Source organism: Lolium rigidum, chromosome 6 (genome assembly GCF_022539505.1).
Source record: "Lolium rigidum isolate FL_2022 chromosome 6, APGP_CSIRO_Lrig_0.1, whole genome shotgun sequence".
NCBI lineage: Eukaryota > Viridiplantae > Streptophyta > Magnoliopsida > Poales > Poaceae > Lolium > Lolium rigidum.
Window position 1 is genome coordinate 353,359,242 of NC_061513.1, and position 72,089 is coordinate 353,431,330.

At 46.7% G+C, this 72,089-nt stretch overlaps 2 protein-coding genes, 2 long non-coding RNA genes and 4 pseudogenes across 4 annotated transcripts in view; all 8 read left to right on the forward strand.

The window, feature by feature from the left end:
• The first annotated feature begins 18,958 nt into the window (after positions 1-18,958).
• Positions 18,959-21,198, forward strand: LOC124664975 (annotated as a pseudogene).
• A 3,610-nt stretch (positions 21,199-24,808) lies between these two features.
• LOC124665385 lies at positions 24,809-26,523 on the forward strand. The gene is made up of 3 exons (XR_006990553.1): positions 24,809-24,997; positions 25,841-26,074; positions 26,201-26,523. It is a non-coding gene; the product is annotated as an uncharacterized LOC124665385 (long non-coding RNA).
• A 1,565-nt stretch (positions 26,524-28,088) lies between these two features.
• On the forward strand, positions 28,089-29,032 carry LOC124664976 (annotated as a pseudogene).
• Positions 29,033-34,096: 5,064 nt separating this feature from the next.
• LOC124664977 lies at positions 34,097-34,515 on the forward strand (annotated as a pseudogene).
• Positions 34,516-59,339: 24,824 nt separating this feature from the next.
• On the forward strand, positions 59,340-60,403 carry LOC124664979 (cytochrome P450 710A2-like). Its single transcript, XM_047202382.1, has one exon. The coding sequence runs from the start codon at positions 59,340-59,342 to the stop codon at positions 60,228-60,230; it is 891 nt and encodes a 296-aa protein (XP_047058338.1). The 3' UTR covers positions 60,231-60,403.
• A 3,537-nt stretch (positions 60,404-63,940) lies between these two features.
• Positions 63,941-66,130, forward strand: LOC124668535. The gene is made up of 3 exons (XR_006991732.1): positions 63,941-64,129; positions 64,973-65,206; positions 65,333-66,130. It is a non-coding gene; the product is annotated as an uncharacterized LOC124668535 (long non-coding RNA).
• A 707-nt stretch (positions 66,131-66,837) lies between these two features.
• LOC124664980 lies at positions 66,838-68,236 on the forward strand (annotated as a pseudogene).
• A 3,511-nt stretch (positions 68,237-71,747) lies between these two features.
• The window catches only part of LOC124664981, a 1,149-nt gene continuing 807 nt past the window's right edge, over positions 71,748-72,089 (forward strand). The window contains exon 1 of the mRNA XM_047202383.1: positions 71,748-72,089. This exon is cut by the window's right edge and continues 807 nt beyond it. Within this exon, the coding sequence (XP_047058339.1) occupies positions 71,748-72,089 (342 nt within the window).

Genomic DNA, 72,089 nt, shown 5'->3' on the forward strand with positions numbered 1-72,089 from the left:
AGGAGCACCTGAAAACATCACATGCCGTTAGGCATATCACTATTCCAAGGAAGAAATACATTCAAATTCCTGTAAAATTTATTAGAAGAATTGTCATCTTTGTGTATCACAAGTTACGGTTCGATTCATCATTACAAGAATTATCATAGAAGGCTATTAGAAGAATACAAATTAATCTTGTTATTAGTTCAAGCCTTCAACTTCTCTCTTTACCTGAAAAACAAGGATAATAAATTGAATAAAAGACTAGGAGCTTAACCTAGTAAGAGAAATAACTAATCAAAATGTTTAGAGAGGGTTCTAATTCACACAATAAGCAACAACCAAAGCCATTATTCAATCAAAGGGAACTTTCCATCGAGGCAAGAGATTTAGGCAGCAACACTTGTAGGCTATGATGTGCACATTCAATCATACTAGGAGGCATTGGCGCGGTGGCACGCCACGCCTGTAGAGCAATGTCTGAAGAGCGATGGCATAGTTGTTTGTAGTAGAAGCATATGTATACAATGGATTACATGGTGGAGGGCATGCATTTTCATGTTAGGTAGTGGTAGAGCGAGGCGGTAAATTTTCTACTGAACTCGCAATTGACAGCACATAGTGTTGCAATGTAGTTCCTACTTTCTTTACAGCAAACCCTGGACTTTATTGATCTGTTGCAGCTAGCTTGCTAGCAACAATATGAGATATACTGTCTGGTGCATTATCATGCCACATCATAACACCACCCAAGACTAAGCTAGCACCCTTAGCAGCTAAGGCGCGAGCCATTGTATTACAAAAGGCTTACATTACAATACTTTGTAATATAAGAAGTTGATGAGCAGCAGGAATTTTGCCTCCCTGAAGAGAACTACATGGCGAGCTGAATCAAATGTATAGGACTAGAGAACCGATTTTAGCAAGTACGCATCAGTTTCATTTATTATCCATCCCATACCTACCTCGACTGCAAACTCGATGGCCTTCAGGCAGGCAATCGCTCCAGGCAAAGAGCTTCAGTAGTTAGTGTAGTTGGATACTGCAGTTATATGTGTTCAAATTATGATAATCAACTTTTAGAACAAACTCTAGAAACTCTTGAAAGATAGATGGGAGGGCTTGATATGTTTATCAGAAGGTAGCTCAAGTCATAAGTTAACGTTTGTCTACAACAAAAAACAGATGTCAGCTTGGTAAGGTAAGGTAAGAAAAGAAAACCAAACTATGGTAACAAATTACCCATCACTGACTATCCAAGTTTCACACAGAACATATCCATCCAATGAGGTTGGTCTAAAGAAACTTTTCTGAAATCAACCTCTACTCTACTCCAATATGTAATGGCAATGAATATTGCCAGTAAAAAATATGTAAGGAAGTAGAGACATCCCAGGAATAGTAAAACGGACATGATCAGAATATTCGAAAGAGTTCAACATAGAAAAAAAGGAGTTATCATATTGAAAGCATCTTTTCTTTGGAGCTTCAGCTTTTCGACATGTGTCATGCATTCTGAATCTGTATAACGTAATGACCATCTAAATCAGTAACAACAAAATCCAAATTTAGATGCAAAAACAACATTGTCTTGTCGAAAACAAAAATAGGTGAACTTTCTAGTACTTGCCCAATAATCCAAATATTTTTTTCAACATGCTAGGACGGTAGGACTGTAATATCAACAGCAATCTTGTCGAACACAAAACATACTCTTGCAAAGTAAATAGTTCACGTTCCCAAGTGAATACAAATGAGTTCAGGTTTTGGATTCCTTTATCTGGCTAACTTAACCAGGCAACTATACAACTTGTTCTAACCAAAAGAAAGAAGATCTATAAAGGCTAAGTGGTTGGAAATGGATGAAAGCTGGAACGAAAATATGTTTGTTTGTTTAAAAGACAATAAAACACCCAGTCAGTATTATCGTTGAATGATCAGATATCCATTCTGATGCACTGTGCACGAATATGGAAAACAAACCTGGCCTGCAGACATCATAATCTACATATTGACAGTCACGTAGAGATTCTCAGTTGTGGAGGAGTCGGCGGAGCTGATGTCCCAGCTATCCAACACCCTATAGTGAGTCAGCATCTCCCTCCTGATGGCCATGAGCGCCACCATTGTGAAATCTACAAAAGCAGCCGCGTTGAACTTTAAAAAATCCCAGGAACAAATAAATAAGTTAAAAACAAAGCTAATACCTACAGTAGCTAAGTATACACATCTTCAGCCTGTAATTCCAAACATACTTAGAATCAGCAAGAAAACAAAGATGCATATAAGGGTAACCAACAGAAAATAGTATTCAACATTTAGTCCCTGCTACCTAGGTTCTTCAGCTCATGCCTCAAAGATTACTGAATTCAGTTAGGAGAGATGATGCTGGACATAGAGGAGATGGCCTCACCTGGGCGACCATGGGATTGATGTCACTGCTCCTCAATCAGTAACATCTTCCTCCCAGGCTCCCGCTGTGCAGTCGCACTACTTGCTGTCGTCTTGCTTCCCCCAACAGCGCCCCGCGCCTATCCTCTGCCTCTTCTTGGACGAAACTGTGGCAATGACAAACGAATTCGCGAGCGGAGGCGAAGAGGAGAGGCGGTGGTCGAGTAGTTGTATGCGGTGCCCGGTTGGAGCGATCGCGGCGGCCGCACCGCTGGCCTTCGAACGCGCACACTGTAAACCAGCCGGGGGAAGCCGGACTGCCTCCGCGGCGACCGCGATGGCAGATGAGGACTTGACCCACACCATCGCCGGCCAGGAAGAAGGTCGGCTAGGGGAGCTCGGGCGCAACAGAGCTCACGGTAGGCGGCGGCTCAGGGGGGAAGGGGGAGGCCGGTGGAGGCGTGCATCGCGGCATGAATTAGGGCGTGAGGAGAGGTGTCTGGGCTTTTTTTTTGGGGCGAGCCGTATGGAAATTTACTGGGTGCTTCTGGATTATATGGTCAAAGCGGTGCGGGAACAATGATAAGCAGTAGATATTTTCGCACGATGGTAAACACACAATAACCGGAAGTCCTGCCGGTAACCAGTACCCAATTTAGGCTAGAAAAAAAAAGAAACGCAAAGAAATTGACCAGATGAAAAAAAATTCAAGAGATACGTGTCACATAGTAATTGAATAGTTGGAGGAGAAATTGGTGCATCTACAGTTACCAAATTTCTAAGAGGTGTGGTAAATTGTTTGTCTTTTATATAGGGTATATGCCAGGCTCAAGTCTAATTTTCATTTGATTGTAAAACCAGATCAACGTCAAATAAAACTACCTCAGTGCCGAGGAGGTAGTCCAAGCCAGGGGTTAGCCGATCCTGCCACCGCACGCAAGGCACACGAGGCTGGCGCGGGCGAGCTCCACCAGGGGCGAGGCGGGTGACATCCGCCAGGGCTGGCGCGGGTGACCTGCAACAGGGGCAGCGCGGGCGACCTCCAGTAGGGGCTGGCACGGGGACCGAAGAAGCAGGAAGGAAGTAAGCCCTCCTCGATGCCGAGCAAGGATCAAACCACCTGGCTGCAACAGACACAAGGGCAAGGCGTAACCTGCAAATGACAAACAGAAAAAATGACATTATTATTATAAGCATGATTACTTATTACCGATACTATCATCAAATCCACAGGAACCACCATCTCGCTCGCTGTATTAGATAGAGAAAGCTCGCGGAGAGTCACAACCAATAAAACATGAATGCATGAAGATCTGCTGCTCAGATTAATAGTACAAGAATTACTAGCTAGCTACAGAGTATACCCAGGTGAAGACTTAATAAATTGGAGCACAACCTCATCTCCACCATTATGCTCCCAGGTCCAGGATCAAAGTATATATACAAGTACCTGCAAAATGTCCCCTGCAACTAGCACAACCTCATCTCCATCATTATGCTCATTAAGTCTGTTCTGGTTGCTCATCTCCATCATTCACAAAACTCATGTTCATCCATATGTGTTTATCCATATAGTTGCACAAAACAAATGCATCAACAAACATTCGGACCATTATGAAAAACCTCATCTCCATCATTATGCTCATTAAGTCTGTTCTGGCATGATTTTATATATTTCATATTAGGAAAAACCAACAGAGAGCAAATTGCAATCTCATATGTCAACTAACTGCAGCATGCGTACTAGCAGCTAATTGATTCAACAAATTCAAGGATAATCACCTGGAGCAAAAAACCGGCATGACCTATAATGTTTTATGTACTTTCACCTATCAAGGATCAAAGAATCAAAAATATATACATAGCAGAATCATCGACAAGCTGAAACCAAACATACATAAACTGATGTCACATCGTCTAAGACTATACCACATGACAACAGCTGGCTGCAACAGACCCAAGCGCAAGGCGCAACCTAGAGACCGCAAACAGAAGAAATGGCTTATTATTATCAGCATGTTTACTTGTTATCGGTATTATCATCAAATTAGGAACCACCATCTTGCTTACTATATTTAATAAAGCAAGCTAATAGGGTAGGAACGAAAACTAGCTCAAGTTGCTGCTAGCTTGGAACACTTTCGTAAGACAGTTTCTAGCTAGTACTACTCACAGGCTAGAGCTTCTTTTCAATTATCTTGAGCAACTACATTGCTGCTATGATGGACTTAACCATCCTTCTAGCTCCACGAGTAATGTGTTCATGTGCGGAAAACTTCTTCACTATCAAAATTCCAAAAATTTCTTCAAGAAATGCAGATGATATGCTTAGCTGATTAATTAACAAATGGAAGTTTAATTACAGAGAAAGTTAGAAATTTCGGCATGATGTTTCTGATTTCTTGAACATTCAGATCACAGATCAAACAATGAAGAATATAAGTGCATGAAACACACAACTCGTGTCATATAAACACACAATCCAACTCCAAGTGCACAAGTCTAACCAAAGAGGAATACAATCTAACAACAAATATTTTACATGTATGCAAACATAGATTATCCAGATCATCATCCTCACATGAATCAAATGGGGGCTATCGGTTCATAAGGTAGGAAATAAACACCCGGTTCTGGTATCACATAGCAGAACGGAGCCAAAGATAAAACAGGTGAACCAAAAGCCTACCAGAGAGGTTGTAGTCGAGGCCAATCATAGTAACACCACGACATCACCGCCTGAGCCGGAAAGGTCAAGTCATGCCGAACCGAACTCCCGAGACGTAGGAGCAGCAAGACTGATGGAGCACCACATGCAGTTATGCACTTAGCATAATATAAAAGAAGGAGTATAATTAAGCTACTATATATGCAAAAAAATGCACTATACCAATGCAACACACCAGGGTCACTACGCTCATCACATACATGGATCACAAGATCAAATGTAGATCACAACAATGCTACTACTCAAACATCTAAAAGACAACCAGGATTTAACAGCAGCTACCATATTCATATTAAGAGTTAGAGATATGCTCTCTGTTCACAGGCCAATTAGAATATAGCATACCAGAACTGTATAACACAGCACACACACATAGGTAACCAAATCACATGCTAGCATGAGGATTAAATCGCAGTCAATAGAGCATGACTTGGACAAAAGAAAGTAACATGATCATTCATTCATTATTTATTTTAGACATAAAGAGGCAAATACAAACTAGCACCTTATAAACTACATCACCAACACAAACCAGTACCAGAAAAGCACCACAAATATTGAAAGTTTTAACTTCTTGATGGCCAAACAGAGGGCATCGAATTCAGGAATAACATGGGAAGATTGTAACGAAACTAAGATAGCACAACCACTACGGTGAACTTGCCGCCATGGCCTGCCCAGCAACAGTTGCACCGCATGCTATTATGCACCTCACAGATTAGAAGAACATATTACAAAAGAAAAGAGGATAAATAAGCTACTATGCAAAAAATACTGCAGATTAAATCTTTATATAACCAGATTCATAGCAACTAGAGTTTCACAGTAAACACAAGGATCAAGATAGAGCGAATGATTCCATCAATATTAAATCTTTGTTTGTCTACAAATAAAAAGAATAAAAAATGGTATTGCACATGACAAGGAGATGTTGCAAGAAAAGAGACAAGTTTACAATTTCAACAACTATAGGCGATAAAAATATATTATGCCCATTGAATCTAGATGGAGTTGAGAACATCTTATCGAATTAAGCATGCTTCACACAGGAGAGACAATAATGATCGCATTTAATAGGCAATAAAAGTGCTCACAGACAATCAGGTAGGTGTTGCATCTAATCAACTAGGAACATACACTAGATCACACCATTGCAGATGAAAGTTATGTGTTGCGCTTGTGTGGATGTCATGGATGGTGTCACCATCGTGCCTCCTACTCATCATGTTCCCTCCAACATTGCTTGCTAGTACCGCCGCTTCGCACCCCTTTAGCTCCTGGTATAGAAAATAGGAAATAATTAAAACAATTGAGTAAGCAATTAATTTTAGGGTAGCAGGATGCCGACAGCGGCAGCGAGGATGGCGGCATCCTCTCTAGCGAGATCAATAGTGCAAAGCATTTGAATGCCACTGTGAAACTCATCAGATAGATGGTGCGAGATCCCCATAAGTGTCCCACCACGAAAGATTTTTGGGCAAGTCGAAACATGCTCAGTAGGAAAATCAAAAGGAATACATACCCGACAAAATTTTATGGAATGCACGAAAGTAAAAGATATGCATGTTCAATACCAGAATAATAATGAAGATGATACCACTGTGAAGGCACTAACAAGACCAAATGCTTAAATGCTAAGTTCCAGTTGCGTAATATGGAATAAGAAACAAGAACTAAAAAAGATGATGGAAACTATATCACCATTCATGAATATACAAATCACTTAAATTCCTGGAACTATTGTCTTGGTTATTTTCACATCACCCATACAACACATCATCTGATTGGAGTGGAAGAGTAATCTCACCCTGAATCCTTCGGTTGCATCGACTAGAACCCATACATTTCTCCTATGCATCCTCGAGTGCTCCATATGCAATAGCAAGGTCAAAGGAACCATCAATTTCCCAAATCATAAGCTCTAAATTGAGAAAAAAAGCGAAAAAGGCCCGAGGTTAAAAGCTACATTTTCTGCATTTCTCTTAAGAGACGATGGGTGTTTTCATGCCCAATTTTGTCACCATTTCATGCCGGCCTATACCAAATGTTACTATTTTTCGATGCCTCTCATGAAATGCCCTTTGAAAGCCTCATTTTTCTAGAACATTCATCCTAGCTACAGTAAAAAGAAATCACCAAAATGAGATAGTTCGAATAGACATATTCTTGTATAAAGGTAAGATTTCAAGTTATGTAGATTTCAACACAATAGTGTTCAAGAAATGCCATATCTTCTCTGAATGAATAGTGAATAAACTGTCACTGGAAACAAATAGCCAAATTTGAGAGTTCAGTACTAAGAATGGGGTGAAAAGGAAAAACATCACAAACACCCCCAGGAAAGAAAAATAAATAAACCACGATAATAGGTGAATTGCACATGAAAAAGATAAGACTAAGCTTTCATGTAAAAAATAAACACTTGGTGAGAGCGCATATTACTTTCACATATTGTGAGCGACATATAACCACTACATGTATATCCCAAAATGAACAACTTTTCAGTGTCCAATCATCTCAGGTATCTCTTTAGATAATGGAGGGTTGTAAGTTTATACGAAATGTGTTGTAGTGCAATGCGAGAGAGCATCTATAATTACTGTAAAGCTACTAGGATATAGTCCACATACTCATTGGCCAGAGAGTCCCTAGAGAGCACCTCACATGGACTTTCCCCCCTCTGAAGATGCAGAAAAGAGTCGAAACATGCAAGGAAATATCAAACTTAGCAATACAACACTTGAAGGAGAAATTAAAAAACATGGCACTCTCCACTAAGTAACTAACAATCACAGCGCTCAATTCAAATGAACAAAGCACATGAAACACACTTTATTTTGAGGTACATGAATAGATCCCTGCACTACCAAAACGATTGGATACTATATCCTGCTTTGTGGAAAAGCCTACTAATTACAAACTAATAAAGCTATATTACCAATTTCAGGTACAACTTACAAGCATTAGCACACCTAATTTGAGGTGGCATGGGGGTTCCAGTCATAAATCTATACTACCAATTAAACCGTTTTAGGTAATAAAATAATATACTACCAATTTGAGTGTTTCGGTTAATAAATAACACTACCAATTCGAGAACTGGAAATGAAAATTACACCATCATTATTTAAATGCATGAAGAGGACATCATTAATAATTCCCTCTTGGCCTACTACTGTAGCACATCACAAAAATGATGATATAGGTCAAACAACTAATGATTTTAATCAATTACCTAGAGTTCTTATAAACATGAACCCTTGTTTGATTCGAAGGATTCTCAAAGGAACTTTGTAGGATTCTTACCCATAGGAAGTTTTCCTATAGAGGCCATTTGATTCAAAGGGTTGAAAGCTCCAAAATTCCTATGGATTTCTTTCCTATACTACAATCTCATAGGATTTCTAGCAAGAAGTTAGATCACTTGGAAATTTTCCTATGTGCCTGTGACAACTATGACATGTACTCAATCTCTATAGAAATTTCCTGCATTTTTCTCCTGTGGTGCAACCAAACGACTTCTGCAACTAAGTCTTGCATTTTCTAGAATTTCACATGCCATGACATATTGTTCCAACGTTTTTCTATTATTGTGCTTTTGAAAACCTTTGAATTAAACAAACACTGATTCTGAAAATGGATGTTTGTGCTTCACTCGCTTTCCATCTTCACTAACAACCTGCATGACCAATATATACGTGACTGGTCAAAACTAATACATCATATCGTTCAAAAAGGAAAAGCAAGCAAGATATAATATGTTAAATACATCCTATCCTAATCCTAGTTTCAAAGAAATAAACATGTACCACCTAAGAAAGTAACACAATAGTAGCATGCATAATATATCCAGTATTATGAATTTTTTGTCCATTAAATATATCATATCTTAGCATGCATAACAACACAATCTAGAGAAGTTGGGCACCACTCAAGGAAAATCTTTTCCTTTGGCTGGATCTTCGAGACCGTTGATGGACAGGTGTTCGCCGCCTTGCACAGAAGGGTCTCCAGGGTCCAACCCTTTGTCCCTTTTGTGATCAAGCACCTGAAACTATCAACCACATAATGGTGCAATGACCTTTTCCAAGATTTGTATGGTTCCAAATTCTAAGGGTGCATGGAAGGGAAAGCTTCACACCTGACGGAGATTCCACGCTCTAGAGCTGGCGGTGTGCGATACAACGATGTTAGACAAAGAAGTACATGCTTCACTTGGCTACTCTAGGCGTGGCATGTTGCTGAAGCTATCTAGAACTCTGCACGACGAGTAAATCGTTCTAGATTTCCAGAGCCCATACATTTTTCCTATGCATCCTACATCCTACAGTGCTCCATCTGCAACAGCAAGGCATCACCAAAATGAGACAACCATACTAAAAAAAACGAAAAGCTGATATTACCTTATGAGGTGTTGCGCATGTTAGAATACCAAGTAAAAAAAAAAGGGCTTTCACCAAGTAGAGGTTACATAGCCAGATGCATACATGCTTTCCGTCAGATCAATACAAATACATAGAATGTCAATACACTGCTTAGCAATAAAATTAGAAGCAAAAGAAGGGAACACAAAGATAAAAAAAAATGCATTAGTTTATCACAACAAGACATGTATCAAGTTTTATGTGTCCGTATAAAACCATGGAGAAGCTAATTGATGTGTGTTGCTTGCTCGCTTGCTAGTAATCACAGCAAGGCATTATACAATATCCCAGAGGGTTCCAAGCTCACATCAACAGGAAGTGCTGCATTTTGGAATTTTTGTTGCTAAGCACTAAATATATTATGACTGCTTACTCTCGGAGGGCAAAACCAAATCATATTCATACAACAGATACGGTGACTGCACAAGTGCAACCTTTTTCTTGAAGATGAAGCCAGTCAGTCGCCCACTTAGCTAGCATGTGCTACTGCTGCACCATGCGAGTTGACAAACTACTCGCAGGTGGCTGCGTGCCTGGGGACTGGGGACGTGTAGCCACGCCCACCCAGCTCCACCATCACAAGCTCCGGCAATGGAATCTACGAGATCGACTTCTGCCTGCCACTTAAACTGAGACCAGATTAATTTTAAATTTCCAAACATTCAGATTTACTACTCCCTCCAGTTATATTTAATTAACTCAAATTTAGTACAAAGTTATACTAAATCCGAGTCAATTAAAAGAGACCAGAGGGAGTAGTAAACATTCAGCCTAAAAAGGTAAAAGGAAGACTAAAATGTAAACTAAGCACGACTATTACAAAGGTAAGTGAGACAAGTGGAAGAGTAATGCATATGGACACTAAAATACTTAAAAATCTGCATACAAGTTCTCTTGTGCTGCTGCAATACAAACCTGAAGAAAAGGAAGATGTATAGCGAAGTTCTTGGGTTTCAGAGGATACTGTGAACCGCTGCTAGTTGTCGTTGTTGTGCAATTATATGTTACTGACTGATCTCCTTTGATAGTCTAGTCTTCAGAAAATACAAGCTGCGAATGTGGAACCACAAATGAGTGGAGGTGGAGCTGTGCGTAATTAATAGCTAAATTTCACACTGTGGTTTTGTGTCAAAAACTCAAAATTAGTATGTACTATAAAGGAAAATACTAGCTTAACCTGGCAATGCAAAGTCGCCACAATTTGGAGCATTCAGTTCAGATTTTGACCAAGACCAAAGCCATCAGGTGCTTTGCAAAACCAAAAACGCATCCCACCAAGCAGATTTCATGAATGTTTGATTCCATCTTCTTGCAAATTAAGATAGGAAATAGTCTAGCAGATCGCACACAGAACTAGTGCAAGTATTTATTATGGTGCATCGATGAAAAAACGACCCAGATTTAATCATGATATGAACTATTCCAAACAATTTTGCAGGGGAAAAAAGACCTTTTGCAGGCACCGTGAAGGAGGATGTCTCCGAGATGGTGCTGGACGAGCTCCTCTTCCATCATGTCCAAGCCGCTACCGTCTACAATGCGATGCCGAGATTGGGAACAAGGAGGACGAGGAGGTTCGGCCGGAGATGCGGTAACCCACGGTGCCCGGACACGCTTGCCAAAAGGGTTGCATGCCCCGAGGACTCCGGCGTCCATGAGGGAGAGGGTGCTGGCCGGCCACGTCTGCTGAGCGTGGGGCAGGCGGTCTCTGAGCTGCCGCTCCCACACCCGTTCCCGCGGCTAGGGCCTGAGGTGGTGCTGCGGACCGGGCGCTCCTTGCCATGGAATAGAGAGTTGGGAGGAGGGGCGGCGGTGATCATCGTTCGTGTCGACGGAGATTGGAAGGGAGGCGGTCAGACGGCGGCCTCGGCCTGCTGGATGCGGTGGGTAGGCGGCGAAGGGAAATGAAGAGGTTGTGGGATCAGGCGGGGAGAAAGAAAGATTGACAGCAAGATTTGCGTGCGTTGTGCCGCATTGCTTTAATATCTCGTATATCGAGGAGTCTGGGTCGCTAATTTCATATGCATCACTCCAGTTATATCGAGGAGTATTAGTTTGACGTGACTTACGGAGCGTCATTAAACCAAATTCATGGGGAGTGATTTGGGATGAGGTCGTTTCGTGTCATCTCTTTGTCTCCAGGAGAGATTGAAATGAGAGGGGCTCGGCCAAAATTTTGTTACGCGATTTGTTTATTTTATGCTGGTAAACAATGACATGCGACGAACATAAGACTAATCATATGGATGAGTAATATAGAGTGGTGTCATGTTATTGTGCATAGTAACATAGTGATAGTACTCCATACATGTGTGCATTACTTATATTGTAGACTTATTTTATCTTGAAATGTGATGTTAAGGTATCATAGGTAGTTACCACAAAAATCTCTCTCGTCATTTAGTTATATGTCATGCCATCAAAATGCCTAGTTACCATTGCATGTAGTTGCATTTTACTACCTAGTAAGTTACTAAGAGTAGTCTAATATATTTGAAATTTATGGAAGTTATATGATAGGATAAATCGACGAATCACAAGCATCATCTTTCCCTCAGAGCATCTCCAGCCGTCTCCCCGGGAAGGCCCCCAGGACACCTTTTTTTCATCTGGATGGACGAAAACGGCCCAGTTGCGCCCCCGGTTCCTCGTTTTCCCCCGGATTAGGCCTTTCATCCATCCGGCGAACCCAGGGAATCCCCGGCCGCCCGGGGTGCGATCGGGGACTCCGGACGAGAGAAAAGCACGGGAACCGTCTGGTGGCCCCGACCTGTCGGCGACAAAGGCCTGGGTTTCTACGGCAATACCCTCGTCTTCCCGATATACGTTTCGGGGGAAATTTGTAATTCTACGGCAATACCCTCGTCGAACAAAAGATTTGAACAAACTCAAGTGGTGCAACATAGACAAATTATATATAAAACTTCGAATAAACATAAAAATTACATACAAAAACTTTAAAACAAGCTTAAACTACTTCTTCTTCCTAGATGGCCCCGCCTCATCGTCGTGGCGGCAACGCTTCCGGCTCGTCACCTCCTCGTCGGAGGAATTTGAGTCCTCCTCATCGCCGAAGGTCTTCGCCGGCTGCGCCTTCGCCTTCGCCCGGGCCGCCACGTCCTCGGCCTCCTCCTCCTCCTCCTCCTCCTCCTCCTCCTCGGCCTCTTCCTCGGCCTGCTCCTCGGCCTGCTCCTCGGCCTCTTCGTCCTCCTCCTCGTCGTCATCCCATTCGTCCTCGCTGGCCGGCGGCGAGGAATCGTCGCTGCTGGACGATGCAACTCAATCCCACCAATGGCGCCATCCAGGCAGCTTCCCCTCGCTGTCGGTGTCCGATGGCCAAGAGAGATCGCTCATGGTTGTCCATGTTGCACCGCAGAGGATGGTGAGGAGAGAATAGATGAATGGCGTCGGCCGTCGGAAACCGTATATGTAGGTCTATCGACGAAGAGAGCGGCGGTTGCTATTCCGCGGAGTTCGTGCTCCATTACGATGGTTCTCGCATCGAGGCAACTTCGACCGTTCCCGACGAGGCGTTTGGGCTCCCCAGACCACTTCACGTACCATTACGGCGGTTCAATGCAACGAGGGCACTCCGACGGTGCCCTTCCCAGCGACTGCACCGTCGATATACACGCGGTGGGTGAGCGTCAGCAGTCGACCATGGGCTCGCTGCTGGGAAAATGGGCCTCCCGAGGCCAAACTTTCATCCAACCCGGCGCTAAATAGCGCCGGATTTCGGCTTTGGGAGCCCCAACGGCTGGGGATGCTCTTAGCCTCGAGTATCTCACAAACACCCAATCTCGTCCATTCTCTCCTTCTATACCCAGGACTCTTTTCCAAAGTTGTTAGCTGATCACTCTACATTGTTGCATTGTTCGCCTTCTTCGTGTCGCACTTGCATCAACTCACCACGACATTGCCGTCGAACCCATCCTATATATACATGCGAAGCTGCCAAGGGAATCAGTTTTGCCGACTTCCTCGTTAGACAAGTCGGCATCACCCGGTCGCCACAGAGGGGAGCATCGGGGTTCACATGCAAAATTTGCATCTAATATTCATAGCAGAACCTACCATCTGTAAGGCGCGGGTGAATCAGTTGAACTAAACCGTTGACACAGGTTTCAATTCGCAAACATTCATTCCATGAAAGTCGACTTTTAATTATTAACTAGAGCGTGGTAATAATATAAAAAAATAGTATTTTCATAATATTAAACATGTGTAAGGTTTTATTTCCCGTTCTCGAGAAAATACCGGTGATCATGGTATTACCGGTTACCTAAAATACCAAAAATATCAGTACAAATACTATTCGTGAATTTTCAAATAAAATTTAAAATTTATCCATGTTTTTAAAAATTCTTCAAATTTGAGTAAATTACAAATAGTTGGTTCACTTTCTCAGGTGTGCATGGCGATTCAGGCGGCCAAGTATCCCATGGATTACTGCAAGCATGGAAAAACATAAGATTGCTGATAGGAATTCAATGTACAAGGCAAGCGATACATGTCCTTAGGATCTGGTTCACTTTCTCAGGTGGGCATGGCGATTCAGGCGCCAAGCCCGTTGGAGGAAAGGCATTTTCTCCATTCGAGGTTCAAAACTCCCATTTTGATGCCACTGATCCAAGTGTTGTTATAACTTGGCCTCTTTTGGGATTGTTCATGCTGCTATGAACTATTCCAACACATAAAGAGATAGAATTCACATGAAATCGCCACTTTCGATAGAAAGCTAGGGGCAGACGCCACTAGGCCCAGTATGAGGGTTTTTCCTAGAATCGTGCTACGAAGGTCGATAGAGTCTTAGAGCCCCTCTTGTGTTGGGTCCCAATATGGATTCATAACAGTGGTGTAATGATAAAAGCTCTATACCTAGGGTTTAGGTCCTGACTTTAGATCTCGTTTAGGTCTAGTGTTTAAGTTAAGGTTTTGGGGGTAGGGTTAGATCTAGACGCTAACCATATATGTATACCCTAGAACACTAGATATAGAATTTAATCCCGACCTATACCCTAAACCTCAGACCCTAAGACGTAGGCTTAGACACTAAAACCTATAACCTATCCATACTAAAATAATATATCTCGTGATCGGTGTTAAGAGACACATGATCACAGAGAGGTCATTTTTATGTTTTGCCATCTATTTTTCTGGGTTATATGGCATTTTTTTGTGGGTCCCCTCGTTTTCATTTCATGCAAGAAACAATCATTTCATGTGTCGTCTTGTCGTCTTGGTAGTGTACTTGAATCCCCAAGTGTCAGTTGATTTCTCCATCAATGTCTTTGTTGGTGAGACGTGACTAGTGCATACGAGTTTTGGTCGATGCGATCCTAGAGCCATGGAAAGCTCCCTTAGGGTTTCTGAAACTTCTACCTTTTTAGATATTCTTCATCCTCACTTGTCGGACATCGTGGTCGGGTCTGACAAATTGGACCCTCGTGACTCCCTTCCAATTAACCTCCTTCGAGCCCTAGTAAAGGGCATCGTCTTGTTCCTTGGGATTACAAACCGGTTGTCGGCGTGGATCTCTTCACCTTGTACTCACACATATGACAAGTGTTTACACATGGCGATATCTCGATACTTTTTTTAGGGTCTTGCTCGATTGTTGGAGCGTGGTGCCCACGAGGCCACCGTTCTTGATGGTGGAGTCACGTAAGCCCAATGGTTAGGGGGGTAAGGTGGGCATGGCGGCGTGAAAAACACTTATGCCGCCTTGAAAACCCGCCACCTTGCTTGCCTGGCTTATATGCACATGCACATGCACATGCAAAAAAGTGGCAACCCAAAATTTTAAAGGAGCGAGCGGGAACAGCTAATGTAATAACAATATAAGTACTGATAAAATGAAATTCGCAGGCCTGGGCTGCGAACCATGGAAATCTTTGGGCCAACATTTCCGCTGTGTCTCGCTTGTAGCCGTCGGATGGAAATCGACGGTGGCTGTTGATCCTGGGCAGAACAAAACCACCCGAACGAACCCTAAGTTAAGTAGCAGTCGCGATCCCAAATCCTAACAGCCAGATCGAAGGCCAGCAGCTCCGGCCATTCTCCAGCGCCGCCCCGGCCATCCTCCGGCGCCGCCCCGGGGCATCTCCCTCTCCTACCTCCGACAATGTTCCAGCCGCTCCCGAGCCCACCCACCAGATTGACCACCCACGCCCAGGACATGCCGACGGGAGAGGCGCCGCCCAGCAGCCATGTCGTCGCGGCAGCCCGTTCGCCGGCGCGCGCGTGCACCGGTCAGACGGTGCGCGGCGCTCCGTCGAACTCGCTGCCCGCATCGCTCGGCAGGGCGCTGCAATACGGCGAGGTGGAAGCCGGCACCAGGACGCGATGCCGCCCCTCCTGGCCCTTTTTCCCGGCCGATTCCTCGCTTTGACCGGTCGACGAGCCCCTGGCCGCGCCCTTCCTCGTCGCATCCGTGCGGGTGAGGCCCTCCAGCGGCGCTTGAGGCCGGGATGAGGCCGCCGTGCTGCCCTTCGTCACGGACCGATGAGGACCAGCCGAGCTGCCCTCGCCGCGCCCTGCTCCGGGACTTCACCGTCCAGGTATACCAAAACAGAAACCTAAACCTCTTCTTCCCCTAATTCAGTTTGACTCAAAAATTGTTTCTTGGCATAGCAGCAGGTGGGGGAGTGACGCCGACAGGAAAGGTTGAAGGGAGAAAGGGGGCTCCTTTTCTGCCCCAACTGGACAGGCGCGGGGCTGGTTGCTTTCAGCAGGGCTAGCACGAGGAGCTCCTGCATTGATAGGTCGATTTTTTTTTCCCTTTGGCATGCTTGATGCTGCTGCCCGATGTTGGCGCTGTTTAGTCTTGCTTTGTTTGTCACCATTAGTCCATCAAGCCTCTCTTAATTAGAAAGATGCATGTTTGAGATTCATGGAAGTATATGCGTTACATGAGCATTTGTTCTTCATTTCTTCATTGGGTTTAGGTGATCCTCTATTTGGTTAACACGGATTTCGTTTGGACTTTTTAATGTATCACTATTAAGTTGCTTAAACCTGAAATATGCTGTTTTAACTCAATCAAAAGTGCAAATTTAGGGACAAAGCTTTCTGACTGTGCAAGATCATTTCAAACCTTTGAAACTTTGATTCGGCAATCTTCAAGCCCTATTCTCGGGATTTGCTTTGAATTATTCTTGTGGTTAGAAGATTCTAACAGTATCTCCTTTGATGAAGTCAATCAATAGTATATTGATCAATGTTTATATGCCTAATTTCTGCCTTGATCAATGCTCCTGGAGTCAATAGTGTTTATAGTTGATCCATGATGCATATCAAACTGGAATAATTATCTTTAGTAATTATCAATTGTATCTGTTTATTTAGAAACTATTATAGTACATGATGTCAATAATCAGTGGCTTATAGCACTCTTTTCCAGATTTCTAAATTGTTTGTGTGCATATGCATTACTGTTAATTAATTTAACTACCAGCGTCCAACTACTTCTATTCCTTTTTTTTGAACCATGCCCGACTATCATACATATGAATGTGTTGGTTTTGCTGTAATAAATCCTGTAAGTGAAGATACCTAGTACTGCTAATTGTATGGGCAATAAATTTTGTGTAATGCTATATACTTTATTTAGTGATTTATGCTGCTGCACATATTTGTATGGATGTGGCAATGGAAACTGGTTGCGTGCATACTCAGTAGATTTATAGGCACTAGTATGAGCTCGATTTTTTTACTTTTTTTGTTTCTTGTTATGCATAGGCATAGCTGAAATTTTGCATATTTTTCAGGTTCGTATCATATTGGAGGAGGCCGACGTGTTGAAGGGCGACAAGCAGGGGTTCCAGGAGGTTGTCTTGGTGGTGAGCTGGGAGGAGTAGGCGTGTTACTGAATGTCATTGGGGACATCAAGAAGCGCAGCGTGGTGGCGCTCCGGTGGATTGACTGCAAGGTCTCCGTCGAGAGTAGCACTGCTCCTGGCAGTCGCACTTCTCTGAAGCCCACACCTAACAGGTTGCCACCGCACCATTCTCTGTTTGGTTCAGTATATGTTGCTGTGCATGTTTTGTTCAGTTGTGTTTGCTGAATGAGTGTAGAGTGGCAAGCAACCTTGTATTTTTTGCCATGTTCTGGGGAAGCCCTGTCTTGTACTCGAATCTATCGCCCCTGTTTTCCGTTTCAGATATAGATCCTTGTAGTTGTATATACATGCTCCAGAATGGAAATCTTTGATAAATGAGAATTTGTCCTTTCCTTGTGGGGAAGAACAATTTGTCCTTTCTCAAACTGAATGTCGGATTGATCACATGTATGCAGCACTGTATTTCATCATGTGGTCTTGAATAAAATTAGCCTTGTAGTAGTATGCCCTCGATTTATTTTGTTTGATTGTTTGCCGCTTGTTATGCGTAGACATTGCTGAATTCTTGTATATTATTCAGGTTCAAATTATATCGGAGGAGGAGCTGAAGGGTATGAAGCAGGGCTCTGGGAGGCAAGTTGAGGGAGAGGAGGAGGTACGGTGTTGAGCGTCATCGGCTACATCCAGAAGCGCATTGTGTAGGCGATCCGGTGGCAGTGGATTGACTACAAAGTCTCTGTGAAGAGTAGCGCCCCTACTGTCAGTCACTCTTCTCTGAGGCCGTCCCTTACCTAGGAGGTTACAACCGCACCACTCTGTTTGGTTCAAGTGTGTCTGCATGAAGAGTGACAATCAATCTTGTGTTCCATCTTATGTTCTGAGTTGCCCTGTCTTGTTCAAGATGGAATGGACGGGCCCTGGTTCCCGGTCCAGATGTGGATCCTTGTATCGCTGTTTTTGCGGTTCCAGTGCCACCACTGTTTTTAGTCTTCTATAGCCGTTTGGTGGGTTTTTACAATGGAGTAGCAGGCTTGTAGTGATTGTTTGAGTACATATTGCCATTTTGCAGTTCCAGCGGCACATATTTCTTCTTGTTTTGTTTATTCTATACTTGTATTCCTAGGGCTTTCTTCCAGAGCCGCCAGCGGTCGACTCTACATTGGTGCACCAATTGCCTTCACTGTGTCGCACTTTCATCAACTCTCGACGACACCGTCAAGTAGCCGGCTGTGGCGGCGGCTTATTCTGGCATCGAATTGTAGTAACATCATTTGTGTAATGTAATGCTTGAGGGGAGCAGTTTGTAACAGCGTTAAGTGGTTGCTTTACACGTTTTGGCCCAGGTTATTCTTAACAGTGGTGGAGCTACGCATTAGGATAGGAGTTGTGCGGTTTTATTTGGTGATTATTAATTTTGAAGAGTTTTTATATGTAGTCCCTGTGTTTTAGAAATAAGTGTCGCTGATTTGTCTATATTCGCATGTAATATAGATGTGTTTTAAGGTGTAGGTATATATGCCAAATTAGACAAATGGTGCGACTCTTTAGTTTTGAAGAGAGGATTTAGAAGCAGGAGGAGGTTGAATTGTATCGATGGGGTGGTCACTCTTTAGCCCGTCCACGGCAGGTAAATAAAACCGCATACCTAGCCGTGTAGTGCAAAATGTTTTGAAAAATTATGTGATGCAAGGTAATGTCCGCAAATAGGGGTTGGGCACGTGAAAAATCTATTAGTAGCATTTTACGCGCACGTACGAACAAGTTTGGTTGCAAGCGATGGAGGGAATAAAGAGGAGCTTTATTAATCGATCGATGGAGCTTTATTAACGAACCTGGCGGTGCTCTTTCGCGGAGATGAATTTCGTGTCGTTGTAATCGAACGTACGTGGCGATCGAGGCATCGGATTTAATTATTGTGTGGAATGCGCGCGCGAGGGAGAAATTAAGAAAAGCCCGTGCGCATTGCTTCGATTCTAGCTGGCTCGATCGACTCGAGGCAGCTACGAATCCACCTCCACCATCACACACGCAACTCATCTTCAAGGCCCTAAGGCCCACCGGAGTTGGAGCGTACCGGTTGCCTTGGGACACATCGTAAATCATCTTGGTAAATCATAGACATTAAAATTTGAATCAGTCCGTGTTGTTAATGATGTGACCGGTATCGATGATAAATATGTTGACGGATCGGTTTCACATTATCACATCTGGGTAGCAAAAAAATTAATTTGGGCTATCACTGTGAGCTTGCGTCGATGTGGCTTAGGCGTTGCCGCATAAAAGCATAATAATAAATAAAGTAATTCTGTTTGAGCTGGCGCTAAATTTTTTATTTTTAGTTTAGAAAGGCATTGAAAGATTTTTATGTTCCAAAGTCATGTACGTGTCGGCGGCGGTGTAGCAGAGCAGCGGAGTGATCGTGGTGGTGGTGTAACCATGATTTATTGTGACGCGCGCGGGAGCGAGCGAAGCCGGCCCGGTGGAGCACGGTTGGATGAGATGAGATGAGGATGATTTGACATGCAGGTGGACGTGTGGATCTGATCGGATCCATCTTTCAGTTTTGTGTTATGCGTGGATGACGTAGCAAGAAGCAGAGTAGTATGTGATGAGATAAGTTTGAGGCCCTTCTGTGATCAATACATAAATCATACGTGCACCAAGAAGATGGAAGAAGCAAGAGTGGCTTGTTGTTTAATTTCCCGATCAGAAGGAAGAAGCGTAGCTAATGGATCAAGCAGAAAAGAGGCGACCGAGCGAATCCACGCGGCCGGGTAATTAACGTACGGGAGGACGAAAAAGAGAAGAGAAATAAATTAAGAGTAAGAGGGAGGATGCGGAATTCACGTGATCGATCGATCCATCTCCAGCCTTAATTAATTTGCTACTAGCTGGACACGCTGAACACGAGAAGAGAAGGCTTGCCGGCACAACTTCTCCACCACGTACGGACTTGCGCGCTCGCATCTGGAAATCCGCCCGTTCAGCAACCGCCTCTTCGGGGACCACAACCTCTTCCGCGACGACCACAAGGACATGCAGGACGAGGCCGCGACGGCGAGGAGGCCGCCGCCCGCGCACACCGACGACAGGAGCTCGGGGGATTCCTGTTCGACTTCCTCTTCGCCGCGCAGGACGCGTCCACCTCCTCGCTCTGCTGGGCGGTCTCCGCGCTAGAGTCCCACCCGGACGTGCTCGCGCGCGTGCGCGCCGAGGTGGCGGCCGTCTGGTCGCCCGAGTCCGGCGAGCCCATCACCGCCGAGAAGATCCAGGGGATGAGGTACACGCAGGCGGTGGCGCGCGAGGTGGTCCGGTACCGCCCGCCGGCGACGCCGGTGCCGCACATCGCGGGCGAGCCGTTCCAGCTCACCGAGTGGTACACGGTGCCCAAGGGCGCCATCGTCTTCCCGTCCGTCTACGAGTCCTCCTTCCAGGGCTTCCCGGCGCCCGACGCCTTCGACCCGGACCGCTTCTTCTCCGACGCGCGCAGGGAGGACGTGGCCTTCAAGCGCAACTTCCTCGCATTCGGCGCCGGCGCGCACCAGTGCGTCGGCCAGCGCTACGCGCTCAACCACCTCGTGCTCTTCCTCGCGCTCTTCGTCTCCGTCGCTGACTTCAAGCGGGACACCACGGACGGCTGCGACGACCCCGTGTACATGCCCACCATCGTGCCCAGGGACGGCTGCTCCGTCTACCTCAACCAACGCTGCGCAAGCTTCCCTCCTTCCGAGTCGTCCGAGCTGCTCGTCCTTGTCCTCCCATTATTCCGTCCTCCCTCCTTGTCTCTCTCTGCTTCTTTCCTTCATCCGGTCGTGTCGACCGATGATCTGTAGTAGCTAGGACCCGGTGTTTCTTGTGTTAGTTCATTCCATTGGACCATTCATCAAATTATTTCATTTGTCATTGCTCTAGTGGTAGTAGATGTCGCGTACCGTGTGCTCATAGTAGGGTTCCATCAATATGTCATGTCTGAAATGGAAGTTTGCAGCTCACGTGTGTCTGGAGCACAAAAGTGTGATCCACATGTATACTTTGAATCGCTATGAGTGAAGGCAGTTAGGGTCTATTTTATTTGAATAAATTTGAGATTTTAGTTAAACACAGACGACCATATACTACTACGTACGTGGTTTCCATACACACGGATTCTGCAAGTCACTATAACAGAGGTTTGTTCCACTTGTTGAACAATTTAACTCAAGTCCAAGATTAATAAGATGCATTTGAGGCCGCACTTATGCGGATGATGTGCACAGTTGCGTTTGTGTTCTTTGCTTCCTCAAAATCTAACCAGTCATAATATAACGCATGGATATAGTTTGATACCAGGTCACTATTGAAAACGGCTCAAGGCAACTCCTCCGATAGATACTATCAAATCAACTGGAAGAAACAAAACATTAGACAATGACACATCGCAGACAATGAAGGTAAACATTAGATCAAGCTGTGACAGAACCAACCGGGGACACATAGTTCATGCTTTGTTTTATTAAAAATATAAATAACACATAGTGAAGGTGTGGATAATAGATACGAGAGAGAATCGCGGCAGATCATACTATAAACAGAAGCAGGAAAAACATATAGATAAGAAAATACAAGAAAGAAACATAAGATCATGTCCGGAAAATTCTTTCTTCAAAAATAGGAGAGGGAACCAGGAAAAACATAGATACGTAAATACGCGGCAAGTAAAAATCTTCTTCCGGAGATAAATACGGCACTAAAGTTATAAACCAAGTTAGGCCTTTGAAGCTGTCAAATATTTTCCTTCGCTCGAAGAATTCGTGAATCTATCATCAATTTGTCCTGAGAAGACACCAAAGAATCCCTTTGCTGTCAATTTCCTCTTCTAACTCTCTCGAGGCAGACTTCCAAGCGTTGAATATTCATCTACAAGCTCTAAGCCCAATAAAATAAGCACGTAAAACTTAGAAAGATAGAAGGATTACATATATAGCCACGGCGGGGGGGGGGGGACGGGTTTATAATTGTATAAGAAGATGGAAATGTGTATAAAACTCTTAAGTTCCACATGCATCCTTAAAAAACTATGACTACCACGGATGAAGGTTTGAGATGTATAGTGGAAAACTACCACTTCGAGGCCACCGACACAACTCTAGTAAGTACTTCAACCCTTTTTGGGTTTTTCCTGTTCCTAAGACCTATACTAACGCAAACGAAGATAACAATTACATGGAGTCACAACTTTGGAGGAAAACTAGGGTAGACGTTTGTGGGATCCACGAAATAGTAGAGTTTCGCCTAAAACCGGGAGATGAAGGGTCGAAACCCGCCGCCTCTTGCATGGAGTTCCTAATATGTGTATACAAATGTGATGTGAAGATAAAACCCAATATACAACTTCAAAGTGGAACCTCCTTCGCAAATATGATTACCTCAAAGGAAGATTTCAAACTTCATAGTGCAAAACTACCACTCGCACTGACCCAATTATTGTAAGTACTTGGCCTCTTTTGAGTTTTTCATACACTAGAGCATACAAAGAGATGAGTCACAAGGAATCACCACCTTGGAAAGAAAAGCAACGGGGTAGACATTGTGAAGCCAAAGGAATAGGTTTTTGCTTTAAATTAGGAGAGGAAAGGTCGAAAAACACCCCATCTCGCATGGGGTACTAAGTGTGGAGTGAAGAGAAAAAAGTAATATACAACTCTAAAGCACCTCATTCACAAACATGACTACTCGCATTGAGGGAAGATTTCCGGCTTATAGGCACTTGGTCTCTTTTTGGGGTGAACAACCCAACTCTTGTAAGCACTTTGTCCGGTTTGGGGGTTTTCATGTTCCTAGGACCTACACTAACACAAACAAAGGAGAAGAGTCACATGTAATCAACACAAGGAAAGTATTAGGTAGACATCGTGGGGCCCACATAATAGAGTTTCGCCTAAAATCGAGAGAGCAAGGGTCGGAAACCACCCCCTCTTGAATGGGGGTCATAATTTAGGTTTAGAGGTGTGATTTGAAGAGGAAAACACTTACACTTAGATTTCTCTTATAGATTTAAGTTCTAGGGGTTGTATGTGTAGGGGTTTAGGTCTATAATTTAGATTTGGTTCTAGGTCTAGACTTCGGATCTTATGTTATGTGAATAGTTCAAGTCTAGGGTAAGATGTAGAGTCTAGGTCTTCGGTTAGGTACAAGGTTCAATATATGAATAAAAAGATCTTTGCCGAGCGTCCGAGATTCTACAATGGACAACATGGCATAAGGTGGGACAAAAAGCCACATGTGCCATGTCTTCCCCATGCCCTAGATCAAGTACCCCGCTGTTCCCGCAAGACTCTGGTGTCACTAGGTAATCTTGTCTATCATATACCTTCCGATCATGGGTTAGATGCTCTTGGTGTCTAACTAGTCCCAACTGGTCCCCTATGTTATTCCGGTGGTCTTCATGTCTTCGATGCCACAAGTTCTTAGCAGAGCATGCCTCTACAGCATATTATTTCGATTCGAGGAATAATCTTAGTATTGTGAGACTTGAACATTTTTTCTGTATGTCATCGACCCGTTTCTACATGTTGAGGGTGGGTTGAAGAGGGGAACTCCATATGCTTAGAGTTTTGGTATATACTTTAGATCTAGAGTTTAGATTTAGGTTTAGGTGTAGACTTTAGATCTAATGGTATATCATGATGTATCTATACACACACACGTGAGAAGCTACATGCAATGCAAGCCATATTATTGTGAGATTAGAAATGCACGCGCCTCGTGTAAGGTAACTAAATACAGCCCCGATTGGTACTAATTCTGGCGCCAAAACCAAATTTGGGAAGTCAGCCATGGAAAATTGAGTTTAGAGGGAAAATTTGGGATTTGGGCCGGTGGAAGACATGGAAGCGGGTTGGGTAAACAAGGAGGGTTAGTTGGACGGCGGCACAATTTCCGTGGCATGGATAATTAACCGTGGGCGAGTTTTGGGGTTAGCACCCTGTAATGTAATTAATCCAGTGAGCTGTGAGTGAGTACAGTATTGTCAAAAGAAAAGCAAAATCCCGTAAAGATCTGATTGAGTAGTGTAGACGACAATGAATTACCCAACACAATGAACACCAGAGCGGCTCCTCCCCGCCGGCCGCCGCCGGCTCCGTTTCCCGTCCTCCTGGCGAGCGGAGAGCACCCCACAGGCGACGATCTCGCAGGAGCATCCACGCCGCCCGCCCGCCCGCCGTGCTCGCGCCACCTGCTGTGGCCGGCCGAGCCACCTCGAGAGCAAGGGCAAGGGAGGGGCGGAGCTGCATCCGTCGGCCCCGTGGCCGGCGGGTACCCCCCACCGCAGCCGATGCGGTTTCAGCCCATGCGCCGCTCCCGACCTCGCCGCCCCCGTGGCCCGCCTCTTCGCGGGGGGCGCCGACGGCAGGGACGCGGCCGTGCGGTGCGGCCAGGGCACATCCGCTCGCCAGACTGCCCGGCTCGTCCGCGACTTGCCGGAGATCGAGCTGCTCGGCACCCGCAAGGTCCGTCCTGCCGACAACGACACTCTGTTCAAAGCTTGATTTTCTCCACCCCTTGGATGCAGAACTCTGTTCGGCTGCGCTTTGGCCGACAACGATTAGAGGCCTCCATCAGCAGCTTACCAACAGCCGCGTAATTAGAAAGGTGAATCCGTTGAATAATTAATATTGTCACGAGATTAGGAGGATGAGCATGCGAGAGCGAGACACACAACCCCGTGTCTTCTTTTTGCTCTTCTGCTGCGATTCAGATTTCAATGATGTGCTGCAGACTGCAATAGTACTACGAGTATTTAGCTCCAGAAATCCCGTTGCTTAAAGTTAAGTGAGTGACCCTGTTGGTGATTTCTCTTCTACATGTCTCTTTTGCTTGTCTCTCTATTCCAGAAGCTAATCATTATGTCAACTTGCATTTTTTTTTTGAAACGGCTAACTTGTGCTGATGAAATTTTGGTTAGCGAGTTGGCATTCTTTTTTTTTGGCGAATCAAGATGGTTTTCTTCATTCCCCAACTACTCATGTTTCATGGCACTCTGCTCTTCTTGATGTAATTGGAAAGTAGCAAGTATTTTTTTTTGTCTTGCACATGAACATTTCTGAAGATATCCAAACACGGAAAATGTACTAGGCGTTGCCCCAGTTTATCTTTCCATGTGGTGTTTCTTCAACAGCAACAAAAAGGTCCAAACGGCAAAACCGATCATATTTGATTATCTTTCATCGATCTTTTTAACCATCACTGGCCCACTATCAGAGCATAATACGATTGTAATCCATTAAACTGTGCATTCTATGTGGGACATCGGGTCACATGGATTGATTAAAACACTGGTTTTAGGGTCTGATTTGGTCCAGGTAGAGGAGTGGACAGGTTAATTTAATGGATTCCATTGTGATTCTGAGGTGCTTCTTTTGTTGTCAGATATACAGTGTATTACATTCTCGATCGCGTGATAACCTGCATCTGATATGGGGATGGGCAATGCAGGCAACGACGAAGTTCCGCGATGGCCATGGCTGGGAGGAGGAGCAGATCCATCAGAAGCTCGCTGTGGCGCAAGACTGGCGGCAGGAAGGCATCGAGGACGAGCAGCTGGCTGCCTTTCGCGAGATGCTGCTGTTGGTCTCCATGGGAAGCCGCCACCGGCAACCTTCCTGACACCTCCATGAGATGCAGCTGTCGGCCACCATTCTGTTCGCAGCGAGCTTGACATGCCTAATGGTGCGCCACCTCATTGACTTATAAGCATTTATTTCTTTCAAAAAAATTCCTCATGCAACCGTTCTTCTGGTTGGCTGTTCTTTTTGTTACTGGACAACTGTGAACTGACATAAAATGATTTTGCAGAGATGTTGCCTGCTGCTCGTCTGCCATGCTCGCGCTCCTTGCTGTGGCTGTCCGAGCGGGCCAAGGGCAGGGGCTGCAGTCATATTCCTGGTGGATAGTCGGGACGAGCGACGCGGACGATGGCCGTGTTATGGGGGGAGGAGTGGGGCCGTCAGAAGCTCGCTGTGGCGCAAGGCTGGCGGCATGGAGGCGCGGAGGAGAGCTGGTCGGTGGCTGCCTTTGCGAGGTGCTGCTGCCGGGCTCCATGGGGAGCCACCGCCGGCAATCTCCTGTTGCCGGCCACCATTCCGTGTCGTAGCAGGACGCCACCCCAACAAGCTAGCTTCTCCCAGTGAGCTCTCTCCTCCATGAAGCCTTGCTACAATTTCTTTCTCTCGTGTTGAATTGAGCATGTCGGTAGTAAATAAAAGCTTGCATGTATAAAACCCCACAAGGTTCATTTCAGGTGTGATCGACAGATCGATCTCATCGGCAGCGCTGTGTGTGTTTTTGGGTGTCTTGGTTAGAGGATTGAACAAGCCTTGGGTAATCCTCAACTTCTCAAGGATGTTCCCTGTTTTCTGTGGCATTGTTATTGTGAATTAAATCCATGTGCAGCAGCGACTTGCCTTGGATAATTTAGCAGAGCGGCATGGTTTCGTGATACTTAAGTGTTTACTTATTGTTTGCACGGCATTGGTAATTTTGACATCTGACCATTGGCCTGAGAGTAAAGGTGAATTTTCTTTGTTGGTGCCTGTTGTGTATGGTTGATACTTTGCTATGTTAGTGAAAATAAAGGTGTTCATTAGGCTCTGTCAAATGTTTAATAGGTTGCTTCTGCAACAAACGTTCAAGTTTTTTGTGTATTGAATTTGGTCGTTGGTACTTCATTGATGTTGCACAGTGTATGTAGTGTAGCCATTTGGTTGCTGCTGCTTATGGATGTTTCATCTCTGGGTTTATGTCGGAATATACTTGGTTAGGGGCTTCCTGCTACCCTTTTGTGCTTTGTTCAAAAAATGTATTTTTAGTGCTCTAATTATTGGCATTCATTGTTGGGTATAATTTTGTTTTGGTCCACAGTATTGGAAGTGTGATTTACCAATACTGATATAAATGTATCAATTTTAGTGTTCAATAATCCCATATGGCTGATTCACATGTTAGATATTCTGTAGAAAGATTGAAACTTTATTCGTAAATTCAAAATTAGAACGTACTCATAATCTGAATTCCTGGTTTGTTTGTTTAGCTTCAGGTTTCCAAAGAATCTGGATGGCTGCTCTTTTTCGGACAACCATTTCTCTGTTTCTGGCGTAGTCTGATTGATCGTTATTGACACATATGGTTTATTCACATGTTAGATATTCTATTAAAATATCCCATTTCCGATTTCTAGAGAAGACATGTTGTGGTTGCATTTGAGGCGATCGAGGCGGCGTGGGATTCTCACCGGTGTGTCTCCGCCGCCGTCGGTGTAGGGTTCGATCTTGAACACGGAAAAGGCAGGGCTCACGTACCCATGGCCTACCACCAGGTAGGCCGACTTCTCCACGTCGGCCGTCCTCTCGCTTCTTCTCCGGGCGAACGATCTCCTGCGCTTCGGCCATCCTCTGCTTCTTCTTCTTCGGGAGCATGGCCTCCTCCACGTCCCTACCTCTTCTACCGGTCCTCCTCTTCATCTCCGTGCGCCGCGAGTCGCCAACGCCAACGCCGCCCGGGATTGTTTCCGTTCGGATGAGAATACGGTCGCTCGGGATGATGTTGGTTTCTTTTTCCGAGATTGCAAGACGTAGGGCCAGGCCCACGGCCCACCTTGGTGGTGATCATAAAATCCGGGGAAAGACGGCTGTCCATTGAGGTTTTGCAGCACCTTCGCCTCTGTTCCGTCCCCTGTTCCCGCGAGATGCCGAGCGAGCTGAAGCGCCAAGCGGAGGATGATGGTTCCACTTCCGCCAGCCATCGCCGGAGAATCGACGACCCCGACACGCCGATTTACCTGGTCATGGAGCACAAGGCCGGGAAGAAAAAGGCTTGCCGGCACAACTTCTCCACCACGTACGGACTTGCGCGCTCGCATCTGGAAATCCGCCCGTTCAGCAACCGCCTCTTCGGGGACCACAACCTCTTCCGCGACGACCACAAGGACATGCAGGACGAGGCCGCGACGGCGAGGAGGCCGCCGCCCGCGCACACCGACGACAGGAGCTCGGGGGTTCCTGTTCGACTTCCTCTTCGCCGCGCGAGACGCGTCCACCTCCTCCCTCTCGCCGGGCGGTCTCCGCGCTCGAGTCCCACCCGGACGTGCTCGCCCGCGTGCGCGCCGAGGTGTCCGCCGTCCGGTCGCCGGAGTCGGGCGAGCCCATCACCGCCGAGAAGATCCGGGGATGAGGTACACGCGAGCGGTGGCGCGCGAGGTGGTCCGGTACCGGCCCCGGCGACGCTGGTGCCGCACATCGCCGGCGAGCCGTTCCAGCTCACCGAGTGGTACACGGTGCCCAAGGGCGCCATCGTGTTCCCGTCCGTCTACGAGTCCTCCTTCCAGGGCTTCCCGGCGCCGGACGCCTTCGACCCGGACCGCTTCTTCTCCGACGAGCGCAGGGAGGACGTGGCGTTCAAGCGCAACTTCCTGGCCTTCGGCGCCGGCGCGCACCAGTGCGTCGGCCAGCGCTACGCGCTCAACCACCTCGTGCTCTTCCTCGCGCTCTTCGTCTCCGTCGCCGACTTCAAGCGGGACACGACGGACGGATGCGACGACCCCGTGTACATGCCCACCATCGTGCCCAGGGACGGCTGCTCCGTCTACCTCAACCAACGCTGCGCAAGCTTCCCGTCCTTCTGAGCCTCAGCTGCTCGTCCTTGTCCCGTCCTCCTCCCTCCTTATCTCTCTCTTCTTTCCTTCATCTGGTCGTGTCGAGTGATGATCTGTACTAGGACCCGGTGTTTTTTGTGTTAGTTCATTCCATTGGACCATTCATCAAATTATTTCATTTGTCATTGCTCTAGTGCTTGCAGCAGATGTCGCGTACAGTGTGCCCATAGTAGGGTTCGATCAATATGTCGTGTCTGAAATGGAAGTTTGCAGCTCAGCGTATGTCCGGAGCACAAATGTGTGGAAATAAATCCTATACGACCCAAAATCATACGACCCGATGGGTAGACCACATCTGGTGCCGCTCATCTCAAAACAGCCAGCGGCCCGGTAGCAAATCGCAACATGCTTTGCTAACGTGTAGGATGCAGGAGGTGGTCTCCAGCCGGGTCGTGCAAGGTCGGGTCGTATAGGATTTTTTTCGCAAATGTGTGATCCACATGTATGTATACTTTGAATCGCTATGAGTGAAGGCAGTTAGGACCTCATGTTTGTTGTGTTAGTTCATTCCATTCATCAAATTATTTCATTTGTCATCGCTCTAGTTGTAGCAGATGTGGTGTACCGTGAATGGAACTTTGCAGCTCACTCGTGTCTGGAGCACAAAAGTGTGATCCACATGTACTCCTGAAACAGACAACTGATGATAAGAGTGAAGGTAGTTAGGGTGTAATTTTGTTTGAATAAATTTGAAATTTAGATAAACACAGACGACCATATACTACTATGTCCAGCCAGCAGCCATAGTAGGATATATTTTCAGTTTCATACAACTAGACGAAAAATAATGCAACGCACAAAATGCTTGTCCAGCCAGCAATAGTAGCACATAACCATCAGCTTTCTTAAATGTTGCCTATACCTTTTGAAGATGGTACAGAAAATGAGAGGCGAATTTATGTAGCAAATCAGACCATAGTACATGCTAATTGCACGGATAAGTTAGTGAGGTCTACTGCTGCCAAACAGGACTCTAATGGAGGCCTAATGATGATTGAGCCGCAGCTGCTAATTAAGCCTAACACTTTTTTTTTTTTTTTTGAACTGAATTAAGCCTAACACTGATGGGACTCTGCTAAAGCCAAATGCTAACATGGCTCTAATTAAGCATAATGCTAACAGCACTCTAATTAAGCCTGATTCTAAGCAGGACTCATGGAGCTCAGGGCGGATGAAGGAATGTACAGCTCCAAATTACAGACAACCCACCAGTTCTTTGTACAGCTCCAACACATCTTGCCTCGTCACTTCCTGCATAAAGTGAGTACAGAAGAAATTATGAGTGCTTGTGAAATAGAATTAGAAGAAATTTGAATGATCCACTACAGAAGAGAGGCATCAAACTGGCATATGAAGACAAATTACTACTGCCAAACAATTATGAACCGATTCATGCTTTAAAATAACGCAACACTTTGCCAATTAGAATGAAATAGACACCAGTGGAAATTGATCCCAAAACATGATTCAGTTTCATATAAAAATGTAGTAGTTGGAATTTGTTCTACAAATCTGCAATGAAGAGCTAATGGGCAGCAACAGCACTATGTATTCATGCATCTCGAGCAGCTCAGACTAGCTAATTCTGCACATCACGAGTCACTGTTTAGAGCAAACCTAAACTAAAACATATCTGGGTGGTCACACGGATATGGGCACCAAAAACTCCAAACTATTCACCTAAAGTTCTCTACTGGTCTGCTAGTTGTTCAACACGGTGTCGACAGGGTCGGTCGGCCGCCAGCCAGCCAGAGGTTACAAGGAAGAAGCAAAGTTTGGTCTTGGGTGAGTAGAGGGCCGTACAAAAACAAAACATGCTGGATACCAGCAATCTTAAGCACTTATAACAACCAGTGTGCTACATATGACAATTTAGTTAACAAGTACATATAGGAAAATCCCTATCTTGCATATGACAAACGGAAAATCGCTTCCGATGCATATACATGCAAGTCAAACTAAACCATGGTAGTTCATAAATCAACAACACATCAGTACAAGTAATTAGCTAGCATAGCTTCAGCAGTACCAGGATGTGCAATTCCTGAGTCATTACCTAAATAAAGAGATATAATTCAAGTTTGACAATGAGCTGATTGCTAGCTCACATACAAATGATTGGAAGAACCATGGAAAATTCAGATCAAGAAAATAAACCATGGATAAGCTAATTAATCAAATCAAATATTAATCAGCAACATGTTTTCGAAAATTCACCACTCCGTTTGCAGATCTGTCTTGTTTTCAACAAGATTTCTTAGATCAGTTAGCTCAGTTTCTGTAAGAAAAAGAAAAAAGATGGAAGCAGGCAAGCTATGCGCACTTACGAAAATAGCTCATGCGCAAGCACTAGGAATCACCAAGAAATGCAGCATTTCCCGTATTTCAACATGGACGCGAGTCTACTAATCCAGTGAGACTGTTTGCTCTATTCTTACCACGGCTCTAGGAGCGGGAGGTTCTGGCCAGCCTAGCAGCAGTTGCGCCACCGGAACCATCGCCGGGAGCAGCAGGTCGGAGTGGTGGCCAGCAAGAGCAGTGGGTCAGTGACATAACCGCATACACTTGTGCACCTCACATGTTAGAAAATGAAGCGAGGATTACTATGCATAGCACAGACATTAATCACAAGAACAATTACTTAACAAACATCATGAGATTGCATATAAGTGATCTAGGGTTCAGGCAACACAAAAAATAAGAGGAAATCAAGTACACGGCGTCTTCTGGTCTTGTATTCGTAGGCGTGTCTCGGCCGCCCAAGCTATCTGGAGTGGCATTGTCCTCTGGTCTGGTCTTGTCTTGCCACGCCACCGACCGAAAAGTGCTCGCCTCACCTCCGCCGCCCCACGCATCCTCTGCGTCGCCGTCGCCATGGAGCCTCTCAGCCGGCCAAGCGATGTGGACACAGTCTTCGTCGCCGTGGCCGTGGCCAATGTCCAAAGTCACAAGTCACGCGATAGCCGACGCGCGGCTAGGGTGGCCATGGGCTTTGTACTTATAGGCGGTGGCGGGGCATGCAGCAGCTTAATTAGAGGAAGGTAGGTTTGAAAAATCGAGGAGGGAGGGAGGTAGAAGAAGGAGAGAGAACCGAGGCGTCGCGCGCGCGGCGGTCGAATAGAGAGAAAGAGAACGGAACCGATGGAGGCGCTTCGATCGTGTCGATCGAGTGCAAGCGTAGGCCACACACGCGCGCGCGCCAGCTAGCTAGCTATTGGAGTACGTCTTGATCGAGAGAGAAAAAAAAACCATGCGCGCGTACGTGTGCAAGCCAGCCAGCTGGCTCCGATCGTTGATACCGATTCGATGGATGCGTGCGTTTCCTTCCCTTGAGTAGGAGGAGCACCCGTTTGGCAGGTCGGCTCGGTACACACGCAGCGGCGCGCGGGAGGACGCCTTCGACCCGGACCGCTTCTTCTCCGACGCGCGCGGGAGGCCGCTCGGTTTCTTTTTCCGAGATTGCAAGGCCAGGCCCATGGCCCACCTTGGTGGTGAGCATAAAAGCAAGGGAGAAAGACCACGACTATGCATAGAGGTTTTGCAGCGCAGCCGCCTGTTCCCGCGAGATGCCGAGCGAGCTGAAGCGCGACGCAGAGGATGCTGGTTCCACGTCTCCGAGCCATCGCCGGAGAATCAACGACCCCGACAAGCCGATGTACCTGGTGGTGGAGCACAAGGCCGGGAAGAAAAAGGACGCCAAGCCTGCCGACTCCGCACCCAGCGTCAGCATCGCCGGCGCAACAACGCCTATGGTCCCCCTGCACCTCAGCCAACCCGGCATGTCCTTCGCCGCGGTATCGTCGCCGCAGGGGTCCTGGATCGTCGGCGTGGGCGGGGAAGGGCAGGGTCACACCATAATCTACGATGTCGCGACCTCCAAGGAGTTTCACGGCCCCGACCTCAGTACCAACAAGATGGATCCCGTCCTGATACCGTTCCGCGGCCAGCTCTACGTGCTCTCGCGCCGCCCCTCCGTCAAGTATGAACCGAGGGGCCTCGACTACCTTCCCTGGTTCGAGCGGATTTGCTTCAAGGACGGCCGCCCTAGGTGGAACCGTCTAACCCAAGATCTCGAGCCGCCGCCCGTCTTCCCGTGCCGCATCAACCCGATCGAGTACAGCAACCCGCCGGAGATTCGCGTCGCCTCCTACGCCACGGTCGGCTCCCACATCGTGCTCTCCGTCCAGCAGGAGAACGCTGGCAAGGTGAAGAGGAAATACAAGGGGACCTGCGGGTACGACGTGGACAGGGACGTGTGGGAGATGGTGCACGCCATGAATCTTCCCTTCCTCGGCGAGGCTGTGCCCCTCGGCGACCACCTCTTTCTTGGCCGGTCCAGAGCCAGGGACGGTGCTGTCGTTGTCTACTCTATGCAGGTCAGCCAATCAGTAGCATCTGAGCTGTCCATTAGAGAGGTTAACGTGGTGGTGGCGCCCAAGGGCCGCATTGTTCTTGGGGAACTTCTCTTCCCTTTGGAAAGAGGCTGGTTCTGCTCGGTTTGCGTTCCATCTGCTGATCCCGGCCCCGAGGCCAAGTTAGTAGACAAAGTTGTTCTTCATCGCAAATACGCTATGGTGGGGTATAATGCTGGTGAGAACAATGCTACAATTGCGAAGCAGCATCGGCAAGTTTACAAACTGGTGGTTGATCCATCTCGTCCTTTGGCTCATCCTTCCCCGGTGGCTGCTGCTTTCACAATGTAATATTGCCACAGCCCACGAGCCTCTAGTTTTCAGCTGTCGCTGCCTATCCTCCAGTTTTTATTCCTCATCTGTATACTCTTCACATGAATGATGTATCTGCATTACTACTAGTACGTGCAATAGGACAAACTTACAAGATAATTAGAGCATCTCCAATAGTCGCGTCAAAATGCCGCGCGCAGGCTTTTGCGCCATCCTACACTTCAAAGCTATCGCGCCGCTTCCAGCGCACGCGCACCCAACCGACAGGAAGATTCAGCCGCGCGTCGCTTCTTCACCGCTCCACCTCGCTCCGCGCATCGCTCCACCTCGCTCGCGCGCCGCTCCGCCTCCGTCGCGATGCCTCCCCGCCACCACTCAAGCTCCGGCTACCGTGGTGTCCGCGTGCGTCCGAACGTGATCTTCTACACCGAGATCCGGAGCGGCAAGGAGCGGATCGGGCTCGGCCGTTCGAGACGGCGCACGAGGCGGCACGCGCGTACGACGCGGTCGCCTGGCGCCTCGGCCGCTCTCGGCGGTCGATGAACTTCGACGACGTCTGGACGCGGCAGCAGGCGGAAGCCCTCGTGCCGCCGCCGGTGGCCGTCACGCGCGAGGCGAGGCAGTGCCAGCGCGAGCTCGAACAGCGCCTCGTCGTCGCCGAGCGGGATGAGCGCATGCGCCTCGAGTGGGCGCGGCGCTTCCCGGAAGACGTGGCCGCGGAGGTCGCCTTCTACGCCGAGAAGGAAGAGGCGAAGGCGGCGCAGAAGGCGGCGTAGAAGTGCGATCGGGAGGCGAGGAGGGCGAAGAAGGAGGCCAAGAAGAAGGAGAAGGAGGAGAAAGCTGCGAGGAAGATTGGAAGAAGCAGGAGAAGAAGAATGGCGCCGGTCCGTCGACCATCACCGTCAACTCTTAGTTCGCGTGGACTTCGACTCCAGTGTCGTCCACCACACCGAACTCCTCCGACTTCGACTGGGAGTCTGATTAGTGTAGTCTAGTTTTAATAAATTCGGTTGTAGCAAATGTGGGTTGAACTTTGCAATATATTTATATTTTCAGTCTATTTTTACGTTTTATTTGATCTATTTACATATGCAATTGTGTGAGAAATATTGTTTTGGACTGCATTTTAGCGCATCTGCAAAAGGACTGATTCAGCGCTGCATTTTGGCGCGGCGGTTTACAACACCTGGTGAAGCTCTCATCGGCGCCGCGCACTGCTGATGAGCGCAGATTGCACACCGTTGGGAAACCCAAGAGGAAGGTATGATGAGCACAATAGGTTTCTCCACCGGTGCCTCCTCGATCGTCCGGCAGCCGATCGTCTTGCCGCCTCCTCGGAGGGCCGCCACAACAAGCCGCCACAAGAAATTGCTGGGAGCGTCTACACCTCAACCGCCACCGGCGGAGCCTAAAGGCAAGGCCGCTGCACCGCTATTGCCCATCCCACCACCCCAGGAAGATAACATCGATGATGATGGGCCGGTCGACGTCGATGCCTACCTCAACACCGGCGCCGACATAGACGATTTGTACATGGCGGGCGCGGATGAAGAACCATTCCGCGCTCGCGACGAACAAGCTGGCCCGCCCAAGGCAACAAACAAACAGCGCCTGGTGTTCGGCGGCTTCTCTGAAGAGACGCCTCCGGCCACCGATATACAAGAGCCATCCGCTGCAAACATCTTCAGCCCTAATACGCTAATCAAGAAGGTCAACGAGCAGTTTGAAGTGTCAGGGGCCGTTGCTCCGAAGAAGCCCCGTAAAAGACCTAGTAAGAACAACAAGGAGAAGTCTGCGAGCCAGCCACCTCCGACGATCCGTCATCGGGACTCCATTGTACCTCCCAGCAAGGATGGCTTGACCAGAATGCATGAAGCTGGCAAACCAATAATGGGTCCGGAGCTGCGCCACCTCGATTCCGGAGCTATGCTGCGTCTGCAGGATAGTATCCTTCACCTAGAGAGTGTCCTTCTTAAGGACAAAGATCCAAATTACCTGGTCTTCACGGTCAGGGTGCCAAGAGATGTGAGCTTCGTCACCGATGCCCCCGCGGATATATTCTTTATAGCGTACGAGGACGTCTTCAAGCTATTCCACTCAAGAAGGCTGGACTATAACTTGGTCCGCCTATTCGCGCTCAATCTGGCGATGAAGATCAAGAGAGAGTACCCCGGACGTCGCGATAGCGGATCCCTACTACATGCGTGAAAGCCAGTTGGCCTTATCAGCGGTGCGGGTCCGGGCTTCGTTGTACCTACAAAAGTGCTTCTTGGACAACAAGAGGAAGGACAACATCCTTTTGGCTTACTTTCCCGAGTAAGTACACATCCGCTAGCCCTGTAATAAATTTCTTTTCCACTGCTCATTTCCAACATCGATCTTGTTCCAAATTTGTGTTGCGCAGAGACATGTACTGCGTACTCATCTCCATCGCCCGAAGTATTCTCTTGCCTCCTATTTCGACTCGGGGAGTGCGAAAAAAAAAGAACTACGCCAAAATAAGGGGTGTGCTAGATGATGCTCTCGAGGACTACTTCAAAAAGGGAGGCGCTGATGACCCACAAGTATAGGGGGTGTATCGTAGTATCTTCGATAAGTAAGAATGTCGATCCCAACGAGGAGCAGAAGGTGTTGACAAGCAGTTTCGATGAAGGATTCACTGTAAATGCTCACAGACAAGTATTCAAGGGGTTTTGATATTGCAGATAAATAAAATACAAGTAAATAAAATGCGAGAGAAATAATTGCAGCGAGTGGCCCAATCCTTTTTAGCACAAAGGACAAGCCGGTTTGTTTACTTATGAAGACCAAACGTTCTTGAGGACACACGGGGATTTTAGTCTAGTGCTTTCGCTTCATATAGCTAATTAATCTTCATTGTTTTGATAAGTGTTGTGTGGGTGAACCTATGTTAATGCACCGCCCTTCCTAGGACTAATACATACTTGTGATTATACCCCTTGCAAGCATCCGTAACTACAAGAAAGTAATTAAGATAAATCTAACCACAACCTTAAACTCTGAGATCATGCGATCCCTCTTGCATCGATATACCAACGGGGGCTCAGGTTTCTGTCACTCCGGCAACCCCGCAATCAGCAACCGAATACAAGATGCACTCCCCTAGGCCCATAAATGGTGAAGTATCGTGTAGTCGACGTTCACATGACACCACTAGAAGAATGACACCACAACTTAAATATCATAACATTGAATATTACTCAACCATAATTCACTACTAACATTTAGACTTCACCCATGTCCTCAAGAACTAAACGAACTACTCACAAGACATCATGTGGAATACAATCAGAGGTGATATGATGATGAATAACAATCTGAACATAAACCTTGGTTCAACGGTTTCACTCAATAGCATCAATAACAAGTAGAAGTCAACACCGGGAGAGTTTCCCCTATCAAACAATCAAGATCCAACCCAAATCGTTACAGCGGTGACGAGGTGCAGCGGTGGTGATGGCGGTGTAGATGGTGGAGATGATGATGATGATGATGGAGATGATGTCCAGCTCGATGACGATGGCGATGGCGTCGATTTCCCCCTCCGGGAGGGAATTTCCACGGCGGATTCCTGCCCGCCGGAGAGCTCTTTTCTCTCTGGTGTTCTCCGCCCCGCAGAGGCGGCTGTAACTCTTCGCGAGGTACCCTCTGTGGCTTAGGTTTTCGGGACGAAGGAGTACGCGAAGAAAAGGAGGCGAAAGGGGCTGTGGGGCCCCCACACCACATGGTGGCGCGGCCAGGCCATGGGCCGCGCCGCCATGTTGTCTGGGCCCACCTTGGGTCCAGCTGGCTCCCCCTTCTGGCTTCCTTCGTCATCTGGAAAAATAGGAATTTACGTGTAATTTCCTTCCACAGTTGATCTTCCGAAATATTGCGTTCTGACGGGGCTTTTTCCAGCAGAATCCTGGCTCCGGTGCTTGATCCTCCAATAATGATGAAACATGCAAAATAGATGAAATAACATAAGTATTGTGTCCCAATATGAAATATATCAATGAATAACAGCAAATTATGATACAAAATAGTGATGCAAATTGGACGTATCAACTCCCCCAAGCTTAGACCTCGCTTGTCCCCAAGCGAAACTGAGCTCGATAAACGAGACCACATGTTTATGGAGTGAAGAGTCGATAAATAAAATACGGACAAGAAGCATCATATTGATTCACACAAGACATTCTAGTAGACATTCTCTTCATATAACTCAACTTGACAAGTCTAAGTCACACACGCTACCCGCACGCGGTAAGTCACGAAGGGTCTGTACTTATAGAGTCTAGGTTGGAGGGAAGAGAGGAAGTCTTTTTGAAATTTGATGCAGCAAAGAGATGATCTGATGTAATGGACGGCTGAGACTCATGAGGCACGCGGATTGCTGACTTGTCATCTCGTCGGGTCTCGATGTTGTGGTTGTTATTGCTTCATACGAATCCGATGGGTCATCCATAGTAATATCTGTCTGCACTAATTTCGGGTTTCCTGTCTGCACTAATTTCGGGTTTCCCTGCCCCCTAGTAAATAGCTAGCGTGAAGGGTCATTCATCATAATAGCCGCATGCACTAATTTTGGGTCTCTCCCTCCGACTAAATAGCTAGCTTCCTGGAATGAATCAATCAATCCGAAATCAAGGGAACCTGGGTCAAACTTTGTTTTCGTTTCCTACTAATGCAGTGGCATTCGTTTCCTAATTTATGTACTTTTTTTTTTCTTAAGCGAAAATCTTGTCTTGCTCCTTAGTGAATTATACTTGGCAAAGAAACGATCAATCAATGTATTTTTGCTAGAGAGAGAGAGAGAGGATGGTTGGTTCGACCAGTAACGCTGACAATAAAAAGAATAACCATTGGCATGTACTTCAAAGTTCAAACAAGTTAGAGACAAACACTTTTGAATCCACGGTGCATTTTGCTTCAAACCATCGAAATATATATATCGTTTCCATCAGGCAGATTGAAGCAAATATGTCTTATTACATATGTTGTGCATGTAACCTGGATTGAGCTTATACATGATAAGCTTTCAACTAAGTAGAAGCATCAGTACGTATTGGATCGCCACATATCAGCTACATAGTGGACACAAAACATAACGCACCATGCACACCTAGCCAGAGCCACACGAAAAATAGCTATGCATTGTCACATGGAAAAACATCACATCTTGATGCGGTCAACTAGATTACACAGCACACTACTCAAGAAAACATGACAGACCACTAAAGCTCTCCTCCTTCTCTTGCACCTTTGGCTCATCTTCCTCCTCCCATCGCCCAGGTGCACCTTCTTCTGCACCAACCAACACAACCACCAAGGGTGTGTTGTGCATCATCCAGTCAGCTCCTTGGAGGATTCTCGAGGTATTTGGCAGGAAATCTCGTTGGATTGATATACCCCAGCTGAACATCAAAATGCGAGATTCACATGGCATAACCTTAGGCATCAGCTGAGTCCAGGAGCACCTGGAAACATCACATGCCATTAGGCATATCACTATTCCAAGGAAGAAATACATTCAAAGTCCTGTAAAGATTATTAGAAGAATAGTCATCTTGGTGTATCACAAGTTATGGTTCGATTCATCATTACAAGAATTATCATAGAAGGCTATTAGAAGAATAGTAATTAATCTTGTTATTAGTTCAAGCCTTCAACTTCTCTCCTTTACCTGAAAAACAAGGACAGTACATGGAATAAAAGACTAGGAGCTTAACCTTGTAAGAGCAGTAACTAATCAAATGTTTAGAGAGGGTTCTAATTCACACAATAAGCAAAAAACCAAAGCCATTATTCAATCAAAGGAAACTTTCCATCGAGGCAACAGATTTAGGCAGCAACACTTGTAGGCTATGATGTGCACATTCAATCATATGCCAGGCTCAAGTCTAATTTTCATTTGATTGTAAAACTAGATCAACGTCAAATAAATGAAACCATTCCTACTATATTAGTGAAAAAGGTGGTAGTCCAAGCCAGGGCTTAGCCGATCCTGCCACCACACGCAAGGCAAGCTCCACCAGGGGCGAGGCGGGTGACGTCCGCCAAGGGCTGGCGCGGGTGACCTGCAACAGGGGCAGCGAGCACGACCCCCAGTAGGGGCTGGCACGGGGACCGAAGAAGCGGGAAGGCAGTAAGCCCTCCACGATGGCGAGCAAGGATCAAACCACTCTGGCTGCAACAGACACAAGGGCAAGGCGCAACCTGCAAACCACAAACAGAAAAAATGACATTATTATTATAAGCATGATTACTTATTACCGATACTATCATCAAATCCACATGAACCACCATCTCGCTCGCTGTATTAGATAGAGAAAGCTCGCGGAGAGTCACAACCAATAAAACATGAATGCATGAAGATCTGCTACTCAGATTAATAATACAAGAGATACTAGCTAGCTACAGAGTGACTTAATAAATTGGAGCACCAAATGCTTGAATAGCTAGCTCCCAGGTCCAGGACCAAAGTATATATACAAGTACCTGCAAAATGTCGGCTGCAACTAGCACAACCTCATCTCCATCATTATGATCATTAAATCTGTTCTGGTTGCTCATCTCCATCATTCACAAACTACACCACCTCCTGTTCATACATATGTGTTTATCCATATAGTTGCACAAAAAATGCATCAGCAAACATTCAGACCATTATGAAAAGGCACATACAGTCTAGGCATGATTTTATATATTTCATATTAGGAAAAAACAACAGAAAGCAAATTGCAATCGCATATGTCAACTAACTGCAGCACGCATACTAGCAGCTAATTGATTCAACAAATTCAGGGATAATCACCCAGAGCAAAAAATCACGGCCAATAGAGCATGAATTGGACAAAAGAAAGTAACATGATCATTAATTCATTATTTATTTTAGACATTTGAAGCAAATACAAACTAGCACCTCATAAACTACATCACCAACACAAACCAGTACCAGAAAAGGAATACAAATAATTAAAAGTTTAACAAACCAGTACGAGCAGCAAGACTGATGCAGCACCACATGCAATTATGCACCTAACATATTAGAAAAGAAAGGAGTATAATTAAGCTACTATATATGCAAAAAAAAAATGCACTATATCAATGGAACACACCATGGTCGCTATGCACAGCACATACATGGATCAGAAGATCAATTGTAGATCACAACAATGCTAATATGCAAACATCTAAAAGACAGCGATGATTTAACAGCAGCTACCGTATTCATATTAAGAATTAGAGATATGATTTCTGTTCACATACCAATTAGAATATAGCATACCAGAACGATATAGCACAACGCACACACATAGGTGCCATCATCAGGATTAAATCACAGCCAATAGAGCATGCCTTGGACACGAAGAAAGTAACATGATCATTAATTCATTATTTATTTTAGACATTAGAGGCAAATACAAAATAGAACCTTACATCACTAACAAAAGCCAGTACCAGAAAAGCACCACAAATAATTGAAAGTTTAACTGCTTGATGGCCAGACAGAAGGCATCGACTTGAGGAATAACCTGGGAGGATTGTAAAGAAGCTAAGATAGCACAACTGCGGTGAACTTGGCGCCACGTCCTGCCCAGCAGCAGTCACACCACATGCTCTTTTGCACCTCACAGATTAGAAGAAGATTGCATATTAGAAAAAAAAAAGAGGATAAATAAGCTACTATGCACAAAATATTGTTGATGAAAGCTTTATATAACAAGGTTCATAGCAACTAGAGTTTCACAGTAAACGCCAAGGATCATGATAGAGCGAATGATTCCATCAATATTAAATCTTTGCGTGCCTACTAATAAAAGGAATAAAAATGGTACTGCACATGACAAGGAGATGTTGCAAGAAAAGACACAAGTTCACACTTTGAACAATTATAGGCGGCGGAAATATAATATGTCCATTGAGTCTAGATGGAGTTGAGTACAACATCTTATCGAATTAAGCATGCTTCACACAAGAGAGATAGTAATTATCACATTTAATAGGCAATAAAAGTGCTCAAAAAAAATCAGTTAGGTGTTGCATCTAATTAACCAGGAACATAGATCACACCATTGCAGATGAAAGTTAGGTGTTGCGCTTGCGGATGTCATGCATGGCATCACCATCAAGCCTCCTGCTCATTCTGTTCCCTCCAACTGCCACTTCGCACCCTTTTAGCTCCTCCTCTTATGGAATAGCAAATAGGAAATAATTAAAAGAATCGAGTAAGCAATTAATTTCAGGGTAGCAGGATGCCGACAGCGGCAGGGAGGACGGCGGCATCCTCTCTAGCGAGATCAATAGTGCAAAGCATTTGCCACCGTGGAACTCATCGGACAGCTGGTGTGAGATCCCCATAAACGTCCCACCATAAAAGATTTTCAGGCAAGTCAATACGTGCTCAGTAGGAAAATCAAAAGGAATACATACCCGGCAAAATTTCCTGGAATGCACGAAAGTAAAAGATATGCATGTTCAATACCAGAATAAAAAAATCAAGATGATACCACTCTGAAGGCACTAACAAGACCAAATACTTAAATGCTAAGTTCTAGTTGCGGAATATGGAATAAGAAACAAGAACTAAAAAAAAGATGATGGAAATTATATTGCCATTCAAATCACTTCAATTCCTGGAACTATTGTCTTGGATATTTCCACATAACCCGTACAACACATCATTTTATTGGAGTGGAAGAGTAATCTCACCCTGAATCCATCGTCTGCATCGACCAGAACCCATACATTTCTCCTATGCATCCTTGAGTGCTCCATCTGCAATAGCAAGGTCCAAGGAACCATCAATTTCCCAAATCATAAGCTCTAAATTGAGAAAAAAAGCAAAAAATGCCCGAGGTTAAAAGCTGCATTTTTTGCATTTCACTTAAGAGATGAATTTCACTTAAGAGACCATGGGTGTTTTCATGCACAATCTTGTCACTAGTTCATGCCGGCCTATAGCCAAATGTTACTATGTTTCGATTCCTCTTGTGAAATGCCCTTTGAAAGCCCCCTTTTTCTAGAATATTCATCCTAGCTACAGGAAAAATAAATCACCAAAATAAGACAGTTCAATAGGCAGATTCTTGTAGAAAGGTAAGATTTCAAGTTATATAGATTTCAACACAATATGGCTCAAGAATTGCCATGCCTTCTCTGAATAAACTCACTGGAAACGAATAGCCAAATTTGAGAGTTCAGTACTAAGAATGGGGTGAAAAGGAAACAACATCAAGAACACCCCCATGAAAGAAAGAAAATAAACCACAATAATAGTTCAATTGCACAAGAAAAAGCAAAGCCTAAGCTTTCAGGTAAAAAAATAAACACTTCGTGAAAGCGCATATTACTTTCACATATTGTAAGCAACATAGAACCACTACAAGTATATCCCAAAATGAACAACTTTTCAGTCTCCAATCATCTCAGATCTCTCTTTAGATAACAGAGGGTTGTCAGTTTATAGGAAATGTGTTGTACTGCAATGCGAGAGAGCATCTTCACACATGGACTTTCCCCCCTCCGAAGATGCAGAAAAGAGTCGAAACATGCAAGGAAATATCAAACTTAGCAATACAATACTTGAAGGAGAAATTTAAAAAACATGGCACTCTCCACTAAGTAACTAAGGGCGTGTTCGGAAACACTCCGGCTTCGCCAAATCCTTCGATCCCGCTTCTCAAAAGCGACTCCAACGTCGTTGCCGGAGCGACAAATGTTCGGCGCATACTGGTCGACTAGGAGCCCATCTACCCTAGTTGGCCCAGCCGAAGCCCACTTCGGCATGGAAATTTTCGTTACTAATTTGGCCCGTTTGGGAGCAGCTCGGGGACAAGCGGGAGTCAACGGTGGTGGCCGGAGAAAGTACTGGACGAGGTCGGGGCAGATCAGCCGCTGTGCTGCTTGAGGTTGAGGAGGAGGGCGGGGCAGAGTCGGCTGGAACTTCTTCTTGAGGAGCAGCTCGGGGACGAACGAGATCCGCGGCTATTGGATCTGGTCAACCGCAGCGCGTGGCCCCGCTCGCTCCGTTCCCGCGCGCACGAGCTGCCCCGCCGCCCGCCTAATCCACGCGCGCGCATCCGCCCAGCCAGCTGCTGCTCCATCACGCACGGCGTGCCCTGCTCCCAGCCAACAGCCACCACGGCTACCATGGGCGTCGCTCGATCCGGCCGACTTCGGTGGGGGATGACTTGAAGAATATGGCGGTCCAGGGAGCGACGCGAGGAGAAGCAGAGGTAGCATCGCTGGCGGCAGCGTGGCGGCCCAGGAAGTGCAGCGGCGGAGATGGAGACCTTGGCGGCGGTGCGATGGGGTTGGCCTGTGCGGTCACCCCTCTCCCGAGAACTGTGCTTGCGTGAACAACGAAGCGTTTTCCTCACTTGGCGGTGGCATTTTGCCACTGCTCCGCGTTTTCCAGATCCGGAGATTTGCCAAACCCCAGCTCCGCACTTTGTACATAAAATTTAGCCAGCTTCGGGGATCTGGCTCCGCGGAGCTAGGCTGTTCGGCACCGCTCTGCACGCAGAGTTGCAGAAGCTGGGAGCTGGGCTGTTCCCGAACACGCCCTAACAATCGCATTACTCAATTCAAATGAACAAAGCACATGAACCACACTATTTTGAGGGCATGAATAGATCACTACACTACCCCATTGGATACTACATCCTGCTTTGTGGAAAAGCCTACTAATTACGAACTAATAAAGCTATACTACCAATTTCAGTTACAACTTACAAGAATTAACACACCTAATTTGAGGTGGCATGGTGGTTCCAGTAATAAATCTATACTACCAATTTGACTGTTTCTGGTAATAAAATAACATACTACCAATTTGAGTGTTTCAGGTAATAAATAACACTACCAATTACATAACTGGAAATGAAACTTGCACCACGGGTTATCATTATTTAAATGCATGAAGAGGACGTCATTAATAATTCCCTCTAGGCCTACTACTGTAGCATGTAGGAAAAATGATGAAATAGGTCAAGCAACTAATGATTTGCTCAATTACCTAGAGTTCTTATAAATCTGAAGGCTTGTTTGATTCAAAGGATTCTCAAACAAACTTTGTAGGATTCTTACCCATAGGAAGTTTACCTATAGAGGCCATTTGATTCAAAGGGTTGAAACCTCCAAAATTCCTATGGATTGCTTTCCTATACTACAATCTTATAGGATTTCTAGCAAGAAGTTAGACCACTTGGAAAATTTCATATGTGCCTATGATAACTATGACATGTACTCAATCCCTATAGAAATTTCATGCATTTTTTCCTGTGGTGCAACCAAACGACTTTTGCAACTAAGTCTTGCGTTTTCTAGAATTTCACATGCCATAACATCTTGTTCCAGCGTTTCTCCTATTTTTGTGCTTTTGAAAACCTTTGAATCAAACAGGCACTGATTCGGAAAATGGATGTTTGTGCTTCACTCGCTTTCCATCTTCACTATCAACCTGCATGCATAACCAATATATACGTGATTGGTCAAAACTAATACATCATATCGTTTAAAAAGGAAAAAGCAAGCAAGATATAATCTATTAAATACTCCCTCCGTCACGATTTAGGTGTCGGATGCACGGTTCATTTGCCTTCTTCCGAAAACCCCCCTAATACATCTAAAACGTTACAATTTTAGCCCTAATTTTGAGATCCAAGCCTTCGTCTTCCCCGTTCGCCCCGCCGTCCGCCACCGACAGGGGCGAGGAAGGAGGTCGACCAGGAGATCAGCACCGTCCGTGCCTTGCGCGCCCGCCGCGCCCTCTATCTTCCTCTTCCAGGTCCGCGCCCTCCACGCCCTCTGTCTTCCCCTTCGAGGACGTGCTCGACCTCGAGCTCCACGGAGGTGACATCGCAAGAATTGGACAGAGGAGACGAGGAGACGAGCTTGAACTCTACGGAGGACACACGCAGTTTGCCCGTCACCTAGATAAGACCAAGAGCCTTTTCCCCCTCTCGATTGCATGTTGGGACGTTGTGGATCAACAAAATCGACTCATCTCCTCCAACTCCGGCCACCGCTCGAGCTCGACGCCATCGCCACTCCTCAGGCTTTGCCGATACATTCAATAGCTTCAGTGTGATAAGTTGGTCCTCCAGGAGCCTTTTCCCCTCTCGATTGCCTGGTGGTTTGCCCGGAAGTCCAGGTCCACCGCTCGCCGCCGCTAGAGTTCCTCACCGGAGCTCCTCCGGTGACCAAGAACCAGTGTCTCCACCATTGAAGTGTCGCCCATCCAAGCACTCGTGTTGCCTCTGCCCTGCTCACTAGTGGAGCTAGCTGGTGCTGCTTTAACAATCTGAAGTTGAGATCATGGAGGTCGCTGTTGTGCTCCTCCCGTGAGTTTGCCTGAAGAAGTAAGGTTTTCTAGTGTTGTCACATTGTAATAATGAGTGAGTGAATCAGTCATGAACCCTTTTGTATCAATGTGTTTTTAGCAACCAGAATGATCAAGCTTCATTACTAGTGCTATAATATGACAGTAATCATGAAGAGTAATACTCCAGGTTGCTGCAAGAGCAACTGGGTGGTTCAGTTCCTCTTTCTCACTCGGGAAAAACATAAAACACCTCCGTAAATTATTCGCTATAGGTCGCAAAGCTGTGCACCAAATCATTACATCCAGATACATTTGAAACATGGATATATAAGAAGGTTCGATTAGTATGCCCCATTAGTCTGCATATGTGTTTACTTTTGATTTTAAGAACAGGGCTACTCTGCTACAAGATAAAGATGACACGGTTGAAGCATTGTGACCTTGATTGATGTTGAATGAATGTTAGTTTTGAAAAAAGGGCTTTACCGCTCAAGGCGATGCCGTAGGCCGGCAGAGACGTTGGGCGAGGAATGATGCCGGTGGTGAGGTTGAGCTTCACCATGATGACGCTGAACATGATGACGAGGAAGAAATGGCCCACTTCATCTCGGAAAACTGTTGCATAGGAGCGAAAACTAAAGTGTTATTTTCATCTCAGTTGTTTTGGCACGTGTAGTGAGATCATTTTCAAGTGAGGCAACAATCTGACAGCTATATAACATCAAATGAGGGCTGTTTAGCAACCACAATGACTGTTGTAAACGCATCAGTGATGTCCTAGTGCCGAGATAAAGCCTACTCCAGGTTTGCACACAATTTAAAAATGATACGTAGATCTTAGATGACAAACGCCGAAGTCCTATAGCAACTAACATGACCCAGATGAACACAATTAGTAACTAACTAATTTCTCAGTCTGATCACTACCGTTTTGCATGTCTCATTTACAGATGAGGAGGATACTTCGTTGATGACTGTGACTGAACATCGAATGAAGGTGAAGAAGCCAAAGGCTATTCTTTGAAAAACTCTTGCCCGGATCAGAATGCACCAAGGTTAATGAGGGGCATGACGTCTGCACGAAGAAAATGTTTTCTAGACTGCATTGTCAGACAACGCCTAGAGCATGAGTCGTGCAGCGGCCTATACATACAAATTTTTATCACTGTACATCTTCTTTAGGTTCTGGTTCTAAATCCATAATTGAACATCAGACAGTGGCTTATAATTTTGGGTTAAATAGCTATATATCATATTCATCATATTCTATGCAACGAGTTAATTCAAAACATAGCTGGATTGCTTATATGCATGTACAGAGGCACTCAACAGACGCTAACTGATCTCGTAGCATGATTGTGGCACAATAGCAAGAGAAGCTAACTAACTCTACTAACGTGCACTAGATTGAGTCATGTTGACTGACACGACCTTTGTCACATTTGCCAGCAGGAAGTCAGCATTTCTGAGGTCGTAGTCGGAGAGATCAACACCTAAATAAATCACCATCAAACAAACAAAAAAGAATTCAGAACCTGACACTTGACAGTGGGCAAGCATCTGAACTTGACACTACACATGATACTGGACACTTGACAGTGGGCAAGCATCTAAACTTGGCACTACGCATGATACCTGAGACTTGGAGCCGGCCAGTGAAGGGATCAAGAAGAGATTTAGATCAGTATGCTACCTGTGAGGTCCGCTTCGAAGAAGCCTGCGCCGAGCAAGTTTGCGCCTTTGAAGTTTGTCTGCCGCAGTATTGACTGCATCAATAAACAGAAATTCAGAAAAACATCAAAGTACTCTGAACATTAAGACATTCTGTTTAATTTCCACATGCTAGAAACTTCATACTTCACTCAGAGTTTTTTGTTAAAAATGACTGTAAGAGAAATCACTTCACCAGTGACACTAGTGTAGGAATCGATGGAAAAGGAAAAGGCGTAAGGATGGTACAGTCTTGAAGTCTTACTTGATGAGTGTTTGGTCGTTGAAGTCCTTGCCGGTGCGCCTTTGGGGTGGCCTCCTGCAAGAAGTACTGCACCTGCCCTTCACATCCGGTGCGTTCCTGACCTCCCGCCAAGACGCCGGCCGTCGGGGGACATCAGCGGCGGAGGAGACCGGTGAGCAGCGGCGTCCAGAATCGAGAATGGCAAGTTGATGACCTGGAGCTTCTCCCACTGTCGGAGAGCAGATCGAGAAGCTCTGCTCGCAAATCCCGCAAGGAGGGTGGGGGAAGCAAGTCGGCGGCGCTGTTTTCAACGGAGCAGATTTCACGAATGTTTGATTCCATCTTCTTGCAAATTAAGATAGGAAATAGTAGCTAGCAGATCGCACACAGAACTAGTGCAAGTATTTATTATGGTGCATCGATGAAAAAATGATCCAGATTTGATCATGATATGAACTATTCCAAACAATTTTGCAGGGGAAAAAGGACCTTTTGCAGGGCGCCGTGATGGAGGACGTCTCCGAGCTGGGGCTGGACGAGCTCCTCGTCCAACATGTCCAGGCCGCTACCTTCTACAAGGCCATGCCAAGATGGGGAACAAGGAGGACGAGGAGGTTCGGCCGGAGATGCGGTAACCCACGGCGCCCGGACACGCTTGCCGGAAGGGTTGCATGCCCCGAGGACTCCGGCGCCCGTGGATGTTAGCCGGCCATGTCTGCTGAGCGTGGGGCAGTCGGTCTCTGAGCTGCCTCACCCCACCCGTTGCCGCGGCGATGACTTGAGGTGTTGTTGAAGTTGCCATGGAATAGAGAGTGGGGAGGAGGGCCGGCGGTGATAGTCCTTCGTGGCGGCGGAGATTGGAGGTGAGACGTCGGCCCCGACCTGCCGCGGGCGTAGTGGGCTGCGGTGGGTAGGCTTGGAAGGGAAAATGAGGAGGCTGCGGGATCGGTTGCGGGGAAAAGGGATCAACAACAAGATTTGCGTGCGTTGTGCCGCCTCACTATTAATTTCTCGTATATCGAGGAGTCTGGGTCGCTATTTTCCCTCGAGTTAATTTCACGTACATATGGATGGTTAATTACATGCGTATCTAAGTACTGCTATATTAATTTGTCGTGATTTATGGAGCGTGATTTCCTATCCGTATGCTACCTGATATTCTTCGCATATCTTCTTTTCTCTAGGAGAGATGGAAATCATGGAATCGGCCAAAAAAAAACCACGATAATTCGTATTGGGCTGAATTAAACTGTTTATCGACCAGGGGAAGGAGAAGCCAGCTAGTGCTACTCGTTCGAGCTGACACTTCCTTCGTTAGCAGCAGCCGAGCCGAACTAGCCCGGCCACCCACTAACACACTGTTTAATGCACAGCTAATTTACCTGAAAAAGAAACGTTAGTGTATCCCGAGAGTGATGCCGCTTCCATAATCCAGTGGGCACCACCTCTCTTCTCTCCGACAGGATGAGGTTGCCAACCACAAAACTAGGCGCCGTAGATGTCCATGGCCGTGACCCGTGCATGGGGACACGGCCGGCACGCGGACAACAACGCAATCCCAAACGGCCTCCCAAACGGCCTTTCGATCCGCATATTTGAATTAAACTGTTTATCCCAGCAACAATGCCCGTTGGTTCATCAAAAAGCGTCGCGAGTTCATCACTCCCTCTTCTAAATCACCACTAGTTCAATGTCTCGCTGAACAAAAGGCCGCAGTTTCGGCCACATATTACATAACCTCGACTCTCATATGACAGGCGTGGGTTCCACCACGGTTGAAGGCGCCCCCTCTGTGGTAGCCGGCGTCGCCGTTGGTGTATAGCTCGCCGCCATTTTCGATGAGCTCGTGCATGATGGGGTCGTCCTGCGACATTCCACCGAACACACTCCGAGCGCCCTAGCCGGCACCGTCGAACATCTGCGACAAGCCAGCTCCTCGAGCGTTGGCGTCGCCTAATGGGGAGGGCCGCATGGCCGGTGAGCCGTCAAATGCCACGTTGAGGTCCAACACAATGGCGCTCGTCGTTGGGCGGCGTCCACTCCAACACGAGAACGGAGTTGGGGTTGAAGCTGCCGTGGGAATCGTTGTCGGGGTACTCGAGCATCGACGAGAACCTTATCAACGGTGTCACGTGCCTGCTGCCATAGTGGGTTGCGTGAGGCCTAGAAGCGTCGGGCGGGAAAACGACATCTACCAGCCCAATACTGGTTAGGGGAAGGTGTGTGGGCGGGATTTTTGGTCCAAGGCTCCCAAAGCCATTCTTATCAGATTGGTCTTCCGAAATAGTTGATTAGTATATCAAGCTCAATACCTGCATCTGTATAGGGATGGCACCCGCAAGGTATGTGTACGGGTAGAGCCCTCCCATACCCGTATCCGTTGCGCTTAATTTTACCCGTCAACTTAACGAATACAAGATTTTCCCATACCCGTCACCCGACAGGGTAAATGGGTACCCGCGGGTAAAAATACCCATGCACAAAGTATTCCCTTTCCATTTTTCCAAAAAATATCTTTATTTAAAGTTCTGTCCCACAAAATGCGAATTCAGATAAATCCGAATTATCGTGGTTTTCGTGGAGGGGTACCATACCTGATTTATGGGGTACCATACGGATTTACGTCCGTGGGCAGCCGGTTTCTTCGCATATCTTCTTTTCTCTAGGAGAGATGGAAATCATGGAATCGGCCAAAAAAAATTACCAATTTTTTTTATTTGAGACCTACTAGTAAACATGTACCTGCACATACTCGTAAATTGAACTTTATATTGACTTTGATTTGATCAACTCCCTAGAAAAAGTAGCTACATCTATAACACTAAATTAATGTTGCTAGATTCATCTTCATACGCTAGCTAATAGTGTAATAGTTAGATACCACATGTGTTTGCCAAATTTGGTCAAATTTTAAAATGTTTGACTTTCAAAAAAGAAAAGCTTATCCGTGGACGGAGAGAGTAATACATTTGGAATTTGTGGAAGTTATATGATAGGATAACTCGTCACTCATTCACAAGTACCAAGCAGTCTTTCCCTTAACCTCGAGTTCAACATATATCTCCCAAACACTTAATCCCATTTTCCTGCTTCTATTCTTAGGGTTCTCTTCCAAAGATGTCGGCTGCCCACTCTACATTAATTGTTGCATCGTTCACCTTCTCCGTGTTGCACCGTCGGAGTATGCATTTTGCCAACGGCCTTGTCTGACAAGTTGACATCTCCCGGTCACCACAAAGGGGAGAATCCGCAATAAGGTGTCATTTCCCGTTCTTGAAAAGAATACCGGCGGCCACGATATTACTGGTTACAAGAAATACAAGAAATAGTGCAAATACCGCCCTATGTTTTTTCAAACAAAAATTACAATTTATCTATAATTTATTAAAATTCTTCAAATTTGAGTAATTACAAAGAATTTGGTATATACCGGCCGGGTACCAAGTAAACCGGTTAGCGGCGAGATTTCAGAAATATCCGCGAAGAAAAAAAACTAGTGGTAATAATATATACCAGAAATATATATTGTGCCAAATAGAATAAAATTGGGAATGAATCTATACTATGAAATTGAACTTTACAATTAAAATGTATTCGTGCTTTCTAGCTCGGCGTATAAACAATTTGGGCCGCAATCTCTCAACCAAGGATCAGGTGGAACATTATTACAAATAGAGAACCGCGGTTCCTTAAACACTACATCAATTTGTTGTTAAGTATCTCAATTTGGCCAATTCTTAATTAGAAAAGTCTTGCTTGTTCGTCCTCCTGATCTACACCTAGAAAGGGAACGACTATTGGGTTTAAGAGAAAAGAAAGGAAAAAAGATAATCTACAACAAAAGTGATAAGTTGGAGCAGGACCAAATGATCTTGCCGGTGAAAGCGTCGTGGACAAGGCGCTATATTGTATTTGTGTCAGTTCATCAACTCTTACCGCTAACCAACATGAATTGGCGCAACACAAATTATAAACCCAATAGCTAGAAAAAAGATGGAGACAAAAAAATCATACACGAGTAAAACTAAATCAGTTTCTTACCAAAGAGCGAAGAAAGCAATGCACTTCCTTGTCGTATCATGCATCAGGCTTTGCCATGAAACAACCGGTTGAGTATATCATGAATTACTACAAGCATGCAAGCAAGGATAAACACAAGATTACTGATAGGAATTCCATGTACCAAGCGGCAAATGATACATGTTCCTTAGTATTAGGGCCAATTTCCTCAGCTAGGCATGGCTGTTCCGACACCAAAACCTGTTGGAGGAAGGGAATCCTCTCCGTCAGAGGTTCAAAACTCCTATTTTGATGCCACCGACCCAACTATGGTTATAACCTGGCCTCTTTTAGGGTTGTTCATGGTCCTATGAACTATTCTAACACAAAAGGAGATAGAAGTCACATGAAATCACCAATTTGGATAGAAATCTATGGGAAGAAGCCGCACTGCCACTATTAGGGTTTGCCTGGAATTGAGCTAGGAAGGGTCGCTATAGCCCCTCTTGTGTGTGGTCCCAATATGTATATATATCAGTGTTGTAATGATGAAAATATCCATACTTAGTGTTTACGCCCTTAATTTACATCTAGGGTTTAGGTCTAGTGTTTAAGTTCATGATTTGGGACTAGGGTTAGATCTTGACCTTAACCATATATGTATGCCGAACACTAGATCTAGACTCTAATCCTTGCCTGTACCCTAAATCCTACACCCTTAGACATAGACTTAGACACTAAAATCTATACCCTATGAATACCAAAATAATATATCTCGTGATCCGTGATCGTAGGCACACCATTAAAGAGAAGTCATTTTGATGTTTTACAACCCATTTTTGTGGGCTATATGGCATTGTTTTGTGTTTCCCCTTGTTTTCATTTTATGCAAGAAACAATCATTTCATGTGTCTTTTTGTCGTCCTCGTAGTGTACTTGGATCCCCGAGTGTCCATTCATTTCTCCATCAACACACTTTTTTTTCATGAGGCATGACTTGTGCATACGAGTTTCGATCAATTGGAGGCTACATGCATGGAAAGCTCCCCGGAGTTAGGGTTTCTCAAACCTCTACCAATTTCAATATGTTTCTTCATTTTCACTTGCCGGACGTCTTGGTCGGGTGCAAAAAATTGGGCCCCTCGTGACTCCCTTCTAACTAACCTCCTTCCAGCCGTATCAAATTGCTCGTTGACAAAGTAGTTATGAAGCTTACACATGGAGACTAGGGCATCACCATGTCCCTCGGGATTACAAACCGGTTGTCGGCGTGGATCTCATCACCTTGTACTCGCACATAGGACAAGCGTGTTTACACACGCTGATGCCCGTTACTTGTCCTTTGGGGCCTCGCTCGATTGTTGGCGCGTGGTGCAGACGAGGGCACCGTTCTTGATTGTGCAGTCACGTAAGCCGGATGGTTGGGGGCGAGGTGGGCTTGGCGGCGTGAAAAACAAGGATGCTGCTTTGAAAACCTGCCACCTTGATTGCCTTGTCTATATCCACATGCACATGAAAAAGAGCGGCAACCCAAACTTTTAAATTAGTAGTAAGAAGTAAATAAAAGGAAATTCGCAGGCCTGGGCTGCGAACCATGGAAACCTTTGGGCCAACGCACCCCCATTTTCGCTCTGTCTCGCTTGTAGCCGTCGGATGGAAATCGACCCGACGGATGGAACCCTAACTAACAGTCGCAATCCCCTCTCGGCTCTCCCTTCCCCGACCCAAATCCTGACAGCCAGATCCAAGGCCAGCAGCTCCGGCCATCCTCCGGCGCCGCCCCGGCCATCTCCCTCTCCTCCCTCCGCCAATGTTCCAGCCACTCCCGAGCCCACCCACCAGATTGACCACCCACGCCCAGGACATGCCGACGAGAGAGGCGCCGCCCAGCAGCCATGTCGTCGCGGCAGCCCGTTCGCCGGCGCGCGCGTGCACCGGTCAGACAGTGCGCGGCGCTCCGTCGAACTCGCTGCCCGCATCGCTCGTCAAGACGGCGAGGTGGACTCCGGCACCAGGACGCGACGGCGCCGCTCCTGGCCCTTTTCCCCGGCCGATTCATCGCCGTGACCGGTCGACGAGCCCCTGGCCGCGCTCTTCCTCGTCGCCTGAGGCCGGGATGAGGCCGCCGTGGTGCCCTTCGTCACCGGCCGCCGAGGACCATCCGAGCTTCACTCGCCGCGCCCTGCTCTGGGACGTCGCCGTCCAGGTACACCAAAACATAAACCTGATCCTTTTCTTCCCTAATTCAGTTTGACTGAAAAGTGATTTCTTGGCATAGTAGCAGGACGTTGAGTGACAACTCGGTGCAGTACGAGCGACGACAGGAAAGGTGGAGGGGAGATGAAGGAGAAAGACGGCTCCTGTTCTGCCGCAAATGGATAGGCGCGAGGCTGGCTGCTTCCAGCAGCGCTAGCATCATTTCTTGCACGAGGAGCTCCAGCATGGATAGGTTGATTTTTTCCTTTGGCATGCTGCTGCCCGATGTTGGCGCTGTTTACTCTTGCTTTGTTTGTCACCATTAGTCCATCAAGCCTCTCTTAATTAGGAAGATGCATGTTTGAGATTCATGGAAGTATATGCGTTACATGAGCATTTGTTGTTCATTTCTTCATTGGGTTTAGGTGATCCTCTATTTGGTTAACACGGATTTCGTTTCGACTTTTTAATGTGTCACTATAAAGTTGCTTAAACCTGAAATATGCTGTTTTAACTCAATCAAAAGTGCAAATTTATGGGACATAGCTTTCTGACTGTGCAAGATCATTTCTAACCTTTGAAACTTTGATTCGGCAATCTTCAAACCCTATTTTCGGGATTTGCTTTGAATTGTTCTTGTGGTTAGATGATTCTAACAGTATCTCCTTTGATGAAGTCAATCAGTAGTATATTGATCAATGTTTATATGCCTAATTTCTGCCTTGATCAATGCTCCCGGAGTCAATAGTGTTTATAGTTGATCCATGATGCATATCAAACTGGAATAATTGTCTATAGTAATTATCAATTGTATCTGTTTATTTAGACACTATTATAGTACATGATGTCAATAATCAGTGGTTTAAAGCACTCTTTTCCAGATTTCTAAATTGTTTGTGTGCATATGCATTACTGTTAATTAATTTGACTACCAGCGTCCAACTACTTCTATTCCTTTTTTTTTGAACCATGCCCGACTATCATACATATGAATCTGTTGGTTTTGCTGTAATAAATCCTGTAAGTGATGATACCTACAGCTAATTGTATGGGCAATAATTTTTATGTAAAGCTATATACTTGAATATTTAGTGATTTATGCCGCTGCACATATTTGTATGGATGTGGCCATGGAAACTGGTTGCGTGCATACTCAGTAGATTTATAGGCACTAGTATGAGCTCGATTTTTTTACTTTTTTGTTTCTTGTTATGCATAGGCATAGCTGAAATTTTGCATATTTTTCAGGTTCGTATCATATTGGAGGAGGCCGACGTGTTGAAGGGTGACAAGCAGGGTTTCCGGGAGGTTGTCTTGGTGGTGAGCTGGGAGGAGGAGTAGGCGTGTTACTGAACGTCATTGGGGACATCAAGAAGCGCAGCGTGGTGGCGCTCCGGTGGATTGACTGCAAGGTCTCCGTCGAGAGTAGCGCTGCACCTGGCAGTCGCACTTCTCTGAAGCCCTCACCTAACAGGTTGCCACCGCACCATTCTCTGTTTGGTTCAGTACATGTTGCTGTGCATATTTTGTTCAGTTGTGTTTGCTGAATGAGTGAAGAGTGGCAAGCAATCTTGTCTTTTTTGGCATGTTCTGGGGAAGCCCTGTCTTGTACTCGATCGAATCGATCGCCCCTGCTTTCCGTTTCAGATATAGATCCTTGTAGTTGTATATACGTGCTCCAGAATGGAAATCTTTGATAAATGAGAATTTGTCCTTTCCTTGTGGGGAAGAACAACCAAGTTCTTTTTCGTTCTTTTTAGGCTTTCTCAAACTGAATTTCAGATTGATCACATGTATGCAGCACTGTATTTCATCTTGTGGTCTTGAATAAAATTAGCCTTGTAGTAGTATGGCCTCGATTTGATTTTTTTGATTGTTTGCCGCTTGTTATGCGTAGACATTGCTGAATTCTTGTATATTTTTGAGGTTCAAATTATATCGGAGGAGGAGCTGAAGGGTATGAAGCAGGGCTCTGGGAGGCAAGTTGAGGGAGAGGAGGAGGCGCGGTGTTGAGCGTCATCGGCTACATCCAGAAGCGCATTGTGTAGGCGCTCCGGTGGCAGCGGATTGACTACAAAGTCTCTGTGAAGAGCAGCGCCCCTCCTGGCAGCCACTCTTCTCCGAGGCCGTCCCTCACCTACCGGCATCAACTCTCCACGACACCGTTAAGTAGTAACATCATTTGTGTAATGTAATGCTTGAGGGGAGCAGTTTGTAACAGTGTTAAGTGGTTGCTTTACACGTTTAGGCCCAGGTTATTCTTAACACTGGTGGAGCTACGCACTAGGATAGGAGTTGTGCGGTTTTATTTGGTGATTATTGGTTTCGAAGAGTTTTTGTATGTAGTCCCTGTGTTGTAGAAATAAGTGTCGCCGATTTGTCTAGATTCGCATGTATCTAGACGTGTTTTATGGTGTAGATACATGCCAATTTAGACAAATGGTGCTACTCTTTAGTTTTGAAGAGAGGATTTAGAAGCAGGAGGATGTTGAATTGAATCAATGGAGACCAGGTACAGCAATGGTCAGGTCTGTGGTTTTACCTGGCCCGGTGTAGTGCAGAATCTTTTGAAAATGTATATGATTCAAGGTAATGTCCGAAAATAGGGGTTGGCCATGTGAAAAATCTATTAGTAGCATTTTACGCGCACGTACGAACAAGTTTGGTTGCAAGCGATGGAGAGAATAAAGAGGAGCTTTAACGGAAATTCGTTTCAGCTCTCGGGTGTACATGCACCTGATTTCTGCACCAATCACGTTCAGCCTGCTGCAACATTTGTCAGCGTATTCAGCTAAGTATTCTTTTGTATCTCTCTTTTTTAACAGTGTCCAGCCGCATCTCAGAAAGGTAATCAATGCCTGCTTCTCCCTCTCAGCGTAATAGTACATGACAGAGGGTAATTTTCTTCGAAGCTGCCTCGAGGCTGGATGAACGCAACGGAAGGCAAATCCACGCGACCACGCCCACCACGCCGGCGCTCCTGCATCACCGAGTGTTGCCGCGCGCGACCCACTCTCTCCGCCGCCTCGTTTCCCTCGGACTCAGCTAACAGTAGTACATCACTTAGCTTTCGTTCTTCTTCCTTTGTACACGGGTAGTCCAAATCCAACTTGCCGCCGCCCACAACTGCTTACACCGAAAGGGAAGCTGAAATCGTCCGGCGAGAATAAGCGCAAAAAATTCATCAAGCTCCGTGCAGGTCGACCTGGAGACTGCCAGCGATCGTCGCGGCGGGTTCCCAGAGGTGAACGACGAGCGTGCGTCCATGTCCCCCTGTGTCAATGCCGTTCGGCACAACAACCAGATCGATCCTGCGCGATGGTTCTCACAGGTCAGCTGCGGCCTACGACCTCTGAGGCTCTGACTGATGGCGTCTCTGGGAGACGTTGCATAGGCATAAGCGTAATGGACGTCTCGGCTTGCCGCACTGCACGATTGGCGGTGGTTCCATGAGCACACTCGACTCGGCCACCGGCGAGCAGGCGTGCGGGGATCTCCACCGTGAGCATGACGGTGGCAGGGAGCAGGTTGGGCGGGGACCTCGACGGAGCAGTTCCCCTTGGCTTCGACAGTTTCTTGCCTTTCCTGGTCGGCGTGATTCGGTTGCAGTAATCCTCCACCACGCTTTCAGCAAAAAAGAAACAAAATGCACACTCCCTTCCAACCGGTCCGAATCCAGCTCCGCTCCAGACAGATGCATGGATGAAAATCATGTACCCACGGTCCAGGATTTCTGGCATTTTTCCACGAATCATTTTCTTCCGGTACATGATAGAGACGTAACGTTCGTCGTTCGTGCCGTTCAGGAACGAATTTATTAGCATACGTCTGAGCAATCCGTACTTGTGTACCGATACGAGCCCTCTCGTTTACGTGAAATTTCTTCACGTCTTCAGAAAAAGGTAGCTCTGACAATCACAGCTCTGCAGGCAACATGATTGGTCTAGAAAGGCAGGAGCATTTGAACCCGGGAGCCAAAACGCCACCCCCGGAGCTTTAATTATTATATTAATCGATGGAGCTTTATTAACGAACCTGGCCGTGGTCTTTCGCGGAGATGAATTTCGTGTCGTTATCGAACGTACCCGTGGATCGAGGCATCGCATTATTTATTGTGTGGCATGCTGGCGCGAGAGAGAAATTTCGAAGAGTTTTTGTATGTAGTCCCTGTGTTTTAGAAATAAGTGTCGCCCATTTATCAGATTCGCATGTATCTAGACGTGAGACGTGTCTTATTGTGTAGATATATGTCAATTTAGACAAATGGTGCAACTCTTTAGTTTTGAAGAGATGACTTATATGCAAACCGATTTTTTCCCTCGTCGGCTCGTCGCTCGTGAGAGGTGGCGGCGGGATCCAATCTTCCCAATCTCCGGCCAGGGCGTTGGGCCTGGTTTCCTCTTCCTCCACTTGCCGCTCTGGCGGCGGCATGAGGGAGGGGGAACCTCGTTCCTCCGTTCTGGCCTAGTAGTTAGGGTTAGTTTTTGCCTGCTATGGTGCATCGTTGGGGTGGTGGGAGCGGCGTCCGGACAAATAAATCTGCCACAACTCCACTTCCACACCGGTGGCGACCTTCATGGCGGCGTCTCGGAGTTGTTGGCAATGTGTGCTTGTTGATCTTTCAGATCGGCAGCTCCGTTCTTCAGATCTGGTGAGATCTGTTTCTCGACGTGTCACTGACGTTTGTCGTTGTCCACGATGGCGATGGGGGCCGATGCGGTGTCTGAACCGTCCCGTTTTTTTCCTCTAAAACTCCAAAATAGCAGTTATTATACGGATGGGGGTCGGATGGGGTCTGCTAGAGATGCTCTAAGTGAAAATTCAAAATAGCAGTTATTATACTCGTTGGCGATGATTTGAAAATGTTTTGAAAATTTATGTGATGTCCGAAAATAGGGGTTGGGCATGTGAAAATTCTATTATTAGCAGCATTTTACGCGCACGTAGGATTAGGAACCACAAGTTTGGTTGCAAGTGATGGAGGGAATAAAGAGGAGCTTTATTAATCGATGGATGAATCATAACGAACCTGGCCGCGCTGTTTCGCGGAGATGATTTTCGTGTCGTTGTAATCGAACGTACGCGTCGATCGAGGCGTCGGATTTAATTTATTGTGTGGCATGCGTAGGTGCGCGAGAGAGAAAACCCGTGCGCACTGCTTCGATTGCAGCTGGCTCGATCGATCGACTCGAGGCAGCTACGAATCCACCTCCACCACGATACACGCACACGCAACCGTACGTGTTGTGCCACACCGCGCGAGGCTGCTGAAGCTGCAACCGTACGTCCGGCCTCGCGCGGGAGACGCCTTCCACCCCTTGGGCCACACCTCATCGACGCACGCAACCGGCGACAGGCTGGCGACTCGTTCCAGCTCGCGGAGTGCTCCAATCGACTTCCTCTTCGCCACGCACGGCGCGTCCACCTCCTCGCTCTGCTGGGCGGTCTCCGCGCTAGAGTCCCACCCGGACGTGCTCGCGCGCGTGCGCGCCGAGGTGGCGGCCGTCTGGTCGCCCGAGTCCGGCGAGCCCATCACCGCCGAGAAGATCCAGGGGATGAGGTACACGCAGGCGGTGGCGCGCGAGGTGGTCCGGTACCGCCCGCCGGCGACGCTGGTGCCGCACATCGCGGGCGAGCCGTTCCAGCTCACCGAGTGGTACACGGTGCCCAAGGGCGCCATCGTCTTCCCGTCCGTCTACGAGTCCTCCTTCCAGGGCTTCCCGGCGCCCGACGCCTTCGACCCGGACCGCTTCTTCTCCGACGCGCGCAGGGAGGACGTGGCCTTCAAGCGCAACTTCCTCGCATTCGGCGCCGGCGCGCACCAGTGCGTCGGCCAGCGCTACGCGCTCAACCACCTCGTGCTCTTCCTCGCGCTCTTCGTCTCCGTCGCTGACTTCAAGCGGGACACCACGGACGGCTGCGACGACCCCGTGTACATGCCCACCATCGTGCCCAGGGACGGCTGCTCCGTCTACCTCAACCAACGCTGCGCAAGCTTCCCCTCCTTCTGAGTCGTCTGAGCTGCTCGTCCTTGTCCTCCCATTATTCCGTCCTCCCTCCTTGTCTCTCTCTGCTTCTTTCCTTCATCTGGTCGTGTCGACTGATGATCTGTAGTAGCTAGGACCCGGTGTTTCTTGTGTTAGTTCATTCCATTGGACCATTCATCAAATTATTTCATTTGTCATTGCTCTAGTGGTAGTAGATGTCGCGTACCGTGTGCTCATAGTAGGGTTCCATCAATATGTCATGTCTGAAATGGAAGTTTGCAGCTCACGTGTGTACTGGAGCACAAAAGTGTGATCCACATGTATACTTTGAATCGCTATGAGTGAAGGCAGTTAGGGTCTATTTTATTTGAATAAATTTGAGATTTTAGTTAAACACAGACGACCATATACTACTACGTACGTGGTTTCCATACACACGGATTCTGCAAGTCACTATAACAGAGGTTTGTTCCACTTGTTGAACAATTTAACTCAAGTCCAAGATTAATAAGATGCATTTGAGGCCGCACTTATGCGGATGATGTGCACAGTTGCGTTTGTGTTCTTTGCTTCCTCAAAATCTAACCAGTCATAATATAACGCATGGATATAGTTTGATACCAGGTCACTATTGAAAACGGCTCAAGGCAACTCCTCCGATAGATACTATCAAATCAACTGGAAGAAACAAAACATTAGACAATGACACATCGCAGACAATGAAGGTAAACATTAGATCAAGCTGTGACAGAACCAACCGGGGACACATAGTTCATGCTTTGTTTTATTAAAAATATAAATAACACATAGTGAAGGTGTGGATAATAGATACGAGAGAGAATCGCGGCAGATCATACTATAAACGAAGCGGGAAAAACATATAGATAAGAAAATACAAGAAAGAAACATAAGATCATGTCCGGAAAATTCTTTCTTCAAAAATAGGAGAGGGAACCAGGAAAAACATAGATACGTAAATACGCGGCAAGTAAAAATCTTCTTCCGGAGATAAATACGGCACTAAAGTTATAAACCAAGTTAGGCCTTTGAAGCTGTCAAATATTTTCCTTCGCCTGAAGAATTCGTGAATCTATCATCAATTTGTCCTGAGAAGACACCAAAGAATCCCTTTGCTGTCAATTTCCTCTTCTAACTCTCTCGAGGCAGACTTCCAAGCGTTGAATATTCATCTACAAGCTCTAAGCCCAATAAAATAAGCACGTAAAACTTAGAAAGATAGAAGGATTACATATATAGCCACGGCGGGGGGGGGGGACGGGTTTATAATTGTATAAGAAGATGGAAATGTGTATAAAACTCTTAAGTTCCACATGCATCCTTAAAAAACTATGACTACCACGGATGAAGGTTTGAGATGTATAGTGGAAAACTACCACTTCGAGGCCACCGACACAACTCTAGTAAGTACTTCAACCCTTTTTGGGTTTTTCCTGTTCCTAAGACCTATACTAACGCAAACGAAGATAACAATTACATGGAGTCACAACTTTGGAGGAAAACTAGGGTAGACGTTTGTGGGATCCACGAAATAGTAGAGTTTCGCCTAAAACCGGGAGATGAAGGGTCGAAACCCGCCGCCTCTTGCATGGAGTTCCTAATATGTGTATACAAATGTGATGTGAAGATAAAACCCAATATACAACTTCAAAGTGGAACCTCCTTCGCAAATATGATTACCTCAAAGGAAGATTTCAAACTTCATAGTGCAAAACTACCACTCGCATCGACCCAATTATTGTAAGTACTTGGCCTCTTTTGAGTTTTTCATACACTAGAGCATACAAAGAGATGAGTCACAAGGAATCACCACCTTGGAAAGAAAAGCAACGGGGTAGACATTGTGAAGCCAAAGGAATAGGTTTTTGCTTTAAATTAGGAGAGGAAAGGTCGAAAAACACCCCATCTCGCATGGGGTACTAAGTGTGGAGTGAAGAGAAAAAAGTAATATACAACTCTAAAGCACCTCATTCACAAACATGACTACTGCATTGAGGGAAGATTTCCGGCTTATAGGCACTTGGTCTCTTTTTGGGGTGAACAACCCAACTCTTGTAAGCACTTTGTCTGGTTTGGGGGTTTTCATGTTCCTAGGACCTACACTAACACAAACAAAGGAGAAGAGTCACATGTAATCAACACAAGGAAAGTATTAGGTAGACATCGTGGGGCCCACATAATAGAGTTTCGCCTAAAATCGAGAGAGCAAGGGTCGGAAACCACCCCCTCTTGAATGGGGGTCATAATTTAGGTTTAGAGGTGTGATTTGAAGAGGAAAACACTTACACTTAGATTTCTCTTATAGATTTAAGTTCTAGGGGTTGTATGTGTAGGGGTTTAGGTCTATAATTTAGATTTGGTTCTAGGTCTAGACTTCAGATCTTATGTTATGTGAATAGTTCAAGTCTAGGGTAAGATGTAGAGTCTAGGTCTTCGGTTAGGTACAAGGTTCAATATATGAATAAAAAGATCTTTGCCGAGCGTCCGAGATTCTACAATGGACAACATGGCATAAGGTGGGACAAAAAGCCACATGTGCCATGTCTTCCCCATGCCCTAGATCAAGTACCCCGCTGTTCCCGCAAGACTCTGGTGTCACTAGGTAATCTTGTCTATCATATACCTTCCGATCATGGGTTAGATGCTCTTGGTGTCTAACTAGTCCCAACTGGTCCCCTATGTTATTCCGGTGGTCTTCATGTCTTCAGTGCCACAAGTTCTTAGCAGAGCATGCCTCTACAGCATATTATTTCGATTCGAGGAATAATCTTAGTATTGTGAGACTTGAACATTTTTTCTGTATGTCATCGACCCGTTTCTACATGTTGAGGGTGGGTTGAAGAGGGGAACTCCATATGCTTAGAGTTTTGGTATATACTTTAGATCTAGAGTTTAGATTTAGGTTTAGGTGTAGACTTTAGATCTAATGGTATATCATGATGTATCTATACACACACACGTGAGAAGCTACATGCAATGCAAGCCATATTATTGTGAGATTAGAAATGCACGCGCCTCGTGTAAGGTAACTAAATACAGCCCCGATTGGTACTAATTCTGGCGCCAAAACCAAATTTGGGAAGTCAGCCATGGAAAATTGAGTTTAGAGGGAAAATTTGGGATTTGGGCCGGTGGAAGACATGGAAGCGGGTTGGGTAAACAAGGAGGGTTAGTTGGACGGCGGCACAATTTCCGTGGCATGGATAATTAACCGTGGGCGAGTTTTGGGGTTAGCACCCTGTAATGTAATTAATCCAGTGAGCTGTGAGTGAGTACAGTATTGTCAAAAGAAAAGCAAAATCCCGTAAAGATCTGATTGAGTAGTGTAGACGACAATGAATTACCCAACACAATGAACACCAGAGCGGCTCCTCCCCGCCGGCCGCCGCCGGCTCCGTTTCCCGTCCTCCTGGCGAGCGGAGAGCACCCCACAGGCGACGATCTCGCAGGAGCATCCACGCCGCCCGCCCGCCCGCCGTGCTCGCGCCACCTGCTGTGGCCGGCCGAGCCACCTCGAGAGCAAGGGCAAGGGAGGGGCGGAGCTGCATCCGTCGGCCCCGTGGCCGGCGGGTACCCCCACCGCAGCCGATGCGGTTTCAGCCCATGCGCCGCTCCCGACCTCGCCGCCCCCGTGGCCCGCCTCTTCGCGGGGGGCGCCGACGGCAGGGACGCGGCCGTGCGGTGCGGCCAGGGCACATCCGCTCGCCAGACTGCCCGGCTCGTCCGCGACTTGCCGGAGATCGAGCTGCTCGGCACCCGCAAGGTCCGTCCTGCCGACAACGACACTCTGTTCAAAGCTTGATTTTCTCCACCCCTTGGATGCAGAACTCTGTTCGGCTGCGCTTTGGCCGACAACGATTAGAGGCCTCCATCAGCAGCTTACCAACAGCCGCGTAATTAGAAAGGTGAATCCGTTGAATAATTAATATTGTCACGAGATTAGGAGGATGAGCATGCGAGAGCGAGACACACAACCCCGTGTCTTCTTTTTGCTCTTCTGCTGCGATTCAGATTTCAATGATGTGCTGCAGACTGCAATAGTACTACGAGTATTTAGCTCCAGAAATCCCGTTGCTTAAAGTTAAGTGAGTGACCCTGTTGGTGATTTCTCTTCTACATGTCTCTTTTGCTTGTCTCTCTATTCCAGAAGCTAATCATTATGTCAACTTGCATTTTTTTTTTTGAAACGGCTAACTTGTGCTGATGAAATTTTGGTTAGCGAGTTGGCATTCTTTTTTTTTGGCGAATCAAGATGGTTTTCTTCATTCCCCAACTACTCATGTTTCATGGCACTCTGCTCTTCTTGATGTAATTGGAAAGTAGCAAGTATTTTTTTTGTCTTGCACATGAACATTTCTGAAGATATCCAAACACGGAAAATGTACTAGGCGTTGCCCCAGTTTATCTTTCCATGTGGTGTTTCTTCAACAGCAACAAAAAGGTCCAAACGGCAAAACCGATCATATTTGATTATCTTTCATCGATCTTTTTAACCATCACTGGCCCACTATCAGAGCATAATACGATTGTAATCCATTAAACTGTGCATTCTATGTGGGACATCGGGTCACATGGATTGATTAAAACACTGGTTTTAGGGTCTGATTTGGTCCAGGTAGAGGAGTGGACAGGTTAATTTAATGGATTCCATTGTGATTCTGAGGTGCTTCTTTTGTTGTCAGATATACAGTGTATTACATTCTCGATCGCGTGATAACCTGCATCTGATATGGGGATGGGCAATGCAGGCAACGACGAAGTTCCGCGATGGCCATGGCTGGGAGGAGGAGCAGATCCATCAGAAGCTCGCTGTGGCGCAAGACTGGCGGCAGGAAGGCATCGAGGACGAGCAGCTGGCTGCCTTTCGCGAGATGCTGCTGTTGGTCTCCATGGGAAGCCGCCACCGGCAACCTTCCTGACACCTCCATGAGATGCAGCTGTCGGCCACCATTCTGTTCGCAGCGAGCTTGACATGCCTAATGGTGCGCCACCTCATTGACTTATAAGCATTTATTTCTTTCAAAAAAATTCCTCATGCAACCGTTCTTCTGGTTGGCTGTTCTTTTTGTTACTGGACAACTGTGAACTGACATAAAATGATTTTGCAGAGATGTTGCCTGCTGCTCGTCTGCCATGCTCGCGCTCCTTGCTGTGGCTGTCCGAGCGGGCCAAGGGCAGGGGCTGCAGTCATATTCCTGGTGGATAGTCGGGACGAGCGACGCGGACGATGGCCGTGTTATGGGGGAGGAGTGGGGCCGTCAGAAGCTCGCTGTGGCGCAAGGCTGGCGGCATGGAGGCGCGGAGGAGAGCTGGTCGGTGGCTGCCTTTGCGAGGTGCTGCTGCCGGGCTCCATGGGGAGCCACCGCCGGCAATCTCCTGTTGCCGGCCACCATTCCGTGTCGTAGCAGGACGCCACCCCAACAAGCTAGCTTCTCCCAGTGAGCTCTCTCTCCTCCATGAAGCCTTGCTACAATTTCTTTCTCTCGTGTTGAATTGAGCATGTCGGTAGTAAATAAAAGCTTGCATGTATAAAACCCCACAAGGTTCATTTCAGGTGTGATCGACAGATCGATCTCATCGGCAGCGCTGTGTGTGTTTTTGGGTGTCTTGGTTAGAGGATTGAACAAGCCTTGGGTAATCCTCAACTTCTCAAGGATGTTCCCTGTTTTCTGTGGCATTGTTATTGTGAATTAAATCCATGTGCAGCAGCGACTTGCCTTGGATAATTTAGCAGAGCGGCATGGTTTCGTGATACTTAAGTGTTTACTTATTGTTTGCACGGCATTGGTAATTTTGACATCTGACCATTGGCCTGAGAGTAAAGGTGAATTTTCTTTGTTGGTGCCTGTTGTGTATGGTTGATACTTTGCTATGTTAGTGAAAATAAAGGTGTTCATTAGGCTCTGTCAAATGTTTAATAGGTTGCTTCTGCAACAAACGTTCAAGTTTTTTGTGTATTGAATTTGGTCGTTGGTACTTCATTGATGTTGCACAGTGTATGTAGTGTAGCCATTTGGTTGCTGCTGCTTATGGATGTTTCATCTCTGGGTTTATGTCGGAATATACTTGGTTAGGGGCTTCCTGCTACCCTTTTGTGCTTTGTTCAAAAAATGTATTTTTAGTGCTCTAATTATTGGCATTCATTGTTGGGTATAATTTTGTTTTGGTCCACAGTATTGGAAGTGTGATTTACCAATACTGATATAAATGTATCAATTTTAGTGTTCAATAATCCCATATGGCTGATTCACATGTTAGATATTCTGTAGAAAGATTGAAACTTTATTCGTAAATTCAAAATTAGAACGTACTCATAATCTGAATTCCTGGTTTGTTTGTTTAGCTTCAGGTTTCCAAAGAATCTGGATGGCTGCTCTTTTTCGGACAACCATTTCTCTGTTTCTGGCGTAGTCTGATTGATCGTTATTGACACATATGGTTTATTCACATGTTAGATATTCTATTAAAATATCCCATTTCCGATTTCTAGAGAAGACATGTTGTGGTTGCATTTGAGGCGATCGAGGCGGCGTGGGATTCTCACCGGTGTGTCTCCGCCGCCGTCGGTGTAGGGTTCGATCTTGAACACGGAAAAGGCAGGGCTCACGTACCCATGGCCTACCACCAGGTAGGCCGACTTCTCCACGTCGGCCGTCCTCTCGCTTCTTCTCCGGGCGAACGATCTCCTGCGCTTCGGCCATCCTCTGCTTCTTCTTCTTCGGGAGCATGGCCTCCTCCACGTCCCTACCTCTTCTACCGGTCCTCCTCTTCATCTCTGTGCGCCGCAGTCGCCAACGCCAACGCCGCCCGGGATTGTTTCTGTTCAGATGAGAATACGGTCGCTCGGGATGATGTTGGTTTCTTTTTCCGAGATTGCAAGACGTAGGGCCAGGCCCACGGCCCACCTTGGTGGTGATCATAAAATCCGAGGGAAAGACGGCTGTCCATTGAGGTTTTGCAGCACCTTCGCCTCGTTCCGTCCCTGTTCCCGCGAGATGCCGAGCGAGCTGAAGCGCCAAGCGGAGGATGATGGTTCCACTTCCGCCAGCCATCGCCGGAGAATCGACGACCCCGACACGCCGATTTACTCCGGTCATGGAGCACAAGGCCGGGAAGAAAAAGGCTTGCCGGCACAACTTCTCCACCACGTACGGACTTGCGCGCTCGCATCCGGAAATCCGCCCGTTCGCGCAACCGCCTCTTCGGGGACCACAACCTCTTCCGCGACGACCACAAGGACATGCAGGACGAGGCCGCGACGGCGAGGAGGCCGCCGCCCGCGCACACCGACGACAGGAGCTCGGGGGTTCTCGTTCGACTTCCTCTTCGCCGCGCAGGACGCGTCCACCTCCTCCCTCTGCTGGGCGGTCTCCGCGCTCGAGTCCCACCCGGACGTGCTCGCCCGCGTGCGCGCCGAGGTGTCCGCCGTCTGGTCGCCGGAGTCAGGCGAGCCCATCACCGCCGAGAAGATCCAGGGGATGAGGTACACGCAGGCGGTGGCGCGCGAGGTGGTCCGGTACCGGCCCCCGGCGACGCTGGTGCCGCACATCGCCGGCGAGCCGTTCCAGCTCACCGAGTGGTACACGGTGCCCAAGGGCGCCATCGTGTTCCCGTCCGTCTACGAGTCCTCCTTCCAGGGCTTCCCGGCGCCGGACGCCTTCGACCCGGACCGCTTCTTCTCCGACGAGCGCAGGGAGGACGTGGCGTTCAAGCGCAACTTCCGGCCTTCGGCGCCGGCGCGCACCAGCGCGCCGGCCAGCGCTACGCGCTCAACCACCTCGTGCTCTTCCTCGCGCTCTTCGTCTCCGTCGCCGACTTCAAGCGGGACACGACGGACGGATGCGACGACCCCGTGTACATGCCCACCATCGTGCCCAGTGGACGGCTGCTCCGTCTACCTCAACCAACGCTGCGCAAGCTTCCCGTCCTTCGAGCCTCAGCTGCTCGTCCTTGTCCCGTCCTCCTCCCTCCTTATCTCTCTCTTCTTTCCTTCATCTGGTCGTGTCGAGTGATGATCCGTACTAGGACCCGGTGTTTTTTGTGTTAGTTCATTCCATTGGACCATTCATCAAATTATTTCATTTGTCATTGCTCTAGTGCTTGCAGCAGATGTCGCGTACAGTGTGCCCATAGTAGGGTTCGATCAATATGTCGTGTCTGAAATGGAAGTTTGCAGCTCACTGTGTCTGGAGCACAAATGTGTGGAAATAAATCCTATACGACCCAAAATCATACGACCCGATGGGTAGACCACATCTGGTGCCGCTCATCTCAAAACAGCCAGCGGCCCGGTAGCAAATCGCAACATGCTTTGCTAACGTGTAGGATGCAGGAGGTGGTCTCCAGCCGGGTCGTGCAAGGTCGGGTCGTATAGGATTTTTTTCGCAAATGTGTGATCCACATGTATGTATACTTTGAATCGCTATGAGTGAAGGCAGTTAGGACCTCATGTTTGTTGTGTTAGTTCATTCCATTCATCAAATTATTTCATTTGTCATCGCTCTAGTTGTAGCAGATGTGGTGTACCGTGAATGGAACTTTGCAGCTCACTGTGTCTGGAGCACAAAAGTGTGATCCACATGTACTCCTGAAACAGACAACTGATGATAAGAGTGAAGGTAGTTAGGGTGTAATTTTGTTTGAATAAATTTGAAATTTAGATAAACACAGACGACCATATACTACTATGTCCAGCCAGCAGCCATAGTAGGATATATTTTCAGTTTCATACAACTAGACGAAAAATAATGCAACGCACAAAATGCTTGTCCAGCCAGCAATAGTAGCACATAACCATCAGCTTTCTTAAATGTTGCCTATACCTTTTGAAGATGGTACAGAAAATGAGAGGCGAATTTATGTAGCAAATCAGACCATAGTACATGCTAATTGCACGGATAAGTTAGTGAGGTCTACTGCTGCCAAACAGGACTCTAATGGAGGCCTAATGATGATTGAGCCGCAGCTGCTAATTAAGCCTAACACTTTTTTTTTTTTTTGAACTGAATTAAGCCTAACACTGATGGGACTCTGCTAAAGCCAAATGCTAACATGGCTCTAATTAAGCATAATGCTAACAGCACTCTAATTAAGCCTGATTCTAAGCAGGACTCATGGAGCTCAGGGCGGATGAAGGAATGTACAGCTCCAAATTACAGACAACCCACCAGTTCTTTGTACAGCTCCAACACATCTTGCCTCGTCACTTCCTGCATAAAGTGAGTACAGAAGAAATTATGAGTGCTTGTGAAATAGAATTAGAAGAAATTTGAATGATCCACTACAGAAGAGAGGCATCAAACTGGCATATGAAGACAAATTACTACTGCCAAACAATTATGAACCGATTCATGCTTTAAAATAACGCAACACTTTGCCAATTAGAATGAAATAGACACCAGTGGAAATTGATCCCAAAACATGATTCAGTTTCATATAAAAATGTAGTAGTTGGAATTTGTTCTACAAATCTGCAATGAAGAGCTAATGGGCAGCAACAGCACTATGTATTCATGCATCTCGAGCAGCTCAGACTAGCTAATTCTGCACATCACGAGTCACTGTTTAGAGCAAACCTAAACTAAAACATATCTGGGTGGTCACACGGATATGGGCACCAAAAACTCCAAACTATTCACCTAAAGTTCTCTACTGGTCTGCTAGTTGTTCAACACGGTGTCGACAGGGTCGGTCGGCCGCCAGCCAGCCAGAGGTTACAAGGAAGAAGCAAAGTTTGGTCTTGGGTGAGTAGAGGGCCGTACAAAAACAAAACATGCTGGATACCAGCAATCTTAAGCACTTATAACAACCAGTGTGCTACATATGACAATTTAGTTAACAAGTACATATAGGAAAATCCCTATCTTGCATATGACAAACGGAAAATCGCTTCCGATGCATATACATGCAAGTCAAACTAAACCATGGTAGTTCATAAATCAACAACACATCAGTACAAGTAATTAGCTAGCATAGCTTCAGCAGTACCAGGATGTGCAATTCCTGAGTCATTACCTAAATAAAGAGATATAATTCAAGTTTGACAATGAGCTGATTGCTAGCTCACATACAAATGATTGGAAGAACCATGGAAAATTCAGATCAAGAAAATAAACCATGGATAAGCTAATTAATCAAATCAAATATTAATCAGCAACATGTTTTCGAAAAATTCACCACTCCGTTTGCAGATCTGTCTTGTTTTCAACAAGATTTCTTAGATCAGTTAGCTCAGTTTCTGTAAGAAAAAGAAAAAGATGGAAGCAGGCAAGCTATGCGCACTTACGAAAATAGCTCATGCGCAAGCACTAGGAATCACCAAGAAATGCAGCATTTCCCGTATTTCAACATGGACGCGAGTCTACTAATCCAGTGAGACTGTTTGCTCTATTCTTACCACGGCTCTAGGAGCGGGAGGTTCTGGCCAGCCTAGCAGCAGTTGCGCCACCGGAACCATCGCCGGGAGCAGCAGGTCGGAGTGGTGGCCAGCAAGAGCAGTGGGTCAGTGACATAACCGCATACACTTGTGCACCTCACATGTTAGAAAATGAAGCGAGGATTACTATGCATAGCACAGACATTAATCACAAGAACAATTACTTAACAAACATCATGAGATTGCATATAAGTGATCTAGGGTTCAGGCAACACAAAAAATAAGAGGAAATCAAGTACACGGCGTCTTCTGGTCTTGTATTCGTAGGCGTGTCTCGGCCGCCCAAGCTATCTGGAGTGGCATTGTCCTCTGGTCTGGTCTTGTCTTGCCACGCCACCGACCGAAAAGTGCTCGCCTCACCTCCGCCGCCCCACGCATCCTCTGCGTCGCCGTCGCCATGGAGCCTCTCAGCCGGCCAAGCGATGTGGACACAGTCTTCGTCGCCGTGGCCGTGGCCAATGTCCAAAGTCACAAGTCACGCGATAGCCGACGCGCGGCTAGGGTGGCCATGGGCTTTGTACTTATAGGCGGTGGCGGGGCACGTGGCAGCTTAATTAGAGGAAGGTAGGTTTGAAAAATCGAGGAGGGAGGGAGGTAGAAGAAGGAGAGAGAACCGAGGCAGTCGCGCGCGCGGCGGTCGAATAGAGAGAAAGAGAACGGAACCGATGGAGGCGCTTCGATCGTGTCGATCGAGTGCAAGCGTAGGCCACACACGCGCGCGCGCCAGCTAGCTAGCTATTGGAGTACGTCTTGATCGAGAGAGAAAAAAACCATGCGCGCGTACGTGTGCAAGCCAGCCAGCTGGCTCCGATCGTTGATACCGATTCGATGGATGCGTGCGTTTCCTTCCCTTGAGTAGGAGGAGCACCCGTTTGGCAGGTCGGCTCGGTACACACGCAGCGGCGCGCGGGAGGACGCCTTCGACCCGGACCGCTTCTTCTCCGACGCGCGCGGGAGGCCGCTCGGTTTCTTTTTCCGAGATTGCAAGGCCAGGCCCATGGCCCACCTTGGTGGTGAGCATAAAAGCAAGGGAGAAAGACCACGACTATGCATAGAGGTTTTGCAGCGCAGCCGCCTGTTCCCGCGAGATGCCGAGCGAGCTGAAGCGCGACGCAGAGGATGCTGGTTCCACGTCTCCGAGCCATCGCCGGAGAATCAACGACCCCGACAAGCCGATGTACCTGGTGGTGGAGCACAAGGCCGGGAAGAAAAAGGACGCCAAGCCTGCCGACTCCGCACCCAGCGTCAGCATCGCCGGCGCAACAACGCCTATGGTCCCCCTGCACCTCAGCCAACCCGGCATGTCCTTCGCCGCGGTATCGTCGCCGCAGGGGTCCTGGATCGTCGGCGTGGGCGGGGAAGGGCAGGGTCACACCATAATCTACGATGTCGCGACCTCCAAGGAGTTTCACGGCCCCGACCTCAGTACC

What these genes read in the sequence shown, in the direction of transcription:
- LOC124664979 (XM_047202382.1), top strand. Translation starts at nt 59,340, where the DNA reads ATGCGTAGGTGCGCGAGAGAGAAAACCCGTGCGCACTGCTTCGATTGC.